The sequence below is a fragment of the Oryza sativa genome, chromosome 10 (assembly GCF_034140825.1).
Source record: "Oryza sativa Japonica Group chromosome 10, ASM3414082v1".
In the NCBI taxonomy this organism is placed as follows: Eukaryota; Viridiplantae; Streptophyta; class Magnoliopsida; order Poales; family Poaceae; genus Oryza; species Oryza sativa.
Window position 1 is genome coordinate 5,715,333 of NC_089044.1, and position 61,671 is coordinate 5,777,003.

The 61,671-nt window shown below is 44.2% G+C and overlaps 5 protein-coding genes and 1 long non-coding RNA gene across 10 annotated transcripts in view; 2 read left to right on the plus strand and 4 right to left on the minus strand.

Annotated features, from left to right (window-relative positions):
- The window catches only part of LOC4348207 (uncharacterized), a 1,017-nt gene extending 553 nt beyond the window's left edge, over positions 1-464 (minus strand). The window contains exon 1 of the mRNA XM_015758485.2: positions 1-464. This exon is cut by the window's left edge and continues 553 nt beyond it. Within this exon, the coding sequence (XP_015613971.1) occupies positions 1-347 (347 nt within the window). The 5' untranslated portion in view covers positions 348-464.
- Positions 465-8,004: 7,540 nt separating this feature from the next.
- On the minus strand, positions 8,005-17,188 carry LOC4348208 (pentatricopeptide repeat-containing protein MRL1, chloroplastic). Of its 5 annotated transcripts, none has more exons than XR_010737042.1 (19): positions 16,745-17,188; positions 15,420-16,080; positions 15,077-15,299; positions 14,875-14,938; positions 14,657-14,801; positions 14,455-14,570; positions 14,245-14,373; positions 13,924-14,115; positions 13,682-13,846; positions 13,450-13,590; positions 13,167-13,266; positions 12,698-12,806; positions 12,529-12,620; positions 12,252-12,342; positions 11,240-11,471; positions 11,065-11,174; positions 10,463-10,511; positions 8,876-8,969; positions 8,005-8,539 (listed from the first exon to the last, which is right to left on the minus strand). XR_010737042.1 is itself a non-coding variant. In XM_015759221.3 (19 exons), exons 1-19 carry the CDS (start codon positions 17,084-17,086, stop codon positions 8,308-8,310), a joined length of 3,270 nt encoding a protein of 1,089 aa, XP_015614707.1. In that variant the 5' UTR covers positions 17,087-17,188; the 3' UTR covers positions 8,005-8,307. The 5 variants fall into 5 exon arrangements, 4 of the variants coding, with proteins under 4 accessions (XP_015614707.1, XP_015614708.1, XP_066160892.1 ...); XM_015759221.3 differs by having other exon boundaries at positions 11,065-11,157; XM_015759222.3 differs by having other exon boundaries at positions 11,065-11,157; positions 15,077-15,318.
- Positions 17,189-17,807: 619 nt separating this feature from the next.
- On the plus strand, positions 17,808-19,528 carry LOC136353755 (uncharacterized). Its single transcript, XR_010737163.1, has 3 exons — positions 17,808-18,217; positions 18,310-19,239; positions 19,333-19,528. It is a non-coding gene; the product is annotated as an uncharacterized lncRNA (long non-coding RNA).
- A 3,874-nt stretch (positions 19,529-23,402) lies between these two features.
- Positions 23,403-26,073, plus strand: LOC4348209 (uncharacterized). The gene is made up of 8 exons (XM_015759331.3): positions 23,403-23,801; positions 23,897-24,009; positions 24,268-24,317; positions 24,465-24,698; positions 25,230-25,379; positions 25,462-25,557; positions 25,652-25,672; positions 25,756-26,073. Exons 1-8 carry the CDS (start codon positions 23,539-23,541, stop codon positions 25,921-25,923), a joined length of 1,095 nt encoding a protein of 364 aa, XP_015614817.1. The 5' UTR covers positions 23,403-23,538; the 3' UTR covers positions 25,924-26,073.
- A 226-nt stretch (positions 26,074-26,299) lies between these two features.
- Positions 26,300-40,977, minus strand: LOC4348210 (protein MICRORCHIDIA 1). The gene is made up of 20 exons (XM_015759330.3): positions 40,749-40,977; positions 40,558-40,647; positions 39,233-39,267; positions 39,017-39,095; positions 38,817-38,906; positions 37,917-37,992; positions 37,735-37,813; positions 37,527-37,655; positions 36,019-36,117; positions 35,059-35,163; positions 34,833-34,982; positions 34,429-34,521; positions 33,107-33,158; positions 32,913-33,024; positions 32,375-32,583; positions 29,925-29,989; positions 28,929-29,014; positions 28,398-28,440; positions 28,203-28,315; positions 26,300-26,686 (listed from the first exon to the last, which is right to left on the minus strand). Exons 1-19 carry the CDS (start codon positions 40,873-40,875, stop codon positions 28,205-28,207), a joined length of 1,830 nt encoding a protein of 609 aa, XP_015614816.1. The 5' UTR covers positions 40,876-40,977; the 3' UTR covers positions 26,300-26,686; positions 28,203-28,204.
- An 8,096-nt stretch (positions 40,978-49,073) lies between these two features.
- LOC136353501 (uncharacterized) lies at positions 49,074-51,292 on the minus strand. Its single transcript, XM_066304500.1, has 3 exons — positions 50,582-51,292; positions 49,901-50,339; positions 49,074-49,603 (listed from the first exon to the last, which is right to left on the minus strand). Exons 1-3 carry the CDS (start codon positions 51,290-51,292, stop codon positions 49,074-49,076), a joined length of 1,680 nt encoding a protein of 559 aa, XP_066160597.1.
- Positions 51,293-61,671: the final 10,379 nt, after the last annotated feature.

The window sequence follows — 61,671 nt, forward strand, 5'->3', positions numbered from 1 at the left end:
CACCCGACCGTCGTTCCGAGGACGAGGAATCGAAGGGGAGAGCCAGCAGCCGGACTTGAGGAAGACGACGGCGATCTCGTGATTGGGAGCTCTTCAGCTTGATTCCTCCCGCGTGCTGCTTCCTTGCATCTTGGCGACAACGGTGGCGCGATGGCTTGGTCGGAGACGCACCGGATCGCCGAGAACAGCGACACGACGAGCGGCGGCGCTCTGGACACCGAGGGCGACGACGAGCTCAGCGCAGGGTGTTCGACCCCAGAGAAGATTTGCAACGGATCAAACACCTTTGGCTGAGAAAATGAGGAGGATGTTCTAGGTGATTTTGAGAGATTTCTTGGTGAGTTCATGGTGGCGAGTTGGTTTGGTTAATGGTGAAAGTTGAGGTGGCAAGTGAGAGCTAGGTGTCAACTTGAGGCATGGACACGATTTAAGAGTGTTGGCCAGCTCTAGGGTGGTGCTACCTCTTCTACTTCTACCATGCTAGCTATAATGGCTGTCAAGTGGTCCATGGAGATATATCCTAGATGAAAGATGGGGTGGAGGGAATAATTTGGTGAGAAATGGATAATGGAACCATTTTATTCCTCTCACCCACCTCATGGCATTTAATCATATGAATAAACGAGAGGTCTGTGATGTGAATGACAAATGGGCCCTATGTAGTGATTTCCTAGTAGTGTATGAGAGGTAAGGTTAGATTTTGGGTGAAAATGAATTTAAATCCTTCTCTCTCTCCATTTGAGAAATAAAAGAAAAATAAAAGAGAGATGAGTAGATGATGTTTTGGCTGCGGCTGAGTTATAGATTTCCATGTGGGCCGCCCGGCACGGCACGGCCCAGGCCCGGCCGTGCCTGGGCCGAGGCTTGTCGGGCCGGCACGGCCCGACCGGCACACCGGGCCGGGCCGTGCCAGCCCACGTGCCGCACTCACGGCCCAGGCACGGCCCAACATGCCTCGGGCCGTGCCGGGCCGGCCCGAAGGCACGATGGGCCGTCGTGCTTTTCCTCAGAATAAGTCTAAATTTCATCCCTCCTATTGGGCTGTGACATATGTATAGCTACAGAAAGTCTATTTTACCTCCCTCTTCTTTGGGCTGTGGTCTATAAATAGCTAAATAAGTCTATTTAAGGTCCCTATTCTTTAGACAGTGACATTTATATGTCTATTTTTAGTCCCTATACTTTGTGTACCGGGCCTGGCCTGCCGGCCCATCATGCCGGGCCGGCCCGACCGTGCCGGGCCAGCCCAGCGTGCCGGTGAGGAGGCCCAGGCACGGCCCGACGGTCGGGCCGGGCCGGCACGGGCCCGACCCAAGTCGGGTCGTGCCGTGCTTGGGCCGGGCCAAAAAGGCGTGACGTGGGCCGGGCCTTCGGGCCTCGGGCCGTATGGCCAACTATAGGCTGAGTTATGTGTGGGTCCCACAATGGCTTGGTCTCACATGTAAGAAAGAGATGTAGAAGGAGAGACCTAGAAGCTCTAACTTTTCTGTGTTAAAACTATTCCAACATGTGGTTTAATTCTTCTTTCTCTTCTTCTTAATTAAAAATTTTGGGGAAACAAGGTTGTTGCCAGGTGGACAAGGATTTTATGGATCAATGTTTCACGTCCCAAGATTTTGTTACATTTTGAGTTACCATTGTAATTTAGCAAAGAGACGTAAGTTACTATGTTGACTGCAGTCAAAATATTGTTTAAGTAACTCGTGGCTCTCATTTCATGTGGTTACAGTTCGAATTTATTTAAGCCATAGCACTAGGTGATAGATTACATTATATTTAACATTCTGACCAAGTGGTTTAATTAGATGAGTTAAGGTTAAATTTTGGTGATGGTGCAAAGTAGGCTAAGTGATATGTTGTTTCCAGATTTCTAGCTGATTTGTTGGAATTGTTTGAGGTATCATTTGAAGTGTTAAATTAAAACTAAAACTATTGGGAGCTTAAGGTGTTGTGTAGTGTTTATGAGAATTTTGGTACGATTTATTGTTGCTTAATTTATTTTTAGAAATTTTCTTTATACATGACATACATATGAAACCTATTATGAGATGCACCAAGAATATCCAAAAACAAACCTAAAAATATATTATGCATGTGCAACCATTTTTATTTTGTTAGCATTAAGGTTTTAATAGTTTAAAACCTACCTTACCAATTATTCATTTACCAACTTAAATATTTTGGTTAGATCAAAATGTAATGCCGAGATGATTTAATGATTTAAAATTTAAGATCAAATTTGTTTTGTTTGGCTTGAAATCTTTTTAGAACCAGATTATATAAGTTTTATTTTAGGTTTATCTCAGGCTTGATCCAAAGAAACTATGTATTTTACTGTGTATAATAGAGTTAAGCTCTAAGATGAGCTAATGTTCTCAAATACTTTAGTTTTCAAAAAGATTTAAGTTTTCCTCAATTTTTTTCCTAGGTGAAATTTCTGGTATGTTTACACTAGTGCACCCATGAACAAAATAAATTTCTAGGTGAAGTACCATATATGTGCAGGTAAAGTTAATTCACAATGAAGTGTGGTGATATATCAGTTTTCATTTTCACTGTGCATTGGACTACTATTTGCTTATCTTGTAATTGTATCTCCTTTGTTAATGAAGTGTTCAATGTCCTTTGAACACTAATTTAAGCCCATTTAAATTTATTTTTTATTTTTTAGTTAATCAAAATATTTGAATACCATTATTGCCTGTCTGATAATTTGAACTTTTAGCTATCAACCATGTAAAACATTTTTCAGTCCCCTTTAACTCTCGGACTCAGACTACAAATCTCTTTGATTTCTATTTAGAACAGCATTTCTATCATATTACAAATCAGGACTTGTATAACCTTGCTAACATAGTATGAAACGCAGCAAAGCTCAGCAATAGAAGTATAGCATCAGTAAAACATCGGTATGAAATGTAGCAAAGCTCAGCAATAAATTAACATTTTTCGATATTGATGCCATGAATATTAGTTCGCTAGCCAAGTGACTCCAGCCTGTAGAGAATGTCGAATTACTGTCCTTTGCTGAGCTGATGCTGCTCAAGAACAAGGATTATGCTAGATGGGCAGGTGTTTTTTGGTGAATTTTTTTTAAAAAGTAATATGATTTTAATGGAAAATCGCAAAACTATAGGTCAGTTAGGCAAAATCGCAAATTTAGCACCGGTACCTATCGAACAACCACAGTTCGATAGGGTACCTGCCGACAGGTGATTAAAAAAATTAAAAAAGAGAAAAATCACTGTAGCACACTGTTCACAATACCCTATCAAACTTAGGCAGTTCGACATGTGCCTGCGAGCACTGTAGCACCACTGTGGCGCGCTGTTCATGTGACCCTATCGAACTTGGGCTGTTCGATATGTCCCTGCCTAGCACTGTAGTGATACTATTCATGTGCTTTTTTATTTGTTTTTGACCACCTATCCTGTCGAACTGACGCAGTTCAACATGTTCCTGTCGAATTGTGGTTGTTCGATAGGTACCCCTGTCGAACCGCGGTTGTTCGACAGGGTGCTAAACTTGCGATTTTGCCTAACTGACCTATAGTTTTGTGATTTTCCATTAAAATCATATTACTTTTAAAAAAATTCTTTTTTGGTTATGGAGTTGGAAAAGTTAATGGACTACTGTTTGCTTATTTTGTAACTGTCTCTCCTTTGTTAATGAAGTACGTGAACACTAATTGAAGCCCATTCAAATTTATTTTTTATTTTAAGTGAAACGTCTTTTAACATAATTTTAAAGAACTGTTGATATCAAAATATTGGAGTACTATTATTGCCTGTCTGATAGTTTGAAGTTTGAACTATCAACCTTGTAAAACATTTTTCAGTTCCCTTCTAACTGTCAGATTTCATCTTTTAGTAGAGATGGGAAATCTGTTGCCCTGAAGAATAAACCAGTTTAGGGCTTTCAATCTTTACACGATAAACATTAGTTCGCTAGCCAAGTGACTCCAGCCTGTAGAGAATATCGAATGAGTGTCCTTTGCTGAATTGATGTTGCTATTTTTTTTTTTTTTTGGTTATGGAGTTGGAAAAGTTAATATATTTTGTTTCTACAGAATTATTGCATCTTTTGTTGGTTATGATTTTCTTATGTTCAAGAACATCTCTTGGTTTTCAGCTCGATAACGTTCTAAGTGGACAACGCCGTGACGTGGTGGCAGCGTTGGTTGCTACAAATTTCTCAGAGGCTTGGCTTGCGAATCAATTTTGCACAATATGCAGGAAATCATTTTCGTCAAGCTGTTGCACTGATCATATGGGATGCCATCATCCCGGTATTGACGATGAAAATAATGAACATGTGATCGGGATTGAAAGGCATCCTGTGAATGGGTACATTTTGACGCTCCGTCACGGTGCTCTTGCTGATGTGATATTCGACCATATCCAGGTGTGCCTTATGTTCCTTACAAAGATTTTTATGTTTTTTTAAATAAAGATTTCTAACAAAGCTTAATTTGTAATTGTTTCAGACGTTGGATCTTGAAGGCCGGCTCCTGATCGCAATTCACAGATACAATCATGGGATAATTCGAGGCACGATGTGCCCATGCTCTCGTATCATTGCCCTTGGATTCCTGTACTTCTCCCTGGATTGCAAGATTTGTATGATAAATTTCTTATTATTCAAAGGACATGAACAAAATGAAAGTCAAATATCATTGTTGTGTTTCCAGGGTAATCATTTCTGGAAATGAAACTGGAGGAAAACCAAGGAGCTGAAGCTGGAAGTAAACCAAAGAGCTGAAGCTTGAGAAGACAAGGAAATAACAAACTTGAACAAGTTGAATAACTTTTATCAAGTCTTCTGTTCTGAATTGTTTCAGTTCTATGTTCTGGAAAACATAAAACTGTTTCTGTTAGAATCTATTTTGGAATTAGTTTGGAGACTTGTTATCTTTACCTTGGCTGTAAAAGGAGGCTTTTGCTTTTGTAATCAGTGCTGTCAACATAATGGGATGGAACTGACCACAAACTGGCAAGTCTAGGTAGGTTAAGTAGTTTGTGGAGGTTGAAAATTTGATAGTTCCTGTAAAGTGTAAAGCTGTTTCCATTGATTGTTGTTCAAACAAACTGAGTAGCCGTTGTTTGTTTCTTTTTTATTTTGCTTAATTCCAAACGACAATTGTCTTGCTCCTTTTATAGAGGAGCCAGTGCTAAACAACTGCATCCTAATTAAGAGGAACCGGTGAGGGTGGACGCTGCTCCCTTCCCGTTCCTGTTTTTCTCTCCCTTTTTAATGAAACTGGAAAGGTGGCCCGCGCGTATGCGTGGGAAGGTAAGATTATTGTTTGTTCAGAAATTTTGTCTCATAGATTAAGGGCAAACTAAAGTTTGGATAATGTTATTTTATAATAATTTAAGGGTTCTATTTTTCTTAACGTATCTTAAAAAACCATTCACAAACTTAAGTAGGAGATGGATTAAGTACTTACGATTTTTGAATCATGTTTCTTTTTTCTCGAGTAAATAAAAAACTATTGCTAGTTAATTATCATATAATCCATCTATACGCATACCGTGTAGTACGACCGCAAATGAAAAATGCGAGTGCAAGATACTCAAAATTCTTTTGATTAAATCGTCTCATGAAGGCGCATGATATAGTAATAAAGAGAGGGAAGCATATGCATGGGAAAAAAAGGAAGAAAGAGAAAAAATGGAAAAGGGAGGGGAAGCGTACGTACCCATGCACGTAGGTCCGTACCTATGCCGCGGGAGGAGAGATGGGACCTCGTACTATTTAGTTTGTTCTAAGATCAATTTAATCTAACGGTTTGTAATATTGGACCTACCGATTTAAGTGAAAATCAAAAAATAGATACTTTGTTTTTTTCTTAGAATTTCTAATATTTGCCCTAATTTATTAGAGCACCACGTCGCAGCTTGAGAGCATTTTAAGGAATTTTAAATGCTTAACACATGTAATTAGAATATTAACTGTGCAATATATATGTATGGGACATATGGTAATATTTGTTCCAGCTTCGTCCATGTTTATATACATGTTGAGTGAAATTAATTTTGTGGCTTGCAAGCCATTAGATGTCTAATTAATAGCAATTAATTTTGACACCTATTTACAATTGTTCAAAGTACCTCTTACATATTCATCTTACGACTTTAATAATTTATCACCATGACTCGCATGAAAAAAAAATGTAGTACTTAAGGTTTAGGATAGCTGAAATTGATGAATTATATAATTTATGTGATTTTTTTTTTGAAATGGATGAATTATATAATTTATGTGATATTTTTTTGAGGGTATAAATGAATGAATTGACTTCTAAAAAGTTAGAATGTTTTTAATTTAAAGAAGACACTATTTAGAAACTTGGAAAGCATGCAAACAAAATTCCAAAATATGGAATCGGGAAAAAAAAGAGAGGGCCTTAAACTCCCTTTATCACCCTTGCCGTAGTAAGAGTTCTATCAATATTCGTCAATATTGCGCTCACATTTATAACATAATGATTCCTTTCACCTATACGAACAAATAGTACAAAATCCAAATACGACATAACACAGATACATTATAATTATTACGTAATCAACTCTCGGTTTCAACTTAAACAGAGCTAATTAGTGTTGAGAAAAACACAATCCATGGTACTTAATTATTCTCTCACTGCATCACATATTTAATTTTCTTTTCATGTTATTAACAAAATTAATCATCTCCATATATGATTTGATTTGTGGCAAAGTGGTAGCTCTACAACGGTTGTGATCACCTTATATGTCTCAGACACTACACTTTGTCACACATGCGAAAGGCAAAGGTGCATATGTGTATTGTGCAGTGGGCAAAAAGAGAATTTTGGACGCTTTATTTATTAGCAAACAATAGATCCGATGATTATAATAATAAGTCCACCAGTTCTAATGTAAGTTAAATTAGTTAATATAGATTTTAAGTTGTTAATTTAATGGGTAACAATATAATGATGTAGGCCTTATTTTGAAACAGGGAATAATAGACCAAGGTAATGAAAAGTAGATCTGATGATTTATGTAATGGGGCCATCAATTTATGTGCATGTATAAATTAATTAATATAGATATTGTTTATTTAATAGGTACATATCAATATAATTGTGTAAAATTTATTTTAAAATAGTGCATTATTTGAAAGGAAGATCCTTTGTTATATGATGGTAGATTCTTTGTTTTGTAAAATTATGATTATTTAAAAAATATATCCATTATATATATATATAAATGTAAAAAGGAAAAAAAGGAAAAGAAAGGAAGCATACATACATGTACATACGTATATACTCCACCTGCCACCTGCCAACGCGCGGGAGGAGGATAGGTGGGACCCATGATATTTAGTTTGTTTTAAGATCGATTTATCTAACGGTGTATAATATTGGACAAACCAATTTAAGTGAAAATCAAGGGGTAGATGTTTTGTTTTTTTCTTAGAATTTCTAGGATTTTCTCTATTTTATTAGAGCATCACTTGGCGGCTTGAGTGCGTTTAATAGGTATAGAATATAAATGTGTAAAATTTATTTTAAAATAGTGCAATATTTGAAAGGAAGTTTCTTTGTTATATGATGGTAGATTCTTTTGTTTTGTAAATTATGATTATTTAAAAAAATATCCATTATATATATATATATATATATATATTTATATATATATATATGGAAAAAAGAAAAAAAAGGAAAAAAGGAAAAGAAAGGAAGGAAGCATACGTACATGTACGTACAAACCTGCCACCTGCCAACGCACAGGAGGAGGATAGGTGGGACCCATAGTATTTAGTTTGTTTTAAGATCAATTTTATTTAATGGTGTATAATATTGGACCCACCAATTTAAGTGAAAATCAAGGGGTAGATTTTTTGCTTTTTTCTTAGAATTTCTAGGATTTTCTCTATTTTATTAGAGCGCCACTTGGCGGCTTGAGAGCGTTTGTAGGAAGTCTCATGGACTTTTAGTATATAATACGTAACTTTCTTGCGTATTCAAGAAAGTAAAAACGTCACAGCCACGCCATTCTTATATTCTTATTTTCAATGTGATCTTGGCACCATGTTACAAGATGGAAGACAAATTCATCTGCAAAAGCAGCTGAAGATCTATATCCTGATATGCGTTTGTGCAATCTGATGCACACAAGTGTCTATGTATGATATATAAATTTCCTGTAAACAAAGAAACTCTTTACATATTTTATCAAGCTGAACTATTTTCTGGGTGGTTTCTAAGATTTTTCTCTTGCCCTTGCTTGATGGTACGCAAAAATTGATCCACGAGAAAGGAAGGTCAATCATGGATTACTCAAGAGAAAGGTTTCTGATGTTGCGCTGCTGATCTGCAATTCCTTTGGCTAATCGTGACGGCAGAGGAAGCAAGTCAGCTGGTGTTCCAGTGGAGGATGTGCTCGTCAATTTCGGATTGAACCACCTTCTTAGAGTAAGCCCGTTGATCCTCATTTTTCCATGAGACTCCTCGCCATGATATTTGATTCCTAATCTCCTCAGCAGGGAACCAACTGCTTGACCGACTCTGCATTTCATAACGAAGTTCAGTCTCTTGTAAAACTTCACCAAGTACTCTAATGTATAAGACATAACAAACATTTCAAGGGAAACTTATGCAAGAATTGCTTCCAAAGAATATAGCTGCTATATAGCTTCCTGTAGTGGATTTTATTCAGGATTGACAAAAATATAGCTGCTATAGAATCACTCTAAAAAGTGTAGTTGCTTTGGACAATAAGACATGGATAACATCTAAATCAAATGGAAACGGAAATGCAGATGATGGACGAAAACCAAGATTTCAGCACTAGTAATGAACACAAACAACAAGCACTGAGATTAGCAATCTGTGTTGTTTCACCTTCCAGCAAGTTTAAGTGTCTTCTCCCTTTCATCAAGGCCGACTTGTTTCTTTTCTGTGGGTAATAATATTGTCACGTTGGGTAACCTTGCGCCTGCATGGAACAATAAATCATTACGACTTAATAGACAAGATGTAAATTCTGAAATAGTTTCTCCCTGTTCCTATATTGGTTTCATGTGTAAAGTGCATTAATATCTTCTTGTTAGGCAGCAAACAAAAGTTGTGTTGGTATCTTGGCAAGTTATTGTAATCGACCTAGATTGACTAGATCCAAAAAGAATGAGATAAAGCTAACTATCCAGAATGGCTCAATGTTTGGAATAAGTTGGACTAGAATAAATAGACCTAGATCTATAAAAAAAGTGTTTGTAGAAAGTACTCCCTTTGTCCCATATTAAGCGCAGTTGTGGCATATTAAGCGCAGTTGTGGGTTTCAGTGCCCAACGTTTGACCGTCCGTCTTATTTGAAATTTTATGACTAGAAAAGATGCTCGTGCGTTGCAACGGGTAGAGCCAATTTAATTTGTACATATGTGTCGGTGGATAAATAATCACAGTCCATTGTTTCTTTTATTCATGTGTTTATCCGAATCACTTATAATCAAATAAAAAACTATTTGTGTAAAAATCTTTTATATACATGTTCTTAACAACTCAAAAGCAAATGCGGTAAAAAAATACGATAAAAAATCAAAAAGTCAAATTCAAAATTAAGTTCTACAATTTAAAATTTGGCTTATAGAAATAAGCATAAGCCAAACAATGAGGCCTTCAAACACAAGCTCGATTTGTCGTCCAACTTTATCTCAAGTCGGGCAGGAAATGATGACGGACAGAATCAGGAACTTCGATCATCCTTTATTTCAGTTAGCATGTTCTTTTCGAAAGTAAGACTGATTCTTATAGATTATTGTAACGGTATCCCCGGTAATACGCTACGTGTGGCAAGGGGCGTGTGAAAAGGTGCAGACCCAATTAATTCGCACGCGTCTCGGATAAGGACACTATGGCGTAAAAGAAAAGGAAAGAATTTGAAAGAAACATAAAATTAAAACCAATTCAATCACAGATGACGTACCAAAATTCTGGCGGAAACATCTTCAATTTTTATAATAGTAGAGATTAGTATTTATTTTGTTATTAGATGATAAAACATGAATAATACTTTATACGTGACTTAGGGCTTGTTCACTTTGATGTTATTTTCAACCTTACCAAATTTTAGTGAAGTTGCCAAAAAAAAAGTGGCTACATTTAGTTTGCTGCCAAATTTTGGTAACTATATAAGAAATCATGCCAAAATTTTGGCATACCAAAATTTTGGCAATGCCAAATTTTGGCAAGGTATTTTTTGGCATCAAAGTGAACAGGCCCTTAATTTTTAAAATTCTTTCATAAATCTATCTCTTTCAAATAAGATGGACGGTCAAACGTTGGACATGGAAACTTATGGCTGCACTTAAAATGAGACAGAGGGAGTAAAAACTTACCCAGGAAATGGCAACCAACTATTCAACCTTAGCTAATTCACTAATCAGAAGGCAAAGTAAATCATTTGAGGCATAAAACACTGAATGATTTTACCTGCAGCTAGTCGATGCTTTAAAGACCTCAATGTTGTAAGAACTGAAACCTGTCAAAAAAAAAAAGGAAGTATATACGCATGTAATATGTTATAAGGAAAGGTTATAAAAGGATAAATGCACTTGGAAATCGTCCCCCTGTCATTGACAAAAGCAACAGCCAAGAAGAAATATGTCTGCAAAACTTATACAGAAGGAAAATACTAATTATTTAGCTCTCATATTCCTCTCCTATGTAGTAAATTAAGAAACAAAAAAAAAGCATATTTTGTAATACACCACTATGCATAATAAAGTTTTAGGTTCTAAAGATGCCTATCCACTATGCAAAGTAGTCGTGCTAATCAGAGAGGGCAGCATTAGTTGAAATACATGGAAAATATGCAGTTTTGTAAACTAGCAACAAGTATTAAGTACTGTAGTAACCCAGAAAGCATACTTATTCAGCACACCAGGTTTATATAACAGAAAGTGGTCAACATAGAACTGGTTTTAACTACAAATAATGTTCTTAGATACATGAGTACTGCACACTTATGTTGTGACTTATTTATTGAGAAAAATATATTTATTAAAGCAAGCAAAGTGCAATTAGCAAAATACCTCCGCAGTGTAGATCTTTGACTTTCGGGCATCAACAAGAATACGGGTATCTTTCATGGAAATACTTTCAACTGCTCCTAACGAAGCAGCTTCCTGTGACAAGAAGGCATCTGCTTTGATTGATACAAGAATACTGAAATGAAGCCATTGTTTTAGTTCGAATTAGTATCAGTACCTCCAGTATTGAAAAGGCACGAATGTCGTATTCACCAAAACCTTCCAACAGTGAATTCACATTGGGATGATGTGGAATATCACAACTTATTCCCATATTTTCAATGAAAGTATTTGTTAATGTATTATCATGAGGAAACCTTAAACATCCCAACACTTGAGACAAAACATCACTTGAGGGTAATAGTCCTGTGGAAATTGCCTCACGGTAGACCTTAATTGCTGAGGAGGTCCTGCAGAAAAATTAGATTGTTCTTAAATCTTATTGTCTGGTCCATAGAGATACCTGAAGAAATAAATTTTGCATAAAGTTGAAATGGCATGTGCTATAGAGTCTACCACACTTACGAGGCAATTTGTTTGAGGGACCACCAAATCTTAGTATGACAACCCATTCCCCACTTTTCTGCTAGCCATGTGCTTACAGGGAATGAAGTGGTGATCAACCAACTCATTCCATTTTCTCAAGTGAAAACAGAACATATATAACAAATGTGTGTTGGTGCTATGACTAACATTTTCCTCGAACAGAACACCTCATAGAAGACTATACTTTAAGATCGTCATTGTCTACTTTGGTTTCTACAGCAATTTTGATAAAACAACAGAAAATCTAGAAGATTTGCCAGCTGTTCAGTGGCCATTTTGAGTACACATTCAGAAGTCATATCATAACACACCAAAGTCCAAAATTCCCAATGCCTAGCCCTTTGCTTTGCATAAAAAGGGTTAATTAACCCAAAGGTGTTACAATTACACAAGTGGATTTATGTCAGCATCAACATATGGAACTACTATACTTGTTTAGTAAATCTCCTTCGGTCCCCCCTTCTAATGCTTGTTGGCTTACAGGTTCTAATTAGTGATGGATTCCCCACCAGGGAATTCTATTAAGGAGCAGGGATGAGGGAGGTTTTGTCCCCATGGAAACATTTAGCATAAGGGGCAATCTTAAATTTCATCTATGAATATTGAAGCTTTCCATGCATAAGTGGATCTAGCAAGGAGCATACCATTTGTTCTCAATCTGTGGTTTCCCTAAGTTGAATGTGACAACGATATTGCCCAGTGAAAGATCATTGTCGAACATTTGTAGACACAAGCCTAAAAACAAAATTCATTCATTAAGAAAGATTGTCACCAAATAAATTTGAGTAACAAAGAATAAAAGAGTAAATGCTACCAGGTGTAGCCGTGTAGGCATAAGAAGGAAAACATAAGTGATATGAAGAAACAGAGAAAATTCAGGTTCTTCCAGAAAGTATCAACACAACTGGAGAAAAAACTTACCAGTAAGACAACCAACGATTGTGGGATTGAGGTCAATACTGTCTATTTTTAATTGTTCAAATAGATCCAAACCCAGTTGTGCTTCAGCATTCCTGTGGGGAAACTATTAGTACCTGAAGAGTGCGATAAGATTAGTTTGAAGAGTGCAGTTCCAGCTCAGAGTTGTTACCTTTCACAAGCCACAAATAACACCGAATAGGTTATCATATTTGGACAGACTCCTAATCTCTTCATCTCACTAAGGACCTCAAAAGACTTCAAAACTTGATCACCATCACCTGCATCATCGAGAAACTGTCATTATTTCCATGTCCAAAGAAGCAAGAGTTTTTAAAGAAAATGATAGGGAACAGCTATGAACATATATATAGAAAATGAAAGTTGCACCAAGGTTCCTATATTTGACTATAATAGCACTGAGGCTTTTAAAAGTAATTTGGCAGGTCTCAGAAACACATAATGGACTTCTACTTGGATCCTTCAATTTAGAAAGTTAAGTTATTGTGTCTTTTTCACTGGCTGAAACTGTGATGTAAGCCACACATCTTTATTAATTGGCAAAACGTTAGTATTAGCTCACTGAAATGACAAAAAAAACATTTTATTATTGCTACAAGTATTCAGATGTTTGGACATACACAATGCGGTGATCAGAGCATTCATCATTGAAACGGTTGGCATTAATTTGATTGACTTGATCTCCTCAAATAGCTGCAATGCCTTTTTCCAGTCCTTGGCCTGAAACAAGAATTTAAATGTCGTGATAATAACACCGAACTCAAATCAAAAGTACATGGAATACAAGTAAAATTGCAAAAGAAAGAATAACTAAGTGCATAAAAGACCTTGTGCTACTGTGGGGAGCAGAACTTAATAACTTGTTATATTGGTTTTCATCCAACAATTTATGTCAGAACTTACATTGCAGCAAGCACCCATTAATGAACTGTATGCAATGGTTCCAACTTGATATCCCTTTGCTCTTGCATCTTTCATTATCTCAAAGGCAGCATCAGCCCTCCTAGCATGGCCAGCAACATCAACTAGAGCACTCAGAAACATCTGTAGTGGATGGAATCAAACAAACATAACAGTTAAATAAGTCATGTGGGTTAAGCACATATCCCTTTAATGTTCTCTCTAGAAATAACACCTCATCAGGTTGTACTCCAATCTTGTTCATATCTTCATAGATCTTCAGAGCAAATCCTAAATCACCAGTCAAGCTACAGCTTCTCAATGCTATTGTGTAAACTTCTGGAGTACCCTTTATATTGTACTCCTGAAGCATTTTGTATACCTCACGAGCTCGATCAGCCTACACAAACAAATGTTTTTTTGAGTTAGATACTATATAGCCTATTTCGCGTTTACAACAAAGGATCTGCAGAACACCTGGCCAGCCTGAATACATGTCTTCATCAGAGCTCCAACTGTGACATGATCAGGAAGAATCGGTTTGGATCCTTTAGATTCAGAGGCTTCTGCTGTCATTTCTGATAGAACATCAAAAGCTCGAGCAACCGCTCCAGATTCACCGCATGCACTGATCAAAGCATTAAAGACAACTCGATCTGGCTTCACCTTCTACTGCAAGTATGGCCCAGTAAGTTCAACAAACATGGAAAGCGCATAGAAGTGATTCACCAGTAGCATTTGCAGCACAGGTGAATGGAAGACATGTAATATAAAAAGAAAAAATATCTACCACTTCACCTTTGAACTCATGATACCATAAGCACCAAATGCTTTTGCTACTTGACCAGCTTTTGCACAGCCATCAATCAGTGCACTATATGTGTTAACATTTGGCTCTATTCCAGCACTGACCATCTCATGGAAGACCTTAAATATAAGTACACAATAGATATAAAGCTATCATATTTTTAAGTCAAACATATATGTATGAATATGTCATTTAGTTACCTCAAACATAGCATCAACTTTTCCACACTTGGCACAAGTCGATATAAGTGTTGTGTAAAGTTTACAATCAGGTTTTAGCCCAGCTTCCTTTAGGAGCACCATAACTTGGAGAGCCCCTAAAAGGTAAAAACAGTCATGTCTCATCAGATCTTAATCTAACAAATCACACAAGAAAGCTGCAGTTTTAAGTTCAAGCAGCTACCATCAAAATCTTGCGAATTAGCGCACACAGATAAAAGCATATTGAAGGTACTCATTTTTGGGTTATTGATCAACTTGCAAAAACGAACAGCTTCCGGAACAGCCCTTTGCTTCTTACAGGCATTCAGAAAGCTAGCATGGTGGATCTGAAAGTAGATGGAAATCAGGAAAGAGAAGAAGATATACACTAAAAAAAGGACTATTAGAACAGGTAACAACCTTATTCATATCAAGCAATCCCTTTTGCTCCATGCTTTCCAATAGATCCACAGAGTCTTTCAATCTGACCATACCAAATTGAAGTATCAAGCAAAAAATATTTATAGCACAAAGAGTGCAGCATATTTAATATGAAAATTCCATGTATGTAAGGGGTGTTCTGGGAACAGATTAATAGCAATTATTATGTCCAACATTATACCTTCCATCAATTAACAAACTATTGTATCTCCTCAAGTAATCTGGCACGTCCTTTGTTCCCCTCAATCCAGCTCTATTTGCTGAAGTAGAGTTTTCTGGATTCTCCTTGCTCAGTAAATTAGAAATACTCCAGCCAATTAACTTTGCATCATCATGGTCATTCATTGCTTTCTTTTGTTTACTCACAGGACCATCCCTTAAGCATGCAACTGGAACCAATCGCCCTGAATATAGAGCATGCTTCTGAGGAAATGGGAAAAATCATGCAAGAGGCGATATTAAAAAATAAAAAATATATTAGCAGACTAAGTACCAAGAAGAATAAATGAACTTCAAAGTTAAACCTGCTCTCAAATATGAGCCCCCTGCATAAGAATTTGTGAACTCGGATGCTTTTCTTGGTTCAAACAGATTGCTGGCATGGGCTTCAGGAATAAAATTCAGTGGATGCTCGTTGATTCTTTTGAAGGATGAAAGAGACGTAAAATCAACATAGTCTCCTTGATCACTTTGATGGCATCCAAGTAAATTGGCACCCTCACTATCTGTTTTATTATCAGGAGGACCTTGGCCATTTTTAGTCTGCTCGTTCTGTTTTGAAAGTGATAAAAACTGATGAGGCAGTCCACCTAGCTGAGCCCTTCTGTTAGCAAAATGTCTGCTTTGATGTTGTCCATCAGACACAGAACGCGATTGTGGGAGAATATCTTGGACCTTTTCTATGGAACTTGTGTTTGCTGGTCCATAAACACCTTCAAATGTGTCTAACGACCTGTAAGTACTAATTACAGAACCAACCTGTGTTGTATTATTTACAGTATCTACACCAGAAAAAACATCAGTTTGGCAATCCGTTCTATCCACAGTCATTCTTCCAGAAACAGATGGCTCTGAAAAGACATTTTCATGAGTTCTTCGAGATGAATAGCTACTGTCATCTAACAAGTCTGTCGATGTGCCAAGGGCCTTATTATTTACGATTCTTTTGTCATGTTCATGTGAAACCTGCATGATTGCGATATCTCCACAAGTTAGAAAGAAATTGATTTTTTTGTATTAAATCATGTTCCCTTTTTTTTTTTTGCTAAAAGTGCATCGTCAGCTGCCATTTTCCATGCCCAACTGAAAAATAAGACACTTTTTCATCTTGCAAGAAATGAGAAAGACTGTGCTTGATATTGGATATGACAAGCGATTATGATAAAAGTATAAATAAGGCAATGATGATTTTTGAACCTTAACAAGTATTGTCTCACAATGGACACCAGTTTAGTTGATTTTCCCAAATTTGTCAATTTAGTAGCTACCAACTGACCGCGTAAACTCACACAGATTTAGCTCATCTGTAGACAAAACCAGAATAAGGTTTTTCTATCCTGATTTATTTCTTGCATTAGACAAATATGTGGAAACTAGTAGGCATGACTTGTACTGGCCGTTTACAGTTCTGTCCATTCATAATTTACATTCCTTGATTAATACAGTTTTCTTTTATCACATTTACAGAGGTAGTAGATGATTTCTTGGAAGAATGGAGAATTCCGTTTCAGTGAGATTAAAACAGAATTCTTCAACTATGACCTGTAGGGCCGCATTCCATTTGACCCAAAAAGAAAAATGATCCGTTTTATTTTTCAAATCCGTAATCACTCAGAAAGCATATGCTGACCTCCTCCTCCTCGGGAGAATCCCCGCCGCGCCACCGTAGCCAGACAAGCTGCAAGGCGGCGGCGAGGAGCGCAGCCGCCGCGGCAACCGCCGACCCACCCAACGCCACGGCGGCTCCCGCCGAACCGCCGCCGCCGAGCAAGCAGCTCGGCGCGCGGCGAGCATGGCGTACTCCCCCGGGCTCCGCCCTGCGGCGATGCGGCGGGCGCAGGAGCAGCGCACCACCACCGGCGTGGCGGCGGCGGGGGGAAGGGGAGCAGAGGGGGAGGTGGAGGAAGCGTGGGGAGGAGGTGAGGAGGGTGAGGGCGTGGGGCGTTGAGGAGGAGGAGGAGGAGGCGTCCATGGCGGACGAGGCGAAGAGGGGAGGGGAAGGAGGAGGCGGTGGAGTGATTAAGGCGGGGAAGATGATGAGATGATGAGGTTTATCCGGAGTTTGCGAGGGTGTGTGGAGGTCGCTGTTTTGCGCGCCTAAATTATCTTCTTTTTTTCGGTTGAGGCGGATCGTTAGCGTTGTGGGCCCACCCTCCTCTCTCTGTCTGTGCATAATTTTCAGCTTGAGTGGCATAAAGCCCTAAATGTCTCATATTTAGCCCAATTTGGTCTGTCTGAGTTTTGGGCCGACCATACAAAAATTTCAAATAAGAGCAAAGTTCACTTTAGGTGAACTCAATTTGTCGCTGAGACTGCAATTCATCACTAAACCGAAAAAATAGGTATAGGACCTGATTGGAGGAGCTTCTAGCAACTACAACTTTTCACAAAATATTCAGCTCCCTAAACAGTCTAGATTGTCACCCAGATTCTGAGCATATGTAGTTGTAGAATCCAGAAAATGAACTAGAACCAGAAGCTGAAAAATCCAATTTCTCCAGATTCTCGGAAGCTGGCTACCAACCAACAAATTCTTATAATCTTATGCTCCCTAAAAGGGCCATAGTTCATCCCTCTACTCATAATACCGTGTTAACTTTAGTCCCTATAGTGACCGGGGTTCTGGCTAACATAATGAGTGAAACCCACGTGAACCCCATATGTCATATGTCATGTCAGTCGCCCATCTCTTCTCCCTCCTTTGTCTCTCCCTCTTCACTCTCTCTTCCCCATCTCTGGAGGGCAGCACGCGGTGAAGAGATGGGTGGCGCGTGGCGGTCGCAGAGGCGACGAAGGAGTCGTCCTGCGCTCCAGCGCGTCAGCGAGCACGGGTTTGGCGTGGCGAGGAGGGAACCCACAGCTTGCCAGACGGCCTGCGTGGTCACCCGCGCCGATGACACGGCACCGTGGCGGATGTCCGCGCACAGTTCCCACCTCACCAGCTCAAGCGTTTGGAGCGTGACCACGGCGATGGATGTCCACGGCGGACCCCGACCTCGATGGCTCGATCCCTACATCCAATGCATCGTCGATGACGATACCTCCCCCATCCTCTGATCCTCACCGCCAAGCCCGTCACCACCGTGGCACCGTCTCCAAAAAGGTTGGTTGGTTAATTGTTGGTAGTAGCAAAGCTCATGGCCACTAGTGATCTGTTTGCTTAAGCTCATGATCATGGTGTGCCTCCGTGTGCAGCACCAGCACGACGCAGGGGTAGTCCATAGAGCTCAACGACGAGCTCCTCTGATCATTGATACGGTTTTACCGAACCAGCTTCACGTTCATGAGCAGTGGGGTACCACCCGTCTCACCGCCCGGCCGGCTAGGCGACCATCGCCGACGATTGCTTACTCATGGATGGCTAGCCATCTCGCGTCTCTCTCGTGTCGCAGGGTACAGTTCCCCGTGAAGGGGCCAGGGGCGGAGCTAGAACAAGATAAAGGAGGTTCCACTCGCTTGCTTTACTCTGATTTGAATCACATTTAGCTTGATACGGGTACCTAATTATAAACTGACGTGTATATATATGGTGAAAATAGATAAACTATATGTATATTTTTTTAACCGGGTTTCTAGACACCCCCTAGCTATACATAGCTCCGTCCAGCAAGGTGCTACAGTTCATGTACAGCAGCTAGCCGGTGACGACCAAGGGCAGCCTCACGGCCATGGCGAATGGCGATGTCGACCCAGGGCCGGCCCTGGGCCTAGGCCGGTTGTGCAACCGCCTAGTGCCCAGGCCGGAGTGGGCCCATCACTTACCCCCCCTCCCCCTAGCAGCCCACTAGATCAGGTCATCAGGCGATCGGTTAGGAGGCAAGGAGCGCGTCGATTCATCTGCCGGCCCACACCGCGAGTCGCGAGAAGAAACAAAGCGCCAAAGCGTCACCCGCACCGCGTCGCTTTGTTGTCTCATCGCCGCGCCGATGCCCTAGTCCTCTACTGGCGACCGCGAGTTCGTCAGTCCGCCTTTAGGCTCCAGCGCCTGCCGCCTGATCAAGTGATCGCCATCGGCCAAGGCGGCATTGCTACCTCCTGCCTGGCTACCTGTAGCCTGCATCAAGTCATCATCTCTCCTCTACAGATTGTCTGACACTTCGACTCCAGCGCTCCTGATTCCTGAAGGTAGGTCATAAATAATAAATAATAGAAGTTCCTCTATCAATTTAAATTCATAGTGATTGTTGTACAATTTACTTTGCAATTTCACTATTTCAGGTGTTATAATGTTACCTAAAAAACATTTATCGGGTGCTCAGAAAAGAAACTATGTCTCAGAAAAGATTGAATGGATTGGCTATGTGTAGCATTGAGAAAAATATCTTGGACAACATTGATCCTCAAACTGTCATTGATGCGCTTAATGCTCGAATAAGCTCTTTTTTATAAGGGACATCGGATATTTGTATTAAGGTATTTATACTACTTTGTTTCTATGGCATATTTTAGTTGTCAATTATATTATCGTTACTATTTATCGAGAATAAATTATTATATTGCAGCTTGCAAACTACTTCATTTATTATTTACCATGTTAGAAATATTTATTTGTGTTACTATATGGTATATGTGTTTATAGAGTATAAATATTAGAAGTAAAAAATAGCCTTAATTTCTTAAGGGCCCATAGTGTCAAGTTCGCCTAGGGCCCTCAAATGTAAGGACCGGCCCTGTGTCGACCAACCTCCTGCGCAACGACGGCGACGGTGCGCGGCGGCTCGCGGTTGCAGAGCTGCAGCCCCCCACGAGGTGGTCCTCTCCACCGACTTCGAGGAGTTGTTGTTGTACTGCCACCTGCTCTATGGCTTGGTCTTCGCCGACGAGGTCAAGCTTGTGTGCACCTAGTACGAGCACACCGTTGTGGTCGCGCTGGCCAGACGCTCGAGCTGGCCGGTGTGGCGGGATCTGTGCGTGGACATCCTCCGCGGTGCGTGCCCACGCCTTCCTCCTCGCCGCGCCAAACCCCCACGCTCGCCGACGCCTTGGAGCGCATGCAGGACGACTCCGCTGGCTGCCACGCATGCTCCTCTCGCGCCGGCTGTCCCGCGCCGCACTCTGCCCTATGCCCTAGAGATGCCCTAGAGAGACGGGAAAAGAAAGGGAAGAGGGAGAGGGAGAAGAGATGGACCGCTGACATGCGGGGCCTGGCCTACATAGATCCTACTCGTAACGTCAGACAAAAACCGGTCACTATGGGCGTGTTTGGATGGTGCCCTGACCTGAGCGCTCTCACTCAGGCAGGTGCATCCAACTACATGCCATTAAAATCGAACGCCTGAGAATCGTGCCTAACTCAGGCGTGATTCTTAGGGTGTTTGCCGTGATTTTTAGGGTGTGAAGCAAACAGACCCATAATGCCGAATTGTCGAGGGACCAAATTTAACAGGATATTATGAGTTGAGGGATCTGTTATACCTGGTATTTTAGTTCAGGGAGGAATTTCAGAAGTCGACAAATTGAGGGACCAAAAGTGAACTTATTCTTCCTACTATAAAATCTCCATCCCGTGAAAATACTAAACATTTTTCAAGAACGTGGGAAATAGTCGAGTTACCACTCCTAAAAATTACTTCCTCTGTCCCAAAATATAATAACTTCTCAGAATTTATCCTAAAATATAACAACTTCTCCATCAACATTCTCTTCACAACCAATCACAACCCTCCACCATTCACTTTTTTCACCTATCTCTACTAAATCCAATCACAACCCTTCATCATTCATTTCTACCTACTTTCTTAATAATTTTTCAACTCTAAAACTTCTTATATTCTGGAACAGAGGGAGTAGTTATTACTCAATCCGTCCCAGAATATACTTTTCATGCAAGAATTTGAAAAATGATTATACAGGTGTAACAACTTGGTTAGTGTGTGCATTTTGGTTAAAAGATATCTCTACACACCATATTTTTTCAGCCATGTAAAAAAAAAAGCAGCCAGTTAGGTCATCTTGAGTTATGAACAAGGTTTTAGATGTATTGCATATAATACTAAAATAACCTATTATTTTAAATTGGAAAAATAATGATTATCAAAACTAAGTGCACGCCAACTAACAAAATTTCCGAGCGATCCAACTAATCATACAAATTCGGTGATGAGCTCTGCAAAACATCATTGCCAACCATTAATCTAGCAGTTATATATACAATACAACCAATAAAATATGATGAATCATAGGTACGTAACAGTGTTTTTATCAAAATGCACGTGATTGTTAAGTTTATGTACCAGTTTGCTCATTTTACAACTTTTTACACTAAATCGCACCCACCTACCAAGTTCTTGTATCGCTGGCGCAATTTATTCTATCACGAATCTAGACATACATATGTCCAGATTCATCGTTATAGGGCATGTTTGGATCCGGAGAGCTATTTAATAGCCCTCCGGAATCTTGTTATTTAGTAGTATTAAACGTAGATTACTGACAAAACCCATTCCATAACCGCTAGGCTATTTTGCGAGACGAATCTAACGAGTTATATTAATCCATGATTTGCTACAGTGATGCTACAGTAATCATTCGCTAATCATGGATTAATATACCTCGTTAGATTCGTCTCGCAAAATAGCCTAAGGGTTATGGAATGGGTTTTGTCAGTAATGTACGTTTAATACTCCTAAATAACAAGATTCTGGAGGGATATTTAATAGCCCGAAGGATCCAAACAAGCCCATAGAATGTCACATATGTTTCCTAGATTCGTTTTTTATGGGACGGAGAGAGTATGCCCTGTAGCCATGGTGCAGGTGGCCTAGAAGTTAGGTCTGCCCCCTAGACGGCAATACCGTAAGAAGTGAGAACTTTGGTTGCATATTTGCGTGGATTTTTAAAAAGAAATTTTATATATAAGTTGGATGGTTTTAACTATGTACTCATTCTCTCGTAAAATATTTGGTTATCTTTAGAATTTGTTTAAAAGGATTAAGAATGCGAGTACAACTAAATATGAAAGGTTATGATTGATTGAGATAAGAAATTAGATAGAGAAATTAAATAGGAGATAGTTATAACAGTTAGTTAAGATGAGAAGAGTAGATGAAGAAGTAGCATTGAAACAAATTTTAAGTGCTAAAGGATACATCGAGACAGAAATAGGGATGGTAATTTCTTCCACGGGCCAGATCCCTTGCGGGGACCCGTCCCTACGGGGGCAGGGGTGGGTGTGTGATTTTTGACTAGCGGGGGCGTCGGGGACGGGGCCCCGCATTTGGGTAGGGAGGGGACGGGGGAGGCATTTCACCCGCGTGTGACCCGCAGGGCTCCAGGGGTATATATAAACCCTCAAAATATAGCCCATAGAAGGCCAAAAAGCCCAACCCACCAAAAGCTACTAAACCCTAGCCTCTGCCTTATCTCTCTCAGTCTCTCCTCATATTCCCTCCCCTCCCGTGAGACACATAGGCAGCGGCGCAGCAGGGCGCACTAGATCTCGCCATTGCCGGCCACCATCTCCCCTCCCCTCCTCTCCAGTCTCCCCTCTGGCATCCGGCATCCGGCCTCACGAATCTCGACCCCTCCACGGCTCCACCTCTCCCTCCGGAGTTAGCAAGGGGCGGCAGTGGCGCACAAGGCGCAGCGGGGAGGCGAGACAAGCAAGGGTGTGGCGAGGGGATAGGAGCGGACGGCGAGATTGCGGCGATTGGTGAGATAGGCAAGGGCGCGGCGAGGGGACAGGCGTGGCCGGCGAGGTTGCAGCACACAGGCGCGGTCGCGGCGAGGGGACAGGCACGGCGGCGGCCGGTGATTCACGGCGAGCTTCACCTATGCACACGCGGCGATTCACAGAGAGTGAGAGGTATTGCTCCATCTCAAATACTCCAACTGTGCCTTGTGAATGAAACTGTGCCCGTGATTTTTCTGTGTATATTTGGTTGATTTGGTAGTACATAGCACATAGCAGCAGAATCCAATGCGGGTCCCCGGAGGGGTCGAGGGCGGGTGCTGTTTTTGACCTGCATCCATGGTCGGGGCCAAGGCCGGGGGTGAAGTCGGGGGTCGAGGGCAGGGGCGTTCCAGCCCAACCCAGCCCCGCATCGGCCTCTTGCCATCCCTGGACGGAAAGAATATTATACGCATTAGACATGAGCATTTGTTAAACTGGGACGGAAAGAGGCCCAAGGAAACAAAAACGAAAACAAAATCAAAATCAAAATCAAACTGCAAAAAGAACCCAAAAAGGAGTATATATCCACGCGTCAGAACCTCATTGGCTGCACCGTTACCCTCGAGATACGTAGATAGCAGCGCAATCCCAAGAACCAATCAGATCGAGCAGAAAGCTACACCCCTCGTCCATCCTGCTCAAGCTCATTCTCTCTCTCTCAAGCTCAGGAGAGTGAGATCGACCACCACGCCAGCAACCAAGAACGGTGAATCCCCGGAGCACGACCCCCAGAAAGCGACCGGGAAATCGCAATGGCAGCCATCCTCGCGCGCGCCGGCGCCACCGCGGCCGGCGGCCTCCGTTCCGGCGGCGACGTCCCCCGGCGCCGCAACATGGTCGCCATCGTCGCGGCGACGACGACCACCGGCGCCGGGCCGGCGGTGCCGAAGGAGGGGTCGCTGGAGCGGCCGGCGTGGTCGGGCGAGACGCCGCTGTCCCGGCTCGTCGGAGCGCTCATCGCCTTCAAGCCGCTCTACTCCCTCATGAAGCTCGCCTCCCGGGAGGTCATCATCAGGTATAATTAAACAAACAGAGATGAAATCTTTCGTACTCAGAACGCGTTCGTGTTCGTGTTCTTGGCGATGACGCCGATGCGTGGCGGCGGTGCAGGACGGCGGAGAAGTCGAACGTCCCGTGGAGGGAGATGACGAAGCAGGTGCTGGAGTCCGACGTGTACGAGGTGTTCGACAGGATACGCGACCTCAACCTCGTCTACCCTGACTGTATGTCACTCCGTTCATCTCATTTTGTTTCCAAGATATTTTCTCGGTTAATTACTTCTCGCATGTAATCAAGTTCACTTGATCTCTACTGAAAATGAATCGTTTTCAAATTGTATAAGGTTTAGGTACTTACAGAGCGTCAGCGTTGTATTGTGTTTAATTTCTAAAAGAAAAATTATATAAGATTTGATTTAGTGATAAGACTGATATGTCTTACTGAATTTACTTGAGCATTGACAGAGTGCTTGTCTTGAGCAGATTATCTGAACCCATTCCATGCGTATGATGAAGGCAACCTGTCATGGCTGGTAATTTCAATTTACTTCTCTGTTTTCTCTTCACTCACTCTGATCTTCTATTCTGTAATTACGAGATAAATGCGATCAACAACCAAATGAATAAGAGGAAAAGAATAGTGCGTGAAGATCTGAGCATTTGTTTCTTGAACGAGTTAGGCTGCAGCTGAAGCTGAACCGGCAACGATGTCGATTGCTAAGAGGGCCATACCTGACGCTGGTTCAATTGAAGAAGCCAATCAAATTGTTCGCGGAAACTGGCTGAATGCAATTGAGGAGCATCACCTGAAATACTCGGGGAATTGTCAGATCAATGACATTCTGGATATTGGCTGCTCCGTTGGAGTAAGCACCAGATACCTGGCTGAGAAGTTCCCTTCAGCGAGAACTGTTGTAAGTGCCTCCCAAACCTTCTTAACCATCTCTTACCAATGCAATAGGATCCACAATTTCTTCCAAAATTTTGTTTTCATTCGTTTCAGAAATTTTAATTTGCTTTTTTCTTTATTCAGAGATTGTGAACCTTGAAATGAAATGCTTGTAGTTATTTAATACTCCCTCCGTTTCATATTATTAGATATTTTGATTTTCTAAGTCAAACATATTTAAGTTTAACCAAGTTTATAGAAAAATAAATATAGTATTAAAATATATTCAATATTATATTTAATAAAATTAATTTGGTGTGGCAGATGCTGCTAATTTTTTTTATAAACTTAGTTAAATTAAAAGTTTTCCTAGAAAAAAATCATAATATGATTAACAGAGGGTGTATATGCTAGTGTCAATCTTGGCACTTTTGTTTGTCTGATATTGGATATGATTGTCTAAATGCTCCCAAATAAATTTTTAAATAGCAAAGATTCTTTGCTTATGTATTGTTTTGGCTTCAAAATAATGTGGATATTTGTTTCGATGATATAGGGTTTAGATCTTTCACCCTACTTCCTTGCGGTTGCGGCACATAAGGAAGAAAAATTGTCCCGGCAAAATCCTATCCGTTGGGTTCATGCAAACGGTGAAGCCACAGGGTTGCCCTCAAATTCATTCGACCTAGTCTCCCTTGCTTATGTGGTAAATTTCTACCAAAACCTTATCTCTTTTGCTTAGAACAAAAGAAAATTTTAGCCTATTTAGCTGAGTATCTTTTTTGCAGTGCCACGAGTGTCCAGCACGAGCAATCACAGGACTCGTGAACGAAGCATTTCGGCTGCTCCGGCCAGGAGGGACCATCGCCCTGACCGACAATTCAGTATGAAATTTTCGTTTTGTTTCACTTCCATCATTGATAATAAGTTTGAAATTGCTAGTAATCTGACTGCTTCTGTTCTTCTAATCTACGACAGCCAAAATCCAAAGTACTTCAGGTAAGCTTCAGCAACATGTTCTAATCACCTTTGTAGGTTCATGCTAGTGTTGTCTCATGGGCATAATGCTCATCATTTTTCAGGAACTATCACCAGTGCTATTTACTCTGATGAAGAGCACTGAACCGTTTCTGGATGAATACTACATGCTGGATTTGGAGGAGACGATGAGGCAAGCAGGCTTTGTTAATGTTCATTCTATACTGACAGATCCCAGGCATAGGACAGTCACTGCTACCGTGCCTTTCTGAAACATCTGATCTCCCACTGAAATTTTGTTCCATCTCAATTGTGATTGTGGATGTATACTGGTAAACAAAAGAGTTGAAAAACTGTACCCTTGTTCATAAAATAGGACGACGGCTGTACCAACCACAATAATTACATTGAGTCGTGAGCTATTTGTTCGAGATATTTAATTAACTATTTGCCACATTTAGATGTGCCGTTTAACAATTTGCCACTAGACTCAGATGATGTCAAATACATGAGGACCCACATGTTAAACACCACATCTTAAAAGTGGCAAATAGTAAATGTCACGATGTTCAGGCGCTTTCAGACTAGTTGGCTGGCATGAGCTGCAAAGCTAAGACAAAATGACATGATATTTCGGCTTCTGAGTCATTCAGGAATCTCATCTCACTAGTGTTTTCATTCAGGTTGCATTGCCATTGTTATAGGTTCAACCATAAATAAAAAAAACCCGTACTCTGGTGTGGAATGGAACAGTACGCAAAAAATGCGATGGACAGTAATCTGCATGGGATTTGAGTCTGATAATTACAGTTGAAGCACATCAGCACGAGTCACAGAAGTCACTTCATCTATACATCAGATACCGTAGCATTGGTGGACTCGATTTTAACTTACTTCTACAGTTCTTTGACGTGACTGTACTGCTGGATTAACTATGAGCTAACCTACTTTTCTACTGGCAAAATTGCTAGCAAGATCAGCACATCACACCTTTGGTCGTTTGTTAGCACCTCTGTGGTCCACCGATAAATTAACCTGGAAGAGATACATCTGTGTTAGCCAGTGATTCTTTTGACCTAACTGATACTGATCAAGAATAGCATTCTACTCGTGCCTTGAATTACTGCAATAGCAAAATAAATCAAGTATACTTGGTACTTACGAACAGAATAACCAACATTTTTTTTTGTTTGACCAGGCTAGAGCAGGGTAACCGTTTCAAACAATTAAAAACATACTTTTACAGCCCTAGAATTCTGCCTGTCTGGTTGAACTTTGATATGATCATCATATCCAAGAGCACCAAAATGGATTGCAAACTAAGCCAAGACTTATTTTGCATTCAAGGATAAAAAATTCTGTGTTGAAAACTACAGGTATGAAGGTTTTCACATGCAAGCTTCCTCAGATCCCAAGTCCCTCACCTTCTAAGTATGGTACTTCCCTGTATTGATAATTACACAAACTACTTAGATGTTAAAAGCCCCTAGATGGAGATATTTAACCATTTGCCACATTTAGATGAGGCAGCTCGACAGAAGGGAAGGGAGAAGATGAAAAGCTAAAGATTCTAGTTTATTCCTTGCTTTAAAAAATAGATATGGGAGGATTTGAACTTGGGTGTCTATCTCAATTTAAGTAGCTAACAAAATCAATCTTATCTCTTAATGACCATTTGCCCACCATGAACAGTAACCACGAATGCATTTTTTTTTTTGATGGGAACGAATACATATTGTTTCACATGAATACAACGTGCGAACAGCATTACCAGCCTAGTAAATATGGCCTACAGGTGCTGCTTCTAAGTGGTCTGTTACATGTTGCACATGACACCTACTGCAGCAACATGTGGATAAGATGTTGCTGATGTGGAGCATCCAAAATGGAAATAAATCAATGGAGTCCAAAAGCAAAATCAAGTTATTAACCACCACATCTAGCCTCATTTCATCCTATATCTACTGTATGATTTCATTTTAGTCCTTACAGTAAATCTAAGTCCAGGCTGGTAAGTTACCAACAGCGCTTCCAATAAATTGCAGGTAGCCATAATTTATTATTATGTTTTCCTTTGACATATTTCTGCTTCCTTACCCTTCTTGAAATATCAGAAATTCCAGCAAAAGGATCCTAGTTACTAACTTACTACCATATGAACTGGCCAGGTATCACCAGTTTTAGCCTTTTAGGAACTCTGATGCACTACCATTACAATAAGCAAGCAACTATAAGAAAGGTATGTGCACTTATCCTTGTAGATTTCAATCTAATGACTAATCCCACCCAAGGCATTAACAGCTTCCAGTGATAAAACAATGACATTTACCAGGGTATTGGTGAGGAGGATGGCCAACTACAATAGACTCCACCAAGACGATATCAATAAAAAGCTACGGAAGTAATAGCTTTCAAGCTTAATTTACAAATTTTAATTCCTTGCATGACACTAGAGTACAGATATTTGCGAGATTAGAGAACTACCAGAGTAAAGAAAAATTAGAAACTCGGCACATTGATAAAATAAGATGTTATAAGTAGCTAAACTAACCTTTATATGTAAGGGGGCTGCTGCTGCTGCTGGCTCTTCCTTATACGCAGGTCATCAGCAAGCTGAGCACACTTCTTTTTTGTCTCCGCTAGTTGTTGCTCTAGCTCCCCAACCTACCAAAAATCATTCAACTATGGTCAGGAGATATAATACGACCCTTGCCACTGGATAACACTAATCTGATGTTATGCATACCGTTTGCCTCAACTGTGTATCTCGTTGTCGAAGTTCTTCACGCCTGTACAGTACATTTCCAGGCTCAGAATGCAAGGAAAAGGTGTAACAGGGATTTCACACAAAACACACTAATACCTAGTTTAGGAATTGATTTTTTGCCTACATGGAAGAGAAACAAGCAGAGAGAAGCTGTATCTCCTTGAAGATTCTGTATGTCCTTGGAGATATGGCTTTTTAATATGGCTAATTAATTGATTATAAGGCCTAATTGGCCAACTTCTAGAAAAACAATTGTTGATCCAATCAACAGATGAACCAAAACACGAGGCACACAGTTCAATGATTCATCTATGGCATTAGCGAAATTATGGCATAACTAATGGTCTGTGCAAAATGGACAGAGAACTTAAACATAGATATATAATAAAAGGCACGATGTAACTCAATAGGAATCTGAACATATGTATGACAGTAATTGCTAAAATAGTTCCATCATAACGCAAAAGGCCTATATATGCACCCTCATGACTCATCAATGATCAACATTACCTTGTGAACAGACCGATGTTTTCTTCACTCAGCTTTTCCATGATATAGGGATCAAGTGCACCTTCAGAGCCAATATCTACTGAATTCTGAATACCACATAAAATTCAAAGCAAACTAAAATATCAGTGTGTTTCATATGCTCTAAGAGGGATAAGATAATTAATCAGCAAAAAATATTATCATAGCTATAAAAGTCTAACATATAGTTCAACAATGCTTCTGCTCAGGCGCCCGATCAAAGCCACAAAGATTGGGCATGCTGTTGCCCGGCTGCTGCATGTCCAAACTGTCCAGCCACTGCATGTGCATGCACTAGCCTGTCTCCTCTCCTACATGCAAGCAGTTTACTCTCTTCTCCATATTTCTTGCATGCAAGCATGCAAACTTTTTAGCTAGCTTAAAACGATTTCTCACCTAAATTATTTCTCCAATCTACAACCCATATACCGTTGTATTCGTGGTAATTAAACCTTTACAAGGAGATATCACATGATTATATTCTGATGAAAGAAAAACTTATGTTCAATTGTTGAAATTCAATGTTTCATACGTGATGGTTAAATGTTTCGACAGGTGTTTCACAAAATTTGTAAATGTTACAGAGACATTTTTTTTGTTTCACTATGTACAACTTAGCGTTTCACCGGTGGTCAACTGAAACATTTGACAGCCCGATTTTTGAGAGAAAATCTGGTGCCTGATTTATAGTAGTGTCCCATATAATTGGCATCATATGAATACACAAAGAACTACCTACAGCCAAAAGAAATACCAGATTGTTTTTTGTGTTTGATTAGTTTTTTTATTTAAGAAAGAGATCAAGAATTGAGTTTGTAGATGTTATTATAAAGACTATAAGCGGAAGGAGTGGAAGCAGAATTCGTTCAACTGATCAACTCTTCAAGTGCTATGATGGGTTCCAAAGAAACCAAAAGAATTAGCACCTACAAGCACAACATGACTTAATTGAAAGCCTACAGGATGCAAACTGCAAACCTCATCCAAGCCTACTGGCTCCATACTGTTTTCTTGAGCTTGGCCAAATGATCGTACGCGAGAACCTGGTAAAATTAAAAGAACGAGACATTTTATGAGATATCAGTGATTTCAATCTAATAACAGAAAAGGAACAAAAAACTACAGAAAAATTAAGGTACTCCAATGTTAAAAAGTGAGCAGTCACTACTACAAAATCCTTATTTTAAATAACCCATAAAATACCAGTATACATTTCCCACATGGGATTTAACATTTATATGCAGGAATCACTTGCGTAGAAGTTCTAAGACATAATGTTCTAGAAATGTCAAGAACTTATTCCAGATAGCAAGATACTCACAATTTACATGGGATTAGCAAATCATTTTACTGAGAATCAGTAAAGTTGAAATCATTAGCTAAGTCAATAATTTACCAATAAATAAGGTTGATATGTTTAAGAGTAAGCACAATATTACTGGACATAATCTCATTCAATCCTCAAGAATCTGGACTCAGGAGAAAATAGCAAAGGTATAACTCTACCCTACACCACAAGAGAAATGCAACAACACAAAGTAACACAAAAAGGGATCTTGTGCGGTTCTGCTTAGTGTGCGTGCACTGTGGGCCAGTGGCTGTTACTGCACTACCCTTAGCGCCATAATTCTTGCCGAAGAATAACTATTAAATTTGCCATATAACCAAAATCTCTACTACTTAAAAAATTGAAGATGTTTCCGTCGTCCATGATAAAAAAAAGGGCCAAAAAAAAAGAAAGTCCGATTCATCAATGACGTGGATTAAAACAAAACCCTCCCAGATCGCTCTCTTGCGTCCAATCCGAGTCCGATTAAAGCCTCATATTTCTTTATACCTATTAAAAAATAAAATCTGCTTCCAACAAAATTTGGTTCATCCATCTGTCCCTGTTCATCTCGGTTTCAATTTTGATACGCTCGGTTTTTCGTCGCGCACGCACCACCGCCTGGGGCAGGTGGCTGGTATGTTTCTTGAGGGGGTGTTCAAGGGGATTCCGTTTTCGGGCTTGGATTTGATTAGGGGGCAACGGCTGTGTCGGTTTCAGAGGAGATGGCGGCCATGGTGGAGTCCGGCCTGGTCACGAGCTTGAAGACGACACTGTAGCAGGGGCCCCTTCTGGTAACGAGGGAGGGACAAAAACAGACTTGGGCGAGCTGGGCCTCTCGGGCCAAGAGGCCCACGGGAGAGGGAGGGAGGGGAGGTGCTGGGCCGAGATGAGAGGGAGCAAAACTAGACTTGGCTAGCTGCTTGGAGGTAAATAAGAGTGGCAAGACAGGGATTGTTCGATTCATGAATCGTCTGGCTCTGGTCTCAGTTCGTGCCACTTTTTTCCCCCAAAAATTCTTGATTGTTTGGAAATCTTTGATGCTTCAGTGAGAGGCCTGTGAACATTAGGATTCAATTATTTTGTGATTTGTTTTATCAAGAAATGTAGTATAAGTACATAATTATTAACTATTTTATTGTGATTTGTTTTATCATGAAATATACTTTAAAAGTATGAAATTTGTTTACCCGTAGCAAAGCACGGGCATTATGCTAGTATATTTGGAATTGAGATAATAGATCTATGTATCTTTGGCATCATTTTCTTTTCATTCCATTTCAAATATGCTCTCCAATCTCCCTAAACGTGCCTGTGGCCTAATAGTGTTCATTTACAAACATGGATCAGATGAAGCTACCCTAGGGTGTTTTGTTTATTAATAGCTGAAATCCGTATGTCCACAAATATAAGGGTTTAGGGTTCAAGTTTGTCGACAAATATAAGGGATTTTGAGTACTACTTGTCCCACCTAACCACCGTTCATTTAATTTTCACCCAATCTTACCCTCACTTACCCTCTCATTCCCCAACTATCCCTCATTTATTGAGGGGCATGGTCTTTTCCTCCTAACCTTAATCTCTCCAAAAGAACCTAAAATCCCTTATATTTGTGGACAGAGAGAATATATTGGCTAATTGAGAGACCTATGAATGCTTGAGTTTTGCCTTGTCCTGAGTTCAATCAGGAGCTGTTCCTCTCATTTTCTATTTTTGGTACATTTTAATCTAATATTAGTAATAAAAGAGGAAAGTGCCATGCTCTTGATCTTGTCTCTTTTGGCAAGCAAGCATACTACTAGCTTTGTCCTGAGTAGGGTAAAAGGGTAGTACAGCATCACAACACTTGCATGTTTCTTTAGATGGACAATGACATTCAATTGAACATAAGCTAAATGGCCACAAAGCATTTCAGGTAAGCATCATTTCTCAGTTCCAAATAAGATTCGATTGTGTATATTAGGTTAAAACTGGGAGAAGTAGTAGCTCATGGATATTTAGCACACAAAAGAATCGATTTTGCTGTATGCATGCATAATATGATTACTCCACCATATGTATACATCACAAGAGGAACAATTGAATAAAGCTGGTATGTTACCTGAACCATTGGCTGTCAGTCCAATGACTTCGGTATCATCATATGTCTCTGGTAGCAAATTTGATGTATGCCCTCCTGTCCTCCTACTAGTGGAAGCTTTCTGCTGAGACTTAGGTCCAGGATTCCCTGAATCTTTGAGAGCAGCCTTATACTGGGATCTTAATTGTGGATCCACTGGCTGGTAACCTATTAAATGACACTTTTCTTTCCTGCAAATGCATTACATAGGCAGAATGAGAAAAATGGATGCATGCAGAATCCAAGGCATGCACTATTTGCACTTAAGACATGATACAGGATGGTAACATCTGATGTGGCACACTTCATGGTTCCCAGGCACTGTTGCAAACAGCCTATTGTTTAGACCAAAGAAACAAGCAACAGGTTTGTTCCTATTGAATCTTGGGCAGGAATTTGAAATGTAATGTAATAACAATAGTAACAACTAGATTATGACTCAAAAGCATCGATTTCTTCAAAATGTGCATTTCATGTTGCCAGAGAATGAATACTGAACTGAATTACTCAAGGTACGTACCAATAATCAAGGATAATCTGTCTAAGCTTAGCTTCTAGTCGAATGAATAGTGGGGTTCTCTCAAAATCTTGTTTGTCATGTGCCGGCTCAATAAAATTTGCCTCCAGTACACCTAAATCATGAAAATTGTCATCCAGAGAGAAAAAAAAAGTAAAATGTGAATGATGACAGCATTAATTAAACATAAAACTCACCGACAACACTTCTTCCTCTACTAGATCCCTCTTGAAGGACCTTCCAGAAGGGCTGTAAAGGAACAAAAAATAGAAAATCAGTTCCAACCTATCTGCATCGGTAATTGGACCACTAGAACTACACATCTTTAAATGGCAAGACCAAGCTAAGCACCTCAATTTTGAGCTAAGAAGAAAATCCACTCAACTATATTAGAATGATGATGAGCATTTAGATCTCTCATCGAGTTGGTTTGTTCATAAATTAACAGCAGAAAGCAAGCATACTATCATAGAAACAATATGGTACCAGAAAGCTTAATATTCCTTGCATAGCAGTTCAAGATACAACAAAAGATGTGGGGATATGCATACCATCTTTTAAAAAAGGATTCTTAAAAGTTAAAATAGGAAAATGGAAGATTGGAGTGGCATAATTTGTTGAGTCCTAGAGGAAGAACACACTAAGCATTCAGGAACTTGAGCTTACATACAATTTCATCACACACACACACAAAGCATTGGAAATTGGAATTCAGAGAAATTTGTAATTCCAGAGTGTGTAGAAATTTTCCTATCCTATGATATTTCTTTAAAGCAACCGTACAATTCAAAGGTTAACCATAGACATTTTTCCTTTGTTGGAATGAAATCCTCCAGTTTTCATCCAAAGTTGCTTTGTTCCAAGTTCCAACTAGGCCCTCAATGCTCAGTGAAGGCAAAAAAAAAAAGCATAGATTATTTAATCCAACTTTATTATCTATCTAGAATGCATTTGAGTCCTGACAATGGGTTAGCAGAAACAGTTGTGAATTAATTTGACTTCTGTTCTCGACTGACTACGGAATAATAAAAGGCAATATCTTGGAGAACCAGACTTTGTGCATGTAAATCAGCTTAGACCAGAATTTCAAAAAAAAAAAAGAAAGATGAATGTATTAAAACAATTGGCACAACAGCTGGCATTAACACCCGTCTATCATTCCAAAAATCTTGTGGGAGACTGAAACAAAGCAAATTTGTCAGAAAGTAGTATGCCCAAAAAAAAAAAAAAACCTATGCTACCTGCTGAGGGTTCAAAATGAACCTTTCTAGTATGAAGTAGTACACTCCTATCTAGTCAGTCTTCCCTCATACTTCCTGACATCCCACATGCAGTTGGTATATTAGAATATTAGATAAACCTAAGTTCTCAGTATACAAGGACATCCTTCAGACCTTCACTTATAGGAGAAACCCTGCTCCTACATGCTAAGATCAAAGCAACATGATGCATAACAGAGACAATGACAATGGCAAAAGAATGCATGGACAAATAACCCATGTATGGAGAGAGTGGTTACCATTATTAGCCGATTTTTATGGTAAACATTCATCCCAAAAATCCCCAGAACAGGTGCCTCCTTTGCAAAGCCAACATCGACTTTCACTGAGACCTGCAATTTAATTTCAATGTGGTTCCAAACAAAGTAAACAAATAATATCTCAAAGGAAACAAAATGTTGGTAACAAAAACTGAAGGAGATGTTCATGAGAAAATAGTAAGTTGGAAAATGCAATTGACTACTGTAGCTTCAATCAACAGATATTGCCAAAAGGAATAATCAGATAAACTCAGAGCATGAACCTGATCATCCACTGCAGATAACTTGCATAAGTAAATGCGTTGTAGGCACTACATGCGGACTACACTAACAAGAGAAGCAAATAAAAGCGATCCCACAATTATTGAACAAATTTTACTTACCACTTGAGAATCATGTGCAACTTGAGGTTTGTAAGTAACTAATTTCTTAAATTTCAGTTCATCAGCAATCCTGATCTGTTCAACGGGTTTTCCTCTTAATATAATTTGGAAATTTTCAAACTTCTTAAGGTAAAGGATGGAAGTATATGCCTGCATATTGACAAATACAAATCATAATTCAACTTCATAGGACTGAATTCAGACTACAAAAAGAAACAAAACCTACTCGCAATGAAAATCTGAGTCTGTGGGATATATGTTGCTGAACAATTTCTTTTTGGGCCTTTGTTACTCCCCCACTGGCTTTATCTTGATCTCTGAGTAATATGTCCTGAAAAATGAGCAACAGAACATAAACTAAAACAGGTACAGCAATGGGAGAATGGAAGGTAGACATAGTCTGCGAGAACTGAAGAACCATATTAATCCCAGTTCAATTATCAACTATCTGTAAGTTTGAGCACACGTAGAAACACCCTGCCCTGAAAGAATACATAAATCACTGCATATGCATCTATGCGCACATCAGGTTTCCCAATATAAACATTTAGATATTTAGTTCCCTGATATATCATATATATCATTATTCCAGCAAGTATAACATTAGTTCCCTCAGATATCATGCATGTCATTATTCCAGCATGTCTATTAACTCCAGAACAATTATATTTCCTTTCTTCCTTGAAAGAATCATAAGTGCATAGCATATATACTCAAGTGATTTTCAGAAGCATGGCAAGGAAAATCATTATCTTTACTAGATGAAATCCCGCGAGTTGCTGCAGGAAATATTGTATGACAACAATAGAGATAAAGTGTAAGATGATCTGTCTTGTAGCTGAACAACGTAACTTTATATACTTTGTACAATTTGCATCTTTGATCAATCAAAAAGCTATAAACAATTGAGATGATGTGCTTTATGACAGTTTAGATCAAATAAAGATTGATCATCCATAGGCAAAAACTAAGGTCATGTGGCTTAATGAGAGAAGAAAACGAAGGGAGACAATTTGGACCACAGGTTAATCATCGAAGGGCTAGAGATGTGGCTTAATGAGAGAGGAGAGAAATAGCATTAACTACACTTAGGGGATGATATATGGTTATATAGGATATTGGATTCCTAGACCCTATGTTATCACGACCAGGCCATAATTGCAACGAAAATTATATGAAGACTTGCCTCATCATCATCCTCGAAGTCAAGTTCTAAAAGACCATCATCGTTCATCCATAAATTGTATATTGCCACCTTAGTTCCATGACTAACAATATCCTTGAACTGAATGCACAAAAAAATAATCAATAATCAAAAAGTTGATCACTGCACTATTGGTTAATCATTACAGAATAATGAAGTATAAATATAGCTTGTCAACGAAGAAACAAGAATAAATAATGCATGTGTGCCTAGATATGTAGCAGTACAAAAAGCATTATGGACAACATTTTCGAAGAAACAAGACTAGATGGTAAAATGTGTAAGAAATAATACCAATATATTAATTATTCACTTACCCACGTTGTGGAGTATTTGTAGAACCAGTGATGTATTGTCAGTACGCTGTGTTAATTAGTTCTACATTGGTTCTACCACAGAATGTGCCACCATATAATTAGGTTGCATAATTGATGCTTCCTCCGATCCATATTATAAGGCATTTTGGGTTTGTCCTAAGTCATGTCTATAGAAAAACGTAGCAACATCTACAATACCAAATTAGTTTCATTAAATCCACTATTGAATATATTTTTATAGTTTATTTGTTTTGTGTTGGAAATATTACTAGATTTTTCTAAGAAGTTGGTCAAACTTGAAGAAGTTTACTTAGGACAAACCCAAAACGTCATGTAATATGGAACTGGAGTACAAATTAGGAGGAAAAGAACTTTTGTATGGTAAAGCTTAATTCCAAGGATTCAATTGGTTATTGAGTTCGTTGAGATAATTATTTTGAGTAGGTACTGAGCAGACCATGCTGCTCAAGCGACAGCTCCAAGTGAGCTGTTTTGATTGGTTATTGCTGTTTAGGATCATCTCCAGCTTTCCAATTTAGCTTTACATATTTACGTTTCAGAAAGCAGCACAAGTTCAGTTGTTTCTTGGGTATACAGAATAAAAATCGACCCTTCACAGCTGGAAGGGAAGTAACTTATACTGAGTAAAGGTTTCAAGCAAGAAAAACATGTTATGAACAATCAGTAAATTGTTAACCAACTAGCTGACAGGAGCACTAATGGTTATTCCAATGACTTGGAAACAGAAAAGTAATAATTATCTTAATGACAACCATGCATTTATCCAATTAATTGTTGTTTCCATGCATTTTGCTTAGCATAGTGACCCTGCACTAAAATTCAATGGGCCTACTGCCCTACTGTACTACGAAACCTTATCATTGTCCATGTATTGCCTAAATCAAAACCAATTAGATTAAAACTGTAAAACAATATCAGATTGTAATGTGTCCACTGAGAAGTAATATATGTCTATTAGTCATCTCAAGATATGTGCGCGCATTTGGTTTTGACTTTTGACCAAGAAGTTAATAATATGTGAACTATATCAAACATTACCTTGTTGTTTACAAATATAGGAGCATTAATGCAGTGTGAATACATTGCAAAAACTCATTTGATTCTGAAAGCTGTCTTGATAATGAACTAAAAAAAGTCTAGGACAAATGGTACCTGTTGTAGCAGTTCTTCCTTTGAAGAAAAAGGGGACCACTCTAGTATTATCTTCAAGCTGCTATCCCAATCACCCTGTGAACCATACACCAAAGGTACAATGTGGCCATCTTGGATTTTAAAATCGAGCTGCAAAAGAGAAGGAAGATGTCAGCCCTAGACAGAAAACAATGCATGAAAGATGCAATACTGTATCAATTTGACATACCATGGGAACAACTATGTCGTCTTTCATTGTTCTCCTCAAGAAAGTGTAAGAGAGCAAACCAATACTCAAGGTAACATTACTGCAGAAGAAAGAACTGTGTGATTATCACTGATAATTGCAGAAATTCCAAGTGTCATTAATTCAAAATTAAATAACCAAAGACTGAAATGAACAATTTTTACCTTCCACGGTTTGCGCGAGTAAACACTATTGCATCAGCACCAAGTCTCATCGTGCTTGTCTTAAAGCCATTTCCATCTGTGTTGTGGAGAAAAGTGCAAAATGAATAACCAACAGTCATTGATTAAAAAATTGTTTTTCACATAAAAGCATAAAGTGCCTACATAATTAGAAAAAAATGTTACAAATATTTGAACTAAAAAAAACTCTTAGCAACAGTTTAAGATTATAATTTCACGAACGATGCGCAAGTGGAATTGCATATATACAAACTGCAAAATTGGCGATAAAAGTAAAGGACATTTCCATTTTGAGGAATAGAACCTATAAATAGTGCACAGATTAACATTTGAAGATCTCCAATATCTATTTACTAATTAGGAACCAATATAAATAGTGAACAGATTAACATTTGAAGATCTCCAAAATTTATTTACTAATTAGGAATCAATCCATCTTTTAACTCAGAATTATATAACCGTCTTTTAGACATCTTCCAGCTGCCAGCCGGCAATTCAGACTTGACTCAATAGTATCTTTTGCATTTCTTACACATGCATTACAAAACAGAACTGCATTTAATTGGTTTAGCAACTTAAAAGTCAACCCTCATCCTTGTGCACTCTAAATGAAAACAGGACAGTACCATATCATAAACAACACAAGGAACGTTAATTGGGGAAAAAAATCAAAATGTTATCAGGAACGTAAGAAAATTATTCATTTATTATTGCATCCTCTTTTTGTAGTTTTGTTTTCTTCATTTAGTCCTCTCATCGAAGTGCAGAGCACAATTCTCAAAATAAAATATAGAATTTAGTGTAAAATAAGATTCTATTTTTAAGCCTTCGTGAATCAGTCAAGGTCCTCGAATTTTCCCATGAAAACAAGATGAAACTTACACTGGCCAATGGTTTTCTTTGATTTCTTGGTTGAGAATCCTAAACTCATGCATCGTCGTACCCCTTCAGGATCCATTCCTCCTCCATCATCTACAAAAGCAGCTCCAAGTTACTACTTATTAATATAGGAACTTTATGGACCACACCAGTCTACTCAACTCATTGTATCCACTTTCATGTTTTTTCTTGAATCTGGATACCTTGAAAAACCAGCATTGTGCTATTGTCTTTCAGGTTGACGCTTTTATCCACTTTTATAAATGTGGCACCATTGCATATCTGCAACACCATATCAGAAGAAAATTAATGCTATATGCAACAGTGTACCCCAAGAATTAGTAAAGACAATTAAAGGTGATTAGCAATCTTGAATATAAATTTATGAAAGTATGAAGTTTCCAGAAGGCACTACAAACCTCATCTACTGCATTGTCAAGAAGTTCAGCTATAGCTGCAATAGAACATAACAAGAAACAAATGTAAGGAAAATATTGACCATGGCAACACATAACTTGAACATCAAAGATAAAGAACAGTTGCTATGAAAATTATCGCGCAATCTAGTTTTTCGGTTTGTTCTAACTTTTTATGATCCAACAAAAAGTATTTCATAAGTCCATTTTATCAAACTACATTCTTCCTTAAAAAGGAAGAGCTAAAGAGTGGTCATGGACAGATCAATGCAACATGAAAAGCAGATGGACCAGCACGCAATGCGTTTTGCAGTAAGCAAAGCCCATTGATGGACATATTGGACAATCAAGAAAATTTTGCATTTTCCTATATGTCAATAACATGTGGAATCAAGACCCACCTGTCAGTAACACATATGGTTGTGAATCTTCAAATGCCACTATTGAGTGTCAAATTCTCAATTTTATCTATTAACAACTACATATCTGCTGGCAGTAAGGAGGTGTTGGATGAAAGGGAGAAAATGCATTTCAGGATTCAGATTTTTTGTCTGAATATCTGTAGTGAGAGTGCAAGAAAAATATACAATATCATTTAGTACAAAAGCTAGTAGTGTTCCCCCTCTTATCTAATTTTCCAATCATTTTTCCTGTGCCAAATAAATAGCCAGCCCCTTCCATGTTTCTTATCAGTTCACTAAATGATCAAAAAGATATTTTTTCAAAGATCGTCCCAAACTGCCAAAAGTCAAGCAGAATTACCACAGAACGATCAATGCATCTCAGGATAGTGTGTTTCAGACTTTCAGTTAATTGAAAACGCCATCTTCAGATCCAGCCAGCATTTTAGAAGGAAAAGACACTAGAACAGTACTGATATTCTTATGTCAGTCACACATTCAACAGTTGATGTGATCTTCTCTTATCTCTTCAAAGGTTGACAAATGAAAAAAAAAAATGTAACCTGCAATCTAAAGAGCAAGGATAACAACACAACATCGATGCAAATAACAAGGCACGCACCACTGATGCACGGTGAACAATGATTTTGTATATTCCATCTAAGGTGGTCCCGTAAAGGATTCTTCTATCGGAAAACACATAATCAAACAAAAATTAACAGTAACAGTAACCACTGTGCGTGCCCATCCGCACTAAATAATCTCAGATTTTCCCCCCTTTTGCCCTAAGAGCATTAGGTCTATTCAATTTGGACCAACAAACTCATCCCTAGCATGTAAAACTGTGAACCAGATTTCACCACCACACAGAGAAGGCACAACAAATTACAACAGCAGAAGTGGTAAGGAAGTCAGATGGGCACCAACCTCCGAATGCCCACTTGTGAGAGGTCGCGTTGGTGTGCAGAAACTTGGGGTGAACGCGCGCGCGATCGAAATCCCCTGCCACAAGCGCATCTGCAACCGCGGGAAACAGCATCAGCAACGCAATTCGCATCGAAGTTCGGCTGGAACTAGAGGGAGGAAAGGAGACACTCAGAGGACTGGGGGCGGCGTACCGTGGAACTCGCGGGAGGGGGCGGAGGCGGACTCGAACGCGCCGGCCTTCCAGAAGCTGCGGCAATCGAGGGCCCTACCGCCGCCGCCGCCAGCGCCGCCTGTGCCGCCGGCCATCGCCGCCGGCATTGAGGGATAGGAGTGGTTGGGTTTGGGAGCTTCACCGGAGGGATTTTGCCGACGAGTTCGGCGACTGTTGTTTCGACTCAACACCCTAACTCTGCGTACGGTGAAAAGGAAAGGAAAGGGCCTCCCTCTATATGGCATCTGTGACATAATAAAACGCCTAATAAATCGTTCGATTCGTACAAAAACTCTAGAGCAAATTTTACAAAACTACGTGTATTTTACCATATTATCGTAAAACTACAAATTTAATATAATATATAAAAATTATTATAGATATAGATTTAAGAACTACAAAACTACCGGTTTAATAACAATTTAATCACAAAACTTGTATATTTCTAAGTCTATTTGTAGTTTCATGATAACTTTATTATTAGTTTTATGATACTTAGCCTTAAACTGTAGTTTTGTGATAAATTTATTGTTAAATCTATACTTATGTGATGCATCACCTTAAAACCACTTATCCCTCTGTCCTGGATATAAGAACGTAACACACCTTGTACTACGAATATGTACAGACCCCCATGTCCAAGTTAGTAGTAGTAAGATATGTCCTATCTGGTATTTTTTTCAGAATTACACAGTACAACGCAGATACTCACAACGCACGCTCACTCGCCCCTATGAATACACACGCAAACACTACCCCTATGAGCATCTTCGAAAACTGGACTAGCAAGAATTTACCATCTAATACGCCCGACTTGATTTATTTACCACCTAATCTGTATGTCTTCTTTGCCTATCTATACTTTCTATAAAGTTATAGCCCATTAAGTCTAAAGCTCAACATGCAACCATGCCACATCATCATCCACTAGCAATAATTACATATTAAACATCATGCAAGCATAAAACATATTTCCTTCGTATCACAATGTAAGATTTTCTAGCATTGTCCATATATGGATGTCAATGAATCTAAACACACACACACATATATATATATACAGTTTATTTAATTAATTCTACAAAATAACATGCAAGCATATCCAATTATCACCCTAATATCATTTGTACAATATTTTAACAAATTATCTATCATTTTTATAATATCTAATATATACTTATTAATATGTTTCACATTAAAGCGCGGTATCACTTGTTTGTTTCATGATAAGTAGTGATAAACCTTGATGTTTCATTATTTTTTTCCCTTTTTACTCTTGATCGTTGAAAAAATATATTGAGAAATGCTTAGTATTCCTACAACAAAGCACAGGGAATCACCTAATTTTATATGCAACCAGGTCTGCGATTTTTTTCTATTTTGTACCACTTTCTTCACTTTTAATGTATTCATGGTTTTTTTATTCCATTTTATTTATTTGATAGGTTTTTGGACTTCTTTGTCCATAGCCCCACCTGTCAGATCCAGAGAGGGGATTTCTTTGAATCGATCCATCCATCCATCAGTTCGACGCATTGCGGGCAGCAACACCACCGTCCCCTCCACCGAGCGCCACCGCCCGCCTCCAACCGCTACCATGGCTCGATACCACCCCGCTACTGTAGCCACCCTAGCCCGACACCGCCTTGTCCCCCTGCCACCTCGTCAGTGAACTCCGGGACCCACCACCATTAGGAGACGAGCTACACCGTCCCCGTGAACATGTGTCGCTGCCCAGATGCACTAGCATGACACCGCCCTATCATCATAGTCGTCGCTAACCCAGCTCTAGGGTTTGAAGGAAGAGAGAAAAGGAGAGGGAGAGATGGTGATGGCGGCTCCAGAGGAGGGTATTGTGCAGGCGGTGAGGTCATCCATGGTTCCAAGTGAGATCCCTTCTGGGTAAGGCCATAAAACTCTCATCTCCATTTGTGTTCCACGGGAGGACCAATAACATAGGTCAGAAAAAGAATTAGTGTGGAAACCAATGGATTTAGGCCAATTGCATATTTGCCATTGGTTTGAATCGGTATTGTGAATCTGCCATTAAAAACAATACAATTGCATATTTGCCATCAAATACAGTTAGAAACCAGACTAGCTGCCATCAGATTGACAGATTGAACAAACACCGTTGGAAGATTTGGTTTTATGAAAATTAGAGAAAAAAGAATGCCCTTGTCATAGCTGCCATGAAATTGCAAGATTAACAATCATCCTCATGTTGTTGCTGTTGATGTAGTCCATGCCGCTCAGCTGTTGTCGAGGAGTGATCCTCTCTAGCGGGAGATCGTGAGATCCCTCTTTTGTGAGTTCGGCCGGAGGAAAAGGCTCGCTTGGGGAGATTGCGTATCTGCCCTGAATGCTGCTAAATCGCGTATGGGCGATAAGATTATACAGGTTTGGGCCACTATCGAGCGTAATACCCTACTCCTGTGTGTGGGATTATGGTTGAGTGTTACAAGGGTTCCTAAACACTGGAGAGCACTCTTGCTCTTCTTCTCCTAGAGTTCAGGCCTATTGAGTGGTGTCCCCTTTCTCGGTGGGCAAGGTCCTCCTTTTATAGTTCAAGAGGATCCCACATGCACCGCCCCTACCTACACTTCTACGGGAGGGGGACCCACTCCACCTTGACTGGACCGCGATCCGTGCCTTCGCCCGGAAGCTAAGTGGCGGTCCGCCCTTCAGTGGGACCCATCGTCGCCCCCCACCTAACACGGGGGACAGCCCTGTCATTCGCTCTTAAATGGGCGAAGACTTGCGGCAGTCCTTCTCATGTGGAGATAACTTCGAACAGCGCCCTGATAGGACGGGACATACCTACCTCCACTCCGCGTGGATGCAGAGGCAACATGGGGGCACGGCCGCCTGTCCAGTCGAATGTGACCAGTGACAAGCTGGTCACAGACTGGTCAGACTCGATTGACGTGCGTCAGTTGGGCAGCACCGCATGTCTGCCCTTACCGCATTAAATACGGTGAGGGGCAGTTGGGGCGTCGCGCGCAATGATAGCGGCTTGGCTTGGGTCTCCTCCCCGCTTGCTCCCCCCGCCACGTGGCGGTTGGGCGAGGGCCTCGGGGCGAGGCAGCGCGAGGGCCCGAGGTGTGTGACGTGGCACCCCGAGGCCCCCTGGCTGCTCCTGCGACTCGCGAGGCGCGGAGGAAGGGCCGGAAGGTAACTTCCCCTCACTTTGCATACCCCCGGGCCCATATCTCCGACAGTAGCCCCCAGCACCACGCCGGACATTGGCCCCCTGAGGGCATTCTGACGTGGCGCCTCACGACTTCCCGTGTCGAGGTTGTGGGCCCGATGGGGAATCTAGACGGTTGCCGGCGAGCGGCCAGGCTGGCACATTAGCCAAAATGGCAATTTAACCACCATTAACCGCGCTGATGATGGGGGCGCCTAGGGCGCGAAAATCGGGGGGTCGGCCAGGCCACACCCTGAATCGTCACCCATGCAGCCTCGACTCCCTCACCTGCCAAGCACGCGATGGGACCGATGGCGGGCCCGCCCAACCGTGCCCGTGAACATCGCACGCCCCGCGCCGAGTGTGCCGCTGACAGGCGCACTAAACGCGGGGCGCGGATTCAGCGGGCGACGTGGTGAGTGGACGCGAGAAACGATGAGGCAATCGCAGGCGTAGGAATCGAGGAGACAACCGCGGGGGCGTGAAACGAGGAGGCGAGCGCGGGCGAGGCGGGTATAAAAGGATAGGGAGGCGGGGAGTTCGTCCCCTTCTTCTGGCCGACTGCTCGCCCGCACACTCGCTCCTTAAGCTCTAACGCTTCTCTTGCTCCACGCCATTCCGTACACCAAACTCTTCACCGTTCCCCACCGGTCACCATGGCCCAAGACGCTGGTGACCTGTGCTCCCGGCGTTGCGCATCACGGCAGAGAGGCACCTCAGCCTTATCCGCAAGATCATGTCGGAGGACGCCACCGTGAGGGTGGGGGAGTCGCGGCCGCGGCCGCGGTACCCAGAGCGATCCGTGCACCTGCTGTCCTTCGCCATGGTGGGGTTGGTCCCACCATTTTCCAGGTTCTTCCATGAGGTTTTGGATTTCTACAAATTTCATGCCTTGCATCTCGCACCCAACGCCATGATAACATTGGCCATCTTCGCGCACTTGTGCGAGATGTTCATCGGGGTGCGGCCGATGGTGCGGCTGTTTCAGTCCTTCTTCGTCCCGCAGCTGCAGCAAGGCGCGGCGGTGGGAGGATGCTACCTCCAGCCCCGGCCGGGAACGGCGGGGCAGTACATTGAGAGCCACCTCCGCAAGAAGTGGGAAGATTGGAAGAAGTATTGGTTCTACACCACGTTGCCGGATCATCCGCAACTTTGGCTCCCCGCCCCCCCCCCCCCGAACGATCTGCCGCGTGGTTGGCAGTTTCAGAACTGGGCGAGGAGTACGACGCTGTGCGGGATCGCCTCAGGGGCCTGCGAGACCAGGGCTTAACGGGGGCGATGGTGTTCGGCGACTACTTCCGCCGTCGCATCGCGCCTCTCCAGGAGCGGTCCCGCGGCGCGTGGGAATACACTGGGCACAATGATCCCATGCGCACCCACGTGGGTGAGCGCTGGGACTGGGGCGAGGAGGACGCGAAGACGGTGATCCGGCGGGTGCTGGTCCTGGACACCGTCGAGCAAACGCTGATTCCGGAAGGGATCCTCCCCTTCTGCAGCGACCGCGACTAGAGAGTATCCTGGCTGTGATGTTGGCCGTCGGCGGCGGGGGGTCGGTCCCGTCGGGGCGGCGCCGTCGGCCCAGGTAGCAGCGGCGCGACCGCGGGCGGCCGCCGAACCGGCGGCTCCGGCGGGGGCGGCGGCTCCAGGGCACCTGGTCCGAGCCGTGGGCCCGGGGGAGATTCCGCCGGCGATCCGAAGGGGAAACGGAAGATGTCCGAATCTCGGCCACCCTCTCCCCCGCGCGGAGGGGGCGCCGAGCGAGTGGCGGACAGACCGCCGGCGGGCCACAAGCACCCCGCCGCGTCCAAGGCCGGACGGAAGAAGAAGCGTCTCCGGAAGATAGGGCAAACGGAGCCGTGCTAGGGGAGCTTCATCGAGCCCCCGAAGTGGACCTTCAAACACCCCCTCGCAGGTACGATCGCCAGCATCCGACCCGGTGCCCTCTACCCATCTCGGCCTCCTATTCCTTCCTCTTCTGTTTTTTCTTAACTTGATCGGGGTTCTCCTGTAGCGGGATTCCTTTCTAGGGGGTCTCGGCGACCGATCCCTTGTAGGGGTCAAAATCCGAGCGACCGGATCGACCGGGACCCGGCCGACTCGATGCCACGGGGCCTTCGCAATACCCTGGCGGGGCCCACGGGCCACACGCCGGGTCTGGCTCCGAGTCTGCCACAGCCGAGGTGCAACCATCTGCGGGTGATGGCAGCGGCGGCGGCGTCCCCCCCGGGTCCGATCCTGAGGGCGCGACGTACGAGGAGCGCCACTCGGGGGCGGAGGCCGAAGCAGGTCGTGGCCTGGAGGCCAAGGTGGAACGTGCTCCATGGGCCGAGGCAGGGCGCGGCTCGGAGGTCGAGGCCGGGGCGGGCCTGAACCTAAGGCCGAGGTCGAGTCTGCCGAGGGCCCGAGGCAGGGAGTGACGGGGGCAACCGTTCCCCTCTGCATCTGGGGCGCCCTCGGGGCTGGCCACGCGGAAGGGGGGCCGAGAGCAGCCCCCAGTCCCGTGGGGGCTCCAGCAGCACTCCGTCATCCCAGGGGCGGACCGCGACTTTTCCTTCTCCGACTCCCGCGAGCATGGAGCCACTCGTGCAGGTGCTCGCCACCGCCGACTCCACCGTCCGGGAGGGGCTCAATGCCCAAGTTCAAGCCCTGGTGGACGAGCGGGCGGCCCTGGAGGCAGAGTGGGCGCAGCTCGTGGTAGACCGCGCGCGGGTTGATGAGGGGCGTCGCGCCGTGGACAACATGGTGGAGGTGGGGCACAAAATGCGCCAAGCCCAACTAGCGGAGATCCAGGTGCGCGAAGAGACGCTGGACTCGGTCATGCGGGAGACGGAGGAGGAGCGGTAGGCGGCGCTCATCGCTTCGAGCGTCCTGGATGAGGCGCTGGGCGACATCAGCTTGCAGTATGAGGCCCATGCCGAGGATCTGGCGAAGAGGGTCGAAGACGCCCGCGAAGTCCTCGACGCGGCTGCCGCCCAAGAGCGGCGGGCATTGGAGGTCGACGCCTCGCTGCGGGCTCGGTCGGCGGCGCTCAAGGCCGAGCGCAAGCCTTAGACGAGCGTGCCCGCTCCGCGCAGGAGTTCAAGGCCATGATCCATTGACGGATCGAGGTCCTCGACCGTAACCAGCGCGAACAGGACGAGCGCTGCCGGGAACAGGCGCAGCGAGCCCGGGAGCTGGAGGAGCATGCTCGGGCGCTGGAAGAGCGTACTCGGGTGCTGGAGGAGCGGGCGCGCATGCTAGACCAGCGCGAGACCACTTTGGCTGCCCACGAGAGAACGGCGGCCGAGGCGGAGTCCTCCCTTCGCCTCCGCGAGGATGCCGCAGCCGAACACAATCGGACCACCTTTGTCGCAGAGGCTCCGGTGGCTCGTCGCGCGGAGGAGCTGCGGCTTCGGGAGGAGGCGTGCCGGGAAAGGGACGCCGTGCTTGCCGTACGCGAGGCCAAGGTGAACCGCCGCGAGGTGGCGGCGTGCCGGCAGGGCGAGCAACTCGCGATGCGTGAGGAGGCCGTTGCCGGGCGCGAGGCCCGGCATCTGGAAAGCGCCCACGCTGAGCGCGCGGCGATGGCGGCGAGGGCTTCCCTTGAGGCCCGGGAGAAGGAACTGGTGGCAGGCGGGCAGTTCGGCGGCGCGGAGTTGGTGAACCAGCTCACCGCGGCTCAAAACACTCTCGTCGACCTGGGGCGCTTGGTGCAGGACCAAGCCGGGGAGATCGCGGCCCTCCGCCTCACCAACGAGATTGGACCTGGCCAACTCTCCGATGCCGTTGAACGGCTGGAGTGCGCGGGGCGCCGGGTAGGCATCTCTGTGCACCGGGCAAGAAGCTCCCGCCCACATAGCCGACACTCGCGCTCTGGCTGGATGGGATGGCGGCGGATTTGGAGAGGCTAGAGGAGGAGGTCGGCGAGGCCGTGAAGTCGTCGTCGGCTTCTTTGGCACAGGCCGCGGTGGAGCTGGTCCTCGCAAGTCATCAAACTCGCGACCCCGACTTCCTCCCGTGATGCGCGCTCGAGGACTTCCCCCTGGGGACCGAGGCGAGGGCTCGGGAGCAAGTCCGGGAGGCGGCCGATGCTATCATCTCCAGCTTCGAGGGGTCGGCCCCTCGGTTAAACCTCGCGCTAGCTTTAGACGAGGAGAGCGGGTGCGAGGACGGTGGGGGCGATGACGGCGGCAAGGACTGGGACGAGGTGGTCAGCGGCCCGGGCACTCCGTGACTATCCCCGCTTTTCTTCTTTTATTTTGTTATGTACTCGCGGTGAACGCTTCAAACTTTAGGCCATCGTGCCATCCTGTTTGTAAATAAAACTTCCCCTTCGCACCTTTACGTTCTTGCTTTCACCTTTGAATGTCTGCGGCAAGGAAAGAAGAAAAAACCAAAGCGAACGTATTCAATTGACTTTCTTATGATTAAGCTGCCGTTCTTACCCCCCTTTATACCCCCCTTGGGCTCATTCTGGTGAAAAGGGAAACTCACGCTCGGTCCGTGGCACCTAGGTGGTGAGGGGCAATGCCGTCGCCCTGAGGGAGCTACCCAGCAGGTCTGGCCAGACCGAGACTACGACGACCGGGGGTCAGGGATGGCCGTGTGAAGGCCCTTCCGAGCCCCTAGGGTTCGCCGCAGCCCGGGGCGCTACCCACGTTTAGGCTCCCTTTCGGTGGTTTTCAGGTCGCCCAACGCCACTTAGGGTCCGGAGTAAGCGCGAATCGTCCTTTGAACCAGGACAAGCCATAGGAAGGAGTAAGAAAGGGTGCGTAACGGCCTCCGCTTTAGCGGAAAAATTTATTGCTGGGGAAGGGAAAAGATACAACATTTTTAACAGTGGTAGCCCCCGGCCAAGCTCGCACAAGCCGAAGGATGTGCAGGGGTTGGCCCGAGTACCATGAAAGCGAAAGACGCGCGACCCTATGGATAGAAACGGCGGAGGTGTTTGATATTCCAGTGGTTAGGCAACTCCGTGCCGTCCTCCGTGGTTAGCCGAACGGAGCCCGGCCAGGGGACGCCGATCACTTTGTATGGCCCTTCCCATATTGGTGAGAGCTTGCTCAGTCCCAAGCGCGATTGCACGCGGCGTAGGACTAGATCGCCGACTTGTAGTGATCGGGCCCGGACGTGGCGCTAGTGGTAGCGCCACAGGCTTTGCTGGTAGCGCGCCGCTCGTAGGGCTGCGCGCATTCTCCGCTCTTCTAAATAGTCGAGATCGTCGCGACGAAGATCATCATGGTTGGCCTCATCATACAGCGTGACGCGAGGCAAACCCAGGGAAAGCTCGGAAGGTAGGACCGCCTCGGCGCCATACACCAGGAAAAAGGGCGTTTCCCTAGTGGCGCGACTTGGAGTGGTCCGATTCGCCCACAGCACCGCGGGCAGTTCCTCGAGCCACGAATCCCCATGCTTCTTTAGGACGTTGTACGCTTTGGTCTTGAGGCCTTTGAGGATTTCGGCGTTGGCTCGCTTGACTTGGCCATTGCTCTTGGGGTGGGCGGGTGAGGCGAAGCACAGCTTGATGCCCATGTCGTCGCAATAGTCGCCGAACAGCTCACTGGTGAACTGGGTGTCGTTATCCGTAATGATACGGTTGGGCACCCTGAACCGGGACGTAATGCCCCTGATGAACTTGAGGGCGGAATGCTTGTCGATCTTGACGACTGGGTAAGCCTCGGGCCATTTGGTGAACTTGTTGATGGCAACGTACAAGTGCTGATACCCGCCTCATGCCGCTTTGAAGGGTCCTAGGATGTCTAGCCCCCAGACCGCGAAAGGCCAAGAGAGCGGGATAACCTGCAAGGCTTGGGCCGGTTGATGGGTTTGCTTGGCGTGGAACTGGCACACCTTGCATCGCCGGACCCATTCTTGGGTATCTTGCAACAAGGTCGGCCAGTAAAAACCTTGTCAGAAAGCGTTACCGACCAATGTGCGTGAGGCCGAATGGGCCCCACACTCACCCTGATGAGCGTCGGCGATGAGCTTGACGCCTTGCTCCCAAAAAATACACTTCAAGAGTATCCCATTGGCGGCACTCCGGTAGAGGGTCCATTCTACGAGCACGTGCCGCTTAGAGATACGAGCGAGCTTCTCAGCTTTTGCGCGATCCTCAGGAAGAGTATTATTATCGAGATACGCCCGGATGTCAGTCATCCAAACGACCTGACAAGGGGGGTCGGGGTCGACCCCCTCGGGCCCCGAGGCCCGCGGGTCATCAGGGGACAGGCCGGAGGCCGTGGCGTCGGGGTCCCTTGGGGGGTCCATCCGCGCCGACGACTGCGCGAGCCTTTTCTCGAAATTCCCCGGGGGCAATGCGCGACAACTCGTCAGCAACTGCACTGTCGCGCCGGGGCACGTGCCGGAGCTCGAGTCCGTCGAAGTGGCGTTCCATGCGTCGTACTTCGCGGACGTATGCGTCCATTTGCGGGTCGGTGCACTGGTACTCTTTGGAGACTTGATTTACGACCAGCTGGGAATCGCCTAGGACTAGGAGGCGGCGGATGCCCATTCCGGCCGCCGCCCTCAATCCCGTAGGAGTCCTTCGTATTCTGCCATATTGTTCGTGGCTCGGAAATCGAGCCGAACGACATACTTTAGGACGTCCCCGCTTGGCGAAGTCAGCGTGACTCTGGCCCCCGCACCTTGAAGGTTGAGGGAGCCGTCGAAGTGCATAACCCAGTGCCCGGCACGAATGTCGGCGTTTGGGTCTCCTCCATCTCCGGAGGGGAGGTAACATTGGACGAAACAGGGTAGTCCACCGGGGTCCACTCCGCGATGAAGTCAGCCAGAACCTGGCTTTTGATCGCGTGCCGTGGTTCGAAGTGCAGGTCGAACTCAGCGAGCTCGATGGCCCACTTTACGACCCGACCGGTCCCCTCTCGGTTGTGCAAGATTTGGCCGAGAGGGTAAGATGTCACGACGGAAACCCGATGCGCTTGGAAGTAGTGGCGCAATTTCCTTGAGGCCATTAAGACTGCGTAAAGCATGTTCTGGGCCTGTGGGTATCGAGTCTTCGCGTCTCGGAGTGCCTCGCTAACAAAGTAGACGGGCCGCTGCACCTTTCGGCGGGGCCGGTCCTTGTTGTCAGGGGCAGCTGGCCGGGGGCTCCCGTTGTCAGGGGCCTCGGGAGGATCTTGGGCCATATCGGGATTATAGGCCTCGAGGCCACCCGCCAGAGCCTCTCTTCCTCCCACGGGGGCCTTGGGGCCCTCCCCGGGGTTGGGGGCTTCAGGCACCGGGCCATCGGGGGACGAGGGGCCATCACTAGTCAAGGGGGCCCCTGGTCCCTCCTCATAGCCGGGCTCGCAATGTGGGTCGCCCTCGTCACGCTCAACTACAAGGGCGGCACTCATTGTGTGGGGGGTCGCGGCCAAGTAGAGTAGCAACGGTTCCTCTGGCCCCGGGGCTACCAGGATGGGGGGAGGTAAGGTACGCTTTCAGCTGATTGAGAGCTTGCTCCGCTTCCTCCGTCCACACAAACGGGCCAAGGCGTTTGAGGAGTTTGAATAGGGGCAGCGCCCTCTCTCCCAGCCTCGATATGAATCGGCTTAGGGTGGCCATGCATCCCGTGACGCACTGCACATTCCTAAGTTTGCTGGGGGGCGCATCCTCTCTATCGCACGTATTTTCTAGGGATTAGCTTCTATTCCTCGGGAGGAGACTAGAATACTGAGGAGTTTGCCCGCCGGCACACCGAACAAGCACTTTTCGGGGATCAGTTTCATGCGCGTGGACCTAAGACTGTCGAAAGTCTCGGCCAAATCTTGCAACAATGTGTCTAGGTGGCGCGTCTTTACCACTAGGTCATCGACATACGCCTCTACATTGTGCTCTATTTGATTACTCAAAGTAATGCGAGTCATGCGCTGAAAAGTAGGACCTGCGTTCTTGAGACCAAAAGGCATAGTTGTATAACAAAAAGTGCCCCTAGCCATGCGGATCTGGTGATACCCGGAGTAGGCATCTAAAAAAGACAAAAGGTCGCACCCCGCAGTGGAGTCGACTATCTAATCTATGCGTGGTAAAGGGAAGGGATCCTTAGGGCATGCCTTGTTGAGGTCTGTGTAGTCGATGCACATCCGGAGCTTGTCGTTGGCCTTCGGGACGACCACCGGGTTTGCCAGCCACTCTGGGTGGATGACTTCTCAGATGAAGCCGGCCTCTAGGAGCCGCGTCACCTCCTCGCGGATGAAGGCTTGCCACTCCGGGCCTTGGCGCCGTACTTTCTGCCGGATGGGTCGCGCACCCGACCACATGGCGAGGCGGTACTCGATCACCTCTCTGGGGACCCCGGGCATATCCGACGGCTTCCATGCGATATCGGCGGGGGCCTTCTTCTTGGCCTCCCCTCGCCGGTCATTGGCGGGGGTCGCGGGGGCTTTGCCCTCCCGTCGGCTCTGCCGCTTCTCCTCATCGGCTTTCCGGAACCGCTCGGCCAAGTTCTTGACCGAGCGGCAATCGGCGAGGTTGTGCCGATAAGTGTTGTTCACCGAGCACCACTTGTCTGCCGACCGACCCTCACCGGAGGGAGCAGTGGAGCTCGGCTTGTCGCCGGTGGCTTTTTCCTTGCACGGGGCCCGTGAGGGCCCATCAGCCGCAAGGACGTGGCCCTCGTCGTCGGAGCAGGCCGGCTTCCATTTGCCCCTCCTATCTCGCTGCTTAGAGTGGGGAACGGACTCGAGGGCAGCCGCAGCCGCCGCGCCGGTGCTGGGGGAGTTCCAGGCCCACGCCTCCTCCTTTCGAGCCACCTTGTCCGCCAGCTCTAAGAGCTCGGCGGTGGTCTTGGGCTCCTTGGAGGTGATCTTCTCTAGCATGCGGTTGTGCCGCACGCCGTTCCGAAACGCATAAATGACCGCGTGGGCCGGAATGCACGGAATAGTGTTGCGGACCTGGCAGAAGCGCTGTATATACGAGCGGAGGGACTCATCGTCCTTCCACTGCACAGCATGCAGGTCCGCCTCCTCTCCTGGGCGGGGGTATGTGTCCTGGAAGTTCGTAATGAACTGCTGGCACAGGTCCTCCCAGGAGTGGATGGAGTCGGGGGGGCTGGGTCATGAGCCAGCCGCGCGCCTGACCCTTAAGAGCCATGGGGAAATAATTCACCATGACCCGGTCGTCCCCCCCCCCCCCCCGCTGCCACAATGATCGTGGTATAGATCTGGGGGAACTCGGAGGGATTTATGCTGCCATCATACTTCTCCATGAGGTTAGGGCGAAACTTCGGGGGCCACCGGACATTCCGGAGACTCGCAACGAAGGCCCTACAACCAGTCCCTCCAGGGGTGAACGTGGTGGGCGGACCGCCTCGCGAGGAGGAACACGGCACTGCAGACGAGGAGGCGCCTTCTCCCATGCGGGCAGCGCGGTGCTCGTCCCGGCGTCGCTCGATGTTGATTCGAGTGTCCTGCTCCCCATAGAGGCCGTCGTGATGCCTCCGACTTCCCGAGGCCCCCGACGACGTTGGGGCCATGGATCGCCTCGAGGCCGTGGCCGACCGACGGGCCCTCCTCCTTGCTGATGAGGAGAGGGTGGTGGGGGTACGCGACGTACCAGCAGCGGTGGGCCGGCTGGCCGCGGCCAGCTGCCGCTGGGCAGTGGTGACCAGGTTGGCCACGTCGTCCAACCATCGCTGGACGGGGGTCTCCGGCTTTGAGTTCACGGGGGGATGCCGTAGAAGGGCACCCGCCGCCTGAAGCGCGCCTCGGGGCGAGCCGCTGTCGCCGTAGGTGAGGCGGCTTCCCCCTGCCCGGGGGCGGGGAGAGGGCCGAACCACCCGACCGGGTGGAATCCTCCCTCCGTGAGGGGTCGCGGCGAGGCGGAGTCAGAGAATTGCGGCGACGGTGACGGGGGCCACGGCTCCCGCTAGCATCCTCACTCCTGGATGGAGTGGGGGTGTGCACCACCGCCTCTTCCTCCAAGACCTCGACCATAATCGTCGGGGGCGGAGGTAAAGTTGGGGCGGAAGGAAACGACTTCTCCTTGAAACACGCGAATTCCCCCTGCCTGGCACGCCAGCTGTCGAGGAGTGATCCTCTCTAGCGGGAGATTGTGAGATCCCCCTTTTGTGAGTTGGCCGGGGGAAAAGGCTCGCTTGGGGAGATTGTGTATCTGCCCTGAATGCTGCTAAATCGCGTACGGGCGACAAGATTATACAGGTTCGGGCCGCTATCAAGCATAATACCCTACTCCTGTGTGTGGGATTATGGTTGAGTGTTACAAGGGTTACTAAACTCTGGAGAGCACTCTTGCTCTTCTTCTCCTAGAGTTCAGGCCTACTGAGTGGCATCTCTTTCTCGGTGGGCAAGGTCCTCCTTTTATAGTTCAAGAGGATCCCACATGCACCGCCCCTACCTACACTTCTACGGGAGGTGGACCAACTCCACCTTGACCGGACCGTGATTCGTGCCTTCGCCCGGAAGCTAAGCCGCGGTCCGGCCTTCAGTGGGACCCAACGCCGCCCCCCACCTGACACGGGTGATAGCCCTGTCGTTCGCTCTTAAATGGGCGAAGACTTGCGGCAGTCCTTCTCACGTGGAGAGAACTTCGAACAGCGCCTTGATGGGACGGGACATACCTACCTCCACTCCGCGCGGATGCAGAGGCGATGTGGGGGCACGGCCGCCTGTCCAGTCGAATGTGACCAGTGATAGGCCGGTCACAGACTGGTCAGACTCGATTGACGTGCATCAGTTGGGCAGCACCGCACATCTGCCCTTACCGCATTAAATGCGGTGAGGGGCAGTTGGGGCGCCGCGCACATTGATAGCGGCTTGGCTTGGGTCTCCTCCCTGCTCGCTCCCCCCGCCACGTGGCGGTTGGGCGAGGGCCTCGGGGCAAGGCAGCGCGAGGGCCCGAGGGGCATGACGTGGCACCCCGAGGCCCCCTGGCTGCTCCTGCGACTCGCGAGGCGCGGAGGAAGGGCCAGCCTGTAGAGCCACGTGGTTGGATGGAAAGGTAACTTCCCCTCACTTTGCATACCCCCGGGCCCATATCTCCGACAGCTGTTGTCACCACGATGACGGCCGGCTGCTTCTCCTCAACCGCCACAGCCTGCAGAACCGATCACCGTAGCGCCCGCCTCCGCCGTCGTCTTTTTGGCTGTAGCTGCCTCTAGAATCGACCGCCTTAGCGCCTGCCTCCGTTCAAGCCGCAGCTGCCTGCTGCTGCCCAAGCCGCTGACTCGACCGCCGTAGCGCGCGCCTCCGTAGTCCGTCGTCCAAGCCGCCGCCGCCTACTCGACTTGCTACCGGCCAAAATACATCTCCTATAACTTTTCCATTGCCATCTCGTACCTCACTGTGACCGATTTTAACATGATTTTCTCTCGACTTGAAAGAACAGGTAAGGGGATTTGGTATCTAGGCTTCCTTTGGGAAGAGAGGAGACGAAGAGGAAAGAGAACAAATGAGTGTTGCCACGGTCTGAAGAGAGGCAGGGAGGGAATCGATCCTTGGTCAAGGACAAACATGTCTTATTATTCCCTTGATTTTTCACATTAGTTTTATGAACTATTTTTTACTCTTAACTGCACACATCAAACGGTAATGGTAAACAGAATCTATTATTGCAGTGGTAAATTTGCAATTTTTGTTTTTTTAATGGCTATTTCGAGTTAGGGGGTAAAAGTAGTGGTATATTTGCAATTCTCCCAATGGATTTTTGTTTCTCTTATTTTTGTTGTTCATATTCGAAAAGATCGATCATGAAGCGGTGTTTAGTGTTTGTGTTCACTTTAGTTGGTACAAAGCTAAGCTTGATGGTGGTAATTGTATTCATGTGCACCGCAAAAATATAAGGAATAGGTTGTGGACTATCGTCAACTTGTGATGCGAACTCACTCGCAAAGGGTGGCCCAATCTTCACGACAATAGGTTTGAAGCAAATGGCACCGGTGTAAACTGTGCACCACGAGGGTACTAGCTGCGAGCCGATGTGACCATAACTACAATTGATACAAGCGTTGCTCACATCATGGATCAACAAGAAGCCATCACGATCAAGTCCTTCAAGCGTTGGAATCCGATTGGCCCACCTACTATATTGCTGACTTGAAAAGGCCGCCAAATTTGCATTCGAGCTCCATTTTCGGCCTGTGAGTACTTAATGGAAGATCTCGGAGTCCTCTTTCCAACGGATGCAGCCTCATCTCCAATTTCCATCTGAATTGGCCACAATCACATAAACAAGATGTTGTGTCACCTACAATGAGCCTATAGACTACTTCATCTGGGACCCTAGCCCAAATGGGGCCCATGCAGGGTGCACCCCAACTAGGTGGAGCAGGACCCTAGGGACCCCTTGGTCGTTCTCCCACCTCCTTAAATAGCTAGGTACCCCTTCATGGTTACTTATGTTTTGTTTAGATTAAAGTTTAGTTTCGCTACTTTGACGTGTAATCCTGTGATCGATTAGATCGCCCGTTTACTCGTTACAGAACCCCAACTTATCATTTGTTTTCAATTCCTATTTGCAATTCAGATTGCTTTTATCTTTTTATTGCTTGTTTCTTCGATTTGCTTGCAGGAATAAGGTTGATCTACACTGGCAAGATCAACAACCCACAGAAAGGTGTATCGATTGCTAAGGCGCAACACAACAACGTCTTGTACGGTTGTAGTCGGGTCGTCAACATTTATTCTAAATCGTAGTTATCATCAACTCACCGAAAGATCGGGCCAATCATAGTTGTGAGCGTATCGAGTGAAGCTCAAGGTTTATCAAGTGTTATCAGAGCTATCGTTGCTCGATGAGTTTTTATCTACCTATAATCAGAAAATAACCATACAAAAAAAATCAAACATGCCTAGCCAATTTTGTGTCATTGTATTAGTCTTTTTAGTTTTTGCTTTGTTGAGTTTTGCGTTGCATCGTTGCATCGTGTTGCTGGTCTTAGTGTTTCACGTCTTCCACCGTCGTCACTCTCGCCACTGCGTCTTTGTTGTTGTCGAGACCTATGAAAATGGAATCGTCTCGCTGCCAGGGTTCTATTTTTGTAGTTTTCAGAAATTTCTATCGGTCGGTTTTAGAGTTGTTCAGTTGCATCTAGGGTTTGCTGATCTGCCCATACTTTGCCGTGCACCTGTGTGCGAGGAAAAAGGAGGGGGGCGAGTTTTGTAGGCCCCATTTGGCACAGCTCTAGCTCCCAACTCCAACTTACCTGGAGCCAAAGTTGTGCCAAACGGTCCAGATCCTCCGTTTTTTGGAGTGGAGCTAGCAGAGCTACTCCTAGAAAATGAACTACGGGGGTGGAGCTGGGTTTTTGCTGCTCCACAACTTCACTCCACCCCAAAAGACCCACTACCCTTTATTTTTTAGTATATTTATACAAAAATGCCACTCAACTACCCTTCACTCCTCTCCTCCCGTTCTCTCTCCTCCCCCATCTTCCTCCCGATCCCAACCGTGCTGCGGGGGACGGCGGCGGCGCGCACGGAGATGACACGCAGTGGGCGGCGCACCTGGGGATGACGCGCGGCGGGCCTGGGGACGGCAAACAGCTGGCGGGCCGATGGCGGATGCGGAGAAGGATGACGGGGCGGCGGTCTTCTTCAACCCAGCAATGGGCTCTAGGTGTGGGGGTGGCCGGTTGTTTGCCCCCCCCCCCGATGACAAGCTGCGGCCACTCCAGCGCCTTGTGCTGTGGCGGCGACGGCTTGGGGTCCCTCTGGGTCGTCGTCGGTGGCAACGACGGCTTGCAATCTCGATACCGAGTGAGCCGATCTTGCGCCCCGGTGCAGCCGGCAGCCGGCGATGCGCTTGGGGACGGCGAACGGTCGGCAGCTGGGTTTCCTTTCTTTCAATTTTTTTCTTTTTTTCAGATCTAGAGCTGAAAGGTAGCCAAATACTTTTCAACAAGTCTTCAACTCCAACAGGAGCTAGCTATTAATAGAGTTGGAGTTTGGAGCCCTACCAAACAGGATCGTAAATTAGATTGGATTCAGTTTCCACGAATTTGTTTCGGCAAGGAAAGAAAAGGAAAAGAAGGAAATGATTTGATGTGGTTTACTTTTGTGAGGGGAGAGTCCGACTCTCCACTTCATCTGTAGGCCGAACCTACCAACTCCTCTCCATAAGGCCTGGTTTAGTTCCCAACTTTTTCTTCAAACTTCCAACTTTTCCATCACATCAAAACTTTCCTACACACACAAACTTTCAACTTTTCCGTCACATCGTTCCAATTTCAATCAAACTTTCAATTTTGGCGTGAACTAACACACCCTAAGTCCGATTCTTCCTAAGCTGTGTCTGGTCAAACACCTTATGAAATTTTGTGTTACGTCGGTTTTGAGATTCGTTTGCAAAAATAGAAACCGCATAACTTCAAAATTCCTTTTTTTTAATATAACTTTAGTTTTAGGGTTTGCGCTTTTGCATTTGAGTCCCTATAATTTTCATAATTACATTTGAGTCCCTGTAATCTTGCATTGAGGTCCTTGAGTCGATTTGTGCTAAAGAAAAGTGAAAAAGAGAAAAGGTAGAAATGTGCTTAAAAATAGCAAAACAAAGCCGCACCAAAAAAAAAGAAAAGAGCAGAAGAAGAAGAAGAAGAAGAAGGAGGAGGAGGAGGAGGAGGAGGAAGAAAAGGGAAAAAAACATCTGTTATCTTTGAATTGTGCTTGAATTGTTTCTAGTGATATCTTGTGGTACCATTTGTGTCTAGTCTCACGTCTCTAGTATATTCTAGCCTAGGACTAGCACGATACTGATTTTGAACGATTATTCAACGTTGCATTATTTGATTTGAGCATTTGCTATTCCTTTGCTACATATTTAAGCCTACCTAGAGCCCCACATATTTGATTGCAATTATATGGAAAGTGTTTGCCAAGGCATCGATACATCCAACTTTTGGTATTTCTTATGACCACAGATAAATCTGCAAGTGCACGGAATACCGCTATAGCACTTCACCTTCGGGTGACCCCAAAAGGATATCGAACTCAGGAAACGCGTGTAATCTACCAAAGGCTAAAACAATCCAAGAACAACAACTATTGGTAGGCAGGCTAGTCTAGAGAGGACTTTCTATGTGTTTAAATTATCTAAGCTAAGTAAAGGTAATTTCCTACATGTTGCTTCGAGCACCGACCCCTGCTAGTTTGCCAGCGTGGTTCCGGCTATAGCTCTATGATGTATCCGAACATGGAGGATTACTAGGACGAGATTCAGGGCTAGCACCACCTACCGCCTACTTCTGACAAATCCGTAGGATATACAACAAACAAATGTAATCTCTAACCTAGACACCACGCATAAGTTTTTAGTTACTACTCTAATACTTGCGTAGGAACTTCCTTCTTTATCTAAAGTCCTAGTACTAGAAGACTTAGTATGAATACTAAACAATGAACCCACAAAGATGGAAATATATCTCACTTAGACCAAGTAATTAAATAACAAATAGAAATGATCTCGCCTCTCGAATGCTTACTTTATAGTAGAAGCTCTGGGAGCCTCCCTCCAGAGCTTCTCCTCACTCTACCTATTTCTAATTACATAACGATAGTTTGTTGCATTTGTTTTCTTGTAGACACTTCTCTGGGCAAGATCATGCACTACACGATGAACACAATATGGAAAAACTGAGGACGGTTTTCCATGAAGAACGGGAAGATGATGTGACCATAACTATTATGGATACAACCGTTGCTCACATCATGGATCAACAAGAAGCCATCACGATCAAATCCTCCAAGTGTTAGGATTCGATTCGGCCACCTGTTGTATTGCTGACTTCAAACGCCCACAAAATTTGCATACGAGATCTGTTTTTGGCCTGTGAGTACTTGATGGAAAGATCAGAGTTCTCTTTCCAAAGGATCTAGCCTCTTCTCCAAATTCCATCTGAATTGACCGCAATCATAGTACTTGATGGAAAGATCTCAGAGTTCTCTTTCCAAAGGATCCAGCCTCATCTCCAAATTCCATCTGAATTGACCGCAATCATAGAAACAAGGTACTACGTCACCTATAATGGACCTATAGGCTTCTAACTTCATTTGGGACCCCAACCCAAATGGGGCCCATGTGAGGTGCGCCCTAACCAAGTGGAGCAGGACCCTAGGGACCCCTTGGACGTCCTCCCACCTCGTTAAATAGCTAGGGACTTTTTCAGGGTTTCTTTGGTTTTGTTTAGATTAAAGTTTAGTTTCGCTACTTTGCCGTGTAATCTCGTGATCGGTTAGATCGCCGATTTGCTTGTTACGTAACCCCAACTTTTTATTTATATTCAATTCCTATTTGCAATTCAGATTGCTTTTATCTTTTTATTGCTTGTTTCTTCGATTTGCTTGCAGGAATAAGGTTGATCTACACCGGCAAGATCAATTGCCCACGGAGAGGTGTACCGATCTCTAAGGCGCGACACAACAACATCTCGTACGGTTGTAGTCGGGTCGTTAATGTTTCTTCCAAATCATAGTTATCATCAACTCACCGAATGATTGGGCCAATCATAGCCGTGAGTGTATCGAGTGGAGCTTAGGGTTTATCACGAGCAGTAAGAGGGTGCCTAGCTTTATACCTGCCAAGGTTGCATGCAATTATTCCCCATTTACTGCACCTCTGCCCCTGTGACAAGGGCATCGGGTTCGTCATGATTTTCACCATGGACACTCAATTGAGAACCTACCATGTTAGCTAAAAAAATATAGTGGAATAGGTAAATTGGTTAATCACATAATCTTACCTTTTACTCACCAATGTTCTTATGCGATCTCAAGAACTGTGAGAGCGTGCAAAGTGTGGCAGTAACCAAATGTGATTATGTGATTGAAAGGATGCGAATCGAAAGACCAACTTCGGTTTATGTGGAGCTAGGTGGGCTGATCAAATGAGGGTTGTGGTACTCATACAAAGAGACGTAAACCACGCAAAGAATGGTGCGAACGCTGCTATCCAAAGCATCAAAAGATAGAAGGACGATTACCATAACGCCACCCAAAACATACAACTTTCTTGTGTCAAAATATTCTTGTCCTTCTTCGTCTTTTTTATATATATATATTTTTGATTTCTTCACAACTCCTTTTTTACAACCTCTCTCTCTCTTTTTTACTTTTTTTTAACATGAAGCAACAAACATGAAACAATACAGTTTGGGAGGGGGATTAATGGTGAAAGATAGCAATAGGAAGTAGCAACGTGATGGAAACAAACGACACGATGTATCACTACTACCAATGGCTTGGTATCTTATCCTATCTTACTATATAAAAGTATAATCCACTAATTCTAAAGCTCAACATGCAAACATGTCACCTCATCATCCCACTAGCAATAATTACAAAAAAAATTTATGCAAGCAACTATAATTCATTGAATTCTACCAATCAACATCCAATCATCTTCCTTCACATTATTTTTCACAACATTTTTAACACATATATATCCATCATTTTTATAATGCTTAGCATATATTCATCCATACAATCAAAAGTGCAAGATATTATATTTCATCTACAATCTCATACAAAGTCTACTAAATATATTTATCTCTGAACATAGTTTAACAAACCATTTTTATTTGTTGTTAATAACTAATATAATTTTTACTTTTAGCTCGACTATTAAAAAATTTTAAAAGTTACTTAGTAATTTCCGCAGCAAAGCACGGTGAACCACCTAGTTTTTGTAGGGATTTCACTGAGCTGAAAGTTTATAGGAAATTTATAGGTTTTTATTTCTATAGGAATTTTTCTGTATAGCCCTTTAAATCAAAGGAATTAATTAT

What these genes read in the sequence shown, in the direction of transcription:
- LOC4348208 (XM_015759221.3), bottom strand. Translation starts at nt 17,086, where the DNA reads ATGGACGCCTCCTCCTCCTCCTCCTCAACGCCCCACGCCCTCACCCTC. An exon ending in ATTCTCCCGAGGAGGAGGAG is followed by an intron (nt 16,081 to 16,744) that starts GTCAGCATATGC and finishes GCAATCATGCAG; the next exon opens with GTTTCACATGAACATGACAA. An exon ending in TTGGAGTACAACCTGATGAG is followed by an intron (nt 13,591 to 13,681) that starts GTGTTATTTCTA and finishes CATCCACTACAG; the next exon opens with ATGTTTCTGAGTGCTCTAGT.
- LOC4348209 (XM_015759331.3), top strand. Translation starts at nt 23,539, where the DNA reads ATGGCAGCCATCCTCGCGCGCGCCGGCGCCACCGCGGCCGGCGGCCTC. An exon ending in CAACCTCGTCTACCCTGACT is followed by an intron (nt 24,010 to 24,267) that starts GTATGTCACTCC and finishes TGTCTTGAGCAG; the next exon opens with ATTATCTGAACCCATTCCAT. An exon ending in TCGCCCTGACCGACAATTCA is followed by an intron (nt 25,558 to 25,651) that starts GTATGAAATTTT and finishes AATCTACGACAG; the next exon opens with CCAAAATCCAAAGTACTTCA.
- LOC4348210 (XM_015759330.3), bottom strand. Translation starts at nt 40,875, where the DNA reads ATGCCGGCGGCGATGGCCGGCGGCACAGGCGGCGCTGGCGGCGGCGGC. An exon ending in ACTTCGAGGATGATGATGAG is followed by an intron (nt 35,164 to 36,018) that starts GCAAGTCTTCAT and finishes CTCATTTTTCAG; the next exon opens with GACATATTACTCAGAGATCA. An exon ending in TAGAGGAAGAAGTGTTGTCG is followed by an intron (nt 33,025 to 33,106) that starts GTGAGTTTTATG and finishes TTCATGATTTAG; the next exon opens with GTGTACTGGAGGCAAATTTT.
- LOC136353501 (XM_066304500.1), bottom strand. Translation starts at nt 51,292, where the DNA reads ATGAGTGCCGCCCTTGTAGTTGAGCGTGACGAGGGCGACCCACATTGC. An exon ending in CGGCTCCCTCAACCTTCAAG is followed by an intron (nt 50,340 to 50,581) that starts GTGCGGGGGCCA and finishes ACGTCCGCGAAG; the next exon opens with TACGACGCATGGAACGCCAC. An exon ending in CATCGCCGACGCTCATCAGG is followed by an intron (nt 49,604 to 49,900) that starts GTGAGTGTGGGG and finishes AGGCTTACCCAG; the next exon opens with TCGTCAAGATCGACAAGCAT.